General features: G+C 37.4%; 3 protein-coding genes across 3 annotated transcripts; 1 reads left to right on the top strand and 2 right to left on the bottom strand.

The window, feature by feature from the left end:
* Positions 1 to 6,453: 6,453 nt before the first annotated feature.
* Positions 6,454 to 21,144, bottom strand: LOC136261913 (uncharacterized). The gene is made up of 2 exons (XM_066056007.1): positions 20,128 to 21,144; positions 6,454 to 7,676 (listed from the first exon to the last, which is right to left on the bottom strand). The coding sequence occupies exons 1-2, from the start codon at positions 21,124 to 21,126 to the stop codon at positions 6,606 to 6,608; spliced, it is 2,070 nt and encodes a 689-aa protein (XP_065912079.1). The 5' UTR covers positions 21,127 to 21,144; the 3' UTR covers positions 6,454 to 6,605.
* A 146-nt stretch (positions 21,145 to 21,290) lies between these two features.
* LOC136262142 (uncharacterized) lies at positions 21,291 to 26,901 on the top strand. The gene is made up of 2 exons (XM_066056299.1): positions 21,291 to 22,343; positions 25,823 to 26,901. The coding sequence occupies exons 1-2, from the start codon at positions 21,297 to 21,299 to the stop codon at positions 26,831 to 26,833; spliced, it is 2,058 nt and encodes a 685-aa protein (XP_065912371.1). The 5' UTR covers positions 21,291 to 21,296; the 3' UTR covers positions 26,834 to 26,901.
* Positions 26,902 to 48,473: 21,572 nt separating this feature from the next.
* Positions 48,474 to 60,592, bottom strand: LOC136261034 (uncharacterized). Its single transcript, XM_066054998.1, has 2 exons — positions 59,648 to 60,592; positions 48,474 to 49,730 (listed from the first exon to the last, which is right to left on the bottom strand). The coding sequence occupies exons 1-2, from the start codon at positions 60,500 to 60,502 to the stop codon at positions 48,669 to 48,671; spliced, it is 1,917 nt and encodes a 638-aa protein (XP_065911070.1). The 5' UTR covers positions 60,503 to 60,592; the 3' UTR covers positions 48,474 to 48,668.
* Positions 60,593 to 66,589: the final 5,997 nt, after the last annotated feature.

The raw sequence follows: 66,589 nt of genomic DNA, 5'->3' as shown, positions 1-66,589 counted from the left end.
CATCTATTCAATTTAAGTCTTTCTACAGGTGCTATCCCTCAGGAATGGAATGCCCATCTAATAGTACCGGTATACAAATTAGCTGAACGATCATCTGTGCAAAACTACAGACCTATTTCCCTTCTGTGTAATACCTCTAAAGTCCTTGAATCTCTTGTTTACAATAGAATTATCAATCATGTACTTGATAACATCCCTACATGCCAGTTTGGTTTTCTGCCTGGCAGGTCCACCACTCAACAACTTTTGCTATATCTAAATGACATCTATCAAGTCACATCTCAAGGCCATCAAACTGACTCCATATATCTAGACTTTCGTAAGGCCTTTGACAGCATGCCACACAACAAACTCCTAGTTAAATTGTCACATAATGGCATTACGGCTAATCTGGTTCAACAATTATCTGCACAATCGTTCCCAGTGTGTCAAATCTGTTCTTCTATTTCTGACTTTTTACCAGTACTGTCGGGTGTACCACAAGGTACATGTAGCATCCTTGGCCCACTGTTATTCCTGATCTACATAAATGACATATCATCAATCACTCAATTCTCGAATATTTTCCTGTTTGCTGATGATGCCAAACTCTACAAAATCATCTTCCAACTCTCTGACTTTTTGCACTTACAACAAGACCTAAACCAACTACACACCTGGACCATTGATGGTGATCTTTTGCTCAGTATCAACAAATGTATACATTTAAGCTTCAACAACAAGACTCCCACCTCATACTCAGTCAATGAACACTCTCTCCACAACTGCATTCACATTGTGATCTGGGCTTGTTATTGACTGACAATCTATCTTGGAGAAACCATTATGAACATCTAGCTTCTAAAGCTTAGGACTACTAAGACATGCATTCAGTTGCTGTCATTCTATAAGAGCCAAACACATTCTTTACACTAAACTTGTCAGATCCCAACTTAGTTATTGTTCTCAAATGTGGAATCCCTACCTGATAAAAGATACGGTTATGCTGGAAAGGATTCAGAGACAAGCAACCAAATTTATTTTAAGAGGTTATGATAGTGATTATAAGACTCGTCTGCTCAAGTTGGATTTGCTGCCTCTAATATATATGTTAGACTTTTACGACATCATATTCTTTATCAAAGCACTAAAACAGCCATCAGATCATTTCAATATACTTCATTATGTGACCTTCAGCACCATCAATACCTTCCACCAACAAGCTTGTTCACATCTGTACCAACAACAACTACACAAGAAACTTTTTACTTTAACAGATTACCTAGGTTATGGAATAAACTACCATTCATTGATCTCGATCAGTCACTACCAACTATCAGAACCACCATCTATAATTATTTGCAACAACATTTTCAAAATAGTTTCTTACCTGACATTCCATGCACCTATCATTTTTGTTGTAGATGTACAAACTGCCATAATTTAGGAATAACTAATAATTTCTCAGTGATGTAAGTCTAGCTAACTCTTATTTGTAATTAATTAGTTTTGTAATTAAGTAATTAGTTTCATAATTAAGTAATTAGTTTTGTAATTAAGTAATTTCCTGGCTGCCAGTACAAGTTGTTGGCAGACCATCAATACATACTTGTATTGTAAAGTATTAATAATTATACAGGAGTACTAAGAATAATACGAAATGCGGTAAAATTACGTCATTAATAATGAATGAAATAAATAAATAATGTTTGAGAAAACTACGAGGCCTAGAGACATGAACTAAGCGGAGTGAAGGCACAACTGTATAATAAGTACGCCTGCTCGTGCTGATGACTTTACCATATGTGTAATTCTATATAACGCCCAGCACCACACCCTTGTTTAATTACAGATTTCTTGACGGAGAAGATTAGTAAATGTCCGCGAAGTGACTACAGCAGAGCCAGAGGCCACCTTACACGTAAACAACAACATTACAAGTATGTTTAAATGTTTGTAACTGTGTATTTTGTATGCAGGATATGCGCTCCAGACGTCATGCAGTGAACTACCAGCTGATGACTAGTCTCGGGTAGCCAGACCACTACTTTTCTTTTTGTGTGGACGTTTGGAAAAGTGGGGGCTGGTACACCTGCATTAAGAATTCTGTGTAAAGTTCCACTGCAGTCAGGGTGAATGTTGATTGCTGCTGATTGGCGAAGCCCTAAACTTCTTAGACCTGTTAGCTAAAAAGTGCGGCATATGGTTCTCTTGTGTTGCTGCTATAGGGCATACGTGACGCTTTTGCAGGTCTAAGAAGTTTAGGGCTTCGCCAATCAGCAGCAATCAACATTCACCCTGACTGCAGTGGAACGTTACACAGAATTCTTAATGCAGGTGTACCAGACCCTACTTTTCCAAACACCCACACAAAAAGAAAAGTAGTGGTCTGGCTACGCGAGACTAGCTGATGACCAGTTGGGATACCAGCTGATGCGCTGGTAAACAACCAGCTGGAACAACAAGGTAATGAGTAATGTAATACTTGTACCGGTAGTTGTATTATACATCTTCATCCTTCCTAGCGGCTGGAATTATTTTCCACTCGCTTAACTACTACTACTGTGAGTAATAGCTAAACAAGAAGCCGATGCAGTACTGCATATACAACAATGTGTAACTATCTCCTGTATGTTGTGCATGGCTGTATGCATAATATTATAGACTGTGATCACTGTACCAATGCCACACTGCTGATATACTGGCACATCACCAGTGGCCTCTAGTTACAACAGAGTCTGTTGTGCCATATTGGCTTGATTGGGATCAATTGCTAATTGTGCCTTCACCATGTCCCTTGTTCTGCATAGTCTCACTTCACTGCTGAGTCATCTTCAGAGACACGTCACACCTACAATATAAACTTTCAATATAGCTAACTTAACTTGGTTTTTGTGTAGGTTGTGTTTTAGTATTGTGGTTTTCTGATGCCAGTTAAACTCCCTTGCCTGTGTACGCATGCATATGTATCATTTCCACCGGTACACACACACTGCTCTGAGTGCTGCCTATGGCACTGTTTATACTTTCCCAATGGGTAGGTTGCAACGTTGGTGTATGTACTTGGTTGTATGTGACACGGTCCTAGTAATAATAATAATAATAATAATAACATATTTTTTCACCATAGCCTTCTTGGGGGTCTTTTCAAGCAGCACCAAATTCACCTGACTTATCGTTGCTAAAATTTTTACCATTAACCTACCATCACAGCCATTTCTTGGTTGGATTTCACATCTGTTTTTCACCATAGCCTTTTTGGGGGTTGCACCTTTTTTTATAGCTTGGCTGTTTTGGATTAGATATCACTTTTTTTTATATTTGTATACCCCAAAACAGGCTGGCTCTGGGGCTTTTTTAACCTACCCTTTTTTCTCTACCACAGGAAGAAGAAAAAGATTTAAAGTAGATTTTTAATACTTCAACTATTTCTGATTTTATAAGTTAATATATAATATTTATTACTTGCCAATTATTCCCTACAGGATAACTTGTTTGCAGTTGATCTCTCTACTGGCCATGGGTGACTTTGAAATGTAGCTGAACTCTCTGTAGGTTGATATGCTTGTAGCTGAACTCTCTACATTGTGTCTAGTTTCTAGCTGATCTCTCTATAAGGTGACTTGTTTCTAGCTGATCTCTCTACAGGGTAACTTGTTTACACAGTAGCTGAACTCTCTACAGGGTGGTTTCTTTGTACCTGAACTCTCTACAAGGTGATTTGTTTCTAGCTGATCTCTCTACAGGGTTAATTTGTCTGGCTGATCTCTCTAAAGGGTGATTTGTTCTGGCTTCCACATCGTCAAACTAATTAGTTCATTTCACTGTACTTTCAAACATATCCATTCAAGATTAGACTTGGATATTCTGTACAGCAGGTCAGACCTGGTTGAATCAGATAACTCGACCTGGTTACAACCTTGACACAAAGTAGCAAATATTTCAGGAATTTTTCCCAAAAATTTTCTCTTTTTATGTTTTCCAATGTTCCTGTTATGCTTGCATTATGCTCCTAGGTTAGTAACATTCTTACAATTATCTTGGAGCATTTTAATCAGTGAAAGCTCTTTACTGCAAAGTGACTATTCTATTAGAGAGTATTGATCTAAGGAGCTATGTACAAAGCATTTGAGTGGTTTGCAATTTCCACTGACTAGGGAATATCAATCTAATTTCATGGAATTAAGCTCCATAGTTTGAAATATTGCTAGCATTATGCTGGCAGAGCACTCCAGCCTATTATGCTTTATTTATTGTGCTGGCATATTTGACGCAGGCCTAGCACAGAGCCACATATACATAGCAGTCAGTCTGAGGTTGCATGCACACATTATTAATAATTACAATCTGTTGCTCCTATGTTTCATTACTACCAGCAAAAAGAGACATTACAATTAATAGATATATGATTATGTTGGAAAGACAGCAATGTGCTGATATACATCCAACAATATAAATTGACTACTAAAGTTGTACTCAACTATACATGTTGAAGTTCATTATAACTAGAAGGTGGCAGCTTGTTCCATTCTTTAACAGCTCTGTAGAAAAAAGATTGTTGGTAGTGCAAGGTGGTAATATGAAATGTAATTGATGGAATTGTCTGGTGGTGGAGATCTGTGGCAAAAAATAGTGTGGTATCCTACAATGTCTTTGGACGTCAGCATTTGTACAACACATGCTTGGTGGTAATAATTTTGTGAGTCCTAGTGGTTCTAAGCTCTCCAGAACTAGGAAGTATTTTCGTTGTAGTGCTTCTACTTGTTGGGAATTCAATTAATTCAGCAGTTGAAATTATATTTGTTGATTATGCTAAATCCAAGTAATTATGAATGTTAAATTTGTATGTGTCCTGCTAGTATCTATGTGTAGTGTAGTTATTATTATTTTAGAACTAATGTACTTTTTGTTCTGTATTTGTTTGTGCTTTGCTCTTTAATTTGTGTTTTTGTATTTACATTCAGTTGCTGAAGAATGGATTATGCTGATTATCTATATAGAGGATAAACAAAAAATCAAATCAAATCTATGTGCACCAAGTATAGTGGGCCATACCCTGTGTATGTGTAGAGTTGAGTGAATTCCTTATTTTACTGTCATCACCATGACAAGGGTCTATACATAAACATTAGGAAATGTTGTCACCTGTGTAGTTATTACTCTCAGCAATCACTATGAAAATGATCTTATATGTGTCCACTCTACATAAACATACAGCCTTATAACACTTTAATAGCCTAACAGAACACACTTCATTATTGAATGATTGGTTTTCGTGTTGTGCTCACACTAAACATTTTTGTGCTCACACTGAATATTGAGGCTATCATGGGACTATGCATGTCCTGGTATCTCCAATCTTGTTTCACAATTACAATTATATGTCAGGAACAGATAGCCAGTTCAACTCTCTACGATGTAGAGATACATGATTAAATTTGCATAAAGATTATGTGGACAGCATGATTTTAGACGGGTTATGTATCAGTCCAATTGGCTATCAGTCCAACCATAGCTGCGGTTTGCAGCAGTGCCATATACAAATCATGCTTTGAACTGCCCATGCAGAGTGGTACACTAGTTTTACACAGTAGTACAAATAATTGTCTCACCAAAACTAATGTGTATGCCCATCTGCCCAACCAAAGTGATTGGTTTTTTTTTATTCGCAGCTTTTTTGGTCTGCAGGTTTAAGACCACTTACTGAAATGTTTGCTAGAGTCACACTAGTGCATAGATCTCACCATTTAATGGTTGCAAGGAAGGACAGTTTTCCACACCTAAACCACAATTATAGATTGAGTGCTGGAAAAGGGTTTTCCTCAGTAGCATCTGGGTCATCAGATGCGTCCCATTATATTGTGACTTTACCACTGTAACTAACAGTAAAACAGTGATATAGCTACATCATATACATTTGATCACTCTATAATCTATATGGACTGTTAATAACTTGTTTATATCCTTGCTTGTGGCACTGATGAATGCATAAAAACATGATACCCAGAAAGCACATTTTGATTCAGATTATCATACGGAAATTTGAGTGTTTTGAGGGTAAAAAAAATGAGTGTTGTAAAATTTTGTCTGAGTTAGCTATAATCATACCACATGCATCTACGCAGTGACAGACCCATCAGACTCTTAATATGGGGTAAGGGGGTACGTGTACACTTTGAAGCAATGTATCAAATGTTATTAATCGGTATCTATAGACATTACCATTTAGGGCTAGTTGAAAAGTAGCTATAAAACTGTAACATCACAATAATTATTGGTTACAGAGGTGCTTAGCATATGAAGGTACAGGAATATCAGTTTCAATGCGTATCTCAATAGGATTGAGATAAACTGATTTGGTTCCATTTTACTTAAATACATGTAAATACTTTCATTAGCAGCAAGTAATTTCAGGTAAGGCTCTCCTCCCTGGATCCACTCAGGCCCCTTCACTGCTACATATAATGATCTCTGCTTGCATGCTACTGTACATAAATCGATCCAAAAATAAACAGTGCAAAATTTTAGTGGTAGCAACATATGTATAAAAAGGTATATATGTATGCATGCCTATAAGTAGTAGCTACATACATACAACTATAGAAGTCAAGGACTACAGCAGCTTGCTACATGTGTATATGTACATTGACTTTCTTGACATAACAACTGTTAGCACTGTCATTATGATACACAACCACTATAAGACCTTGCACATCAGGAGCAAGTGACGCTGAAACAACTTTTACAATGGACTGAAAAGGGAGCTGACATGATGATAACAGTCTTAGTTGATCTGAGTACTGTCTTATTTCCATAACAGTTTTGTCACCACAAACTTTAAAGGTAGTCACAATGATAAAGTTACTTTGTACAGAAAGGAAACAATTATCCAGGGAAGGTTCTTTGAAAAGATCATACTCATAGCACATAGTACGTCCACGAATATTGTGACTGTTTTCCTGTGGTGGAATGAAATTAATATTGTCCAAATCAATCTTGACAAGAAGCAAGCCACTATTTTCAAATAACAAACTGCAATAAAGGTAATGTGAAATCACAGCACATGACTGAATCATACACTTTCCATTTCCAAGACTACTTGCCTGTGGACACTTCAACTTTGCCCATTTCCAGTGATTTCCAAATGCTTCTGATGGAAGGAACAGATATACTACAATGTAGTGGCACCGTGATGTTTTCCTCACTGAATGATTTAGAACGCTGACAACTATTACCTCATCTTTATCATTAACCACAGACACAGAGTTTTTGAGATCCAAGCGAGCAATAGAAATTCTAAACATGGATGGTATAATTAGTTTCCAAGAATACGGTTTTGTTTTCTTTTCTAATGGCACTTGGTATAATCCCAGTTTTAAAATCTTAGCTGAATCAACCTCACCACCTAGTATAGTGATTTTTTTAGAATAACAAAACATTGTAGGGCATACATCTTGTTTTCGATTGTTTAAGCATTTTTCATCACTTTCTTGAGGACATCCATCAAATAAACTATATGTTCTGATATGTTCCAGTGTATCATGCACTCTGCTATCGGCTGAACTTTTTTGTGAAGCAAAATGCAAGTGAAGCTTGTCAGCTTGAATCAATGGTAAGAGTTTTGATTGTTGACAAATGCAAGGAATTTCAAAAACTGAATGTATTGTTGGTGGATAACTTAAGTATTCAAATGGTTTCTGCAAATAAAAAGATTGTGACCATGTAAGGTATGCTTGATATAATATCAAGTACCGTATAGAGGGAAACTTTGGCAGGGGAAAACTTTGGCAAATTTTGTGATTTGTTATGAATCCGCCAAAGTTTAACCAGTCAATTACTCGTAGCACCTGAGATTAGCATCTTCATAGCTCCAGATTGAGCTTGAATTCGCCAAAGTTTATTTCGCCAAATGTGATTTAGTTTGCTATTCGCCAAAGTTTACCCCTATCAAAGTTTCCCTCTATACAGTATTGTAGTGTTTAATACTGTAGTGTCGATCTTCCAAATGAGACTGGCTGAGCAAACCTGTAGCTGGTCGTTTTTGCAAATTCTCAACTTTTATTTTATTGCCTCTTTGTTATCTATAGTAACAAGAGGAGTGGACTACCAAATTTCAGTATTTTATGATGAATACTCTTGGAGTTATAGTGCTAGACACTTGGAACCTTGATTTTGTTTGGTAAGGCCATCATTATTTTCCCGTAACTCAATTTTTAATTAATTAGCCGCACACCAAATTTTAATTATTGATCATTTAAATGCCCTCATTTCATGATGGAGGAAGACACATAATGACTGAGTGTCAAGATAAATGCTGTGTATATAAACATAGCAGAAAGGTAACAAAAGGATTGGAGTCCCTCTACTCTTGTTCCACAGGGTGCATAGTCTCTGCACCTTTCAAAATTGACATACTCTAATAGAGCACTCACCTGTATCATGCAAACTAGAGGTTATTCCTTTAAATTACTCATGTCTTGTCAACTATTTTAGTACTAGGGTGATAAATGACTGCATGAAACAATCTTAACAGTAGTAACGTGGAAAATATTTCATATTTTGTAGATAAGTAATTTTACAACTTTAGATTTACGTTTCATAGCTAATTTGTTTCTTTTTTACTTATTATAAGCATACATAGTTAACTTTTCTTGTGCTTGTTGTATATGTATGTATGTATGTGTACAACCTTTTCAGCCTCAACCCTGAATCTAGCCATTTAAAAAAATTTAAAAAAAAGTAGGGGTTGATATAATATACAGTTAATATGCATGCTACAAAAGTACGGAAACAAGCTTTAGAATGTTACAGCTGAAATGAGAAATGATCCAGCAGTAAAAAGCAAGGAAACAAGATTAAACGACTACTTGCTAAAATGAGGCACACTTTAATGCCTACTTTCGGCTAGCATCTTGAAATGAGATCATCAAATTAGCTAGCCAAAAGTAGGGATTAAAGTGTGTCTCATTTTAGCAAGTAATCGTCTAATCTTGTTTCCTTGCTTTTTACTGTTGGATCATTTCTTATTTCAGCTGTAACATTTTAAAGCTTGTTTCCGTACTTTTTGTAGCGTGTATATTCACTGTATATTATATCAACCCCTACTTCCTTTAAAAAAATTAAATTTTTTAAATAGCTAGTTTGTTAACTTTTTTTGTCTAGCTAGCTAGCTATATTATACTCTTTCTGTTTTCCACATAGTATAAATATTACTTGAAGCAGCTCTTTTACCTTCGTATGTAATAAGTGCCTCTAAAATAATTATCATTTTGTCTTTTAAACCTGTTACAGCAACTGTTTAAGGCTTCAGGTGCATTTCTAATGGCCTAAATGTTGATGATTTTACAGTAAAACATTGCTGGAGAGCCCACCAATATAAGAGTGAAACCCTCACTTTTAGAAGTCCGGATCCCGAGGTGGATCCACCCCTCAAAGACATTATTAGCTAGCTACCTCACAAAAAAGCTTAACTGGTAATTAAGACTATATAAAACCATTAATAAATGCTAGGGACAACTCCTTGGGTACTACACCCTTTCAACCTCATCTTACGCACACGTATTCACACTTTGTTAAAATCACGTGTTTGGGTTGTGGCACATGCCGCAACTATTAAGTTCCACAATTTCGAGAAGAACAAAGAAATGAATGGATGATGAAACTAAATAGCATGGTGCAGCGGACAGAACGTAATTGGAACAGCAGATTCGTGAATCTGCCATCTTACCTTGGCTGTCTGAAATTTCTGGAGCCATACACCTAATGCTTCCAGGTCTTACAGCAAGCATTAGGTGTGCTGCAGTTACTTTAATTGGATATTAATGTATAGCACCAAAGCATCAACTCTTTTTAGTAAATCCAAAAATGGTCCTTATTAGACAAGTTGACTTTAAATTACAGATCTGACCTGATCACCATGTGTCCATAAACATATCATGTGAATGTTGTACCATCTCTTCAGAAATACTTTCTTTATTAAGTTGAATCCCACTGTACTGGAGTTAGCCCTATTTAAGTTGTGTATGTAGTTGCATAGGTACACACAACAAGACTCCTCAAAGGGATACTTGGGCACCTTGATAAGCAGGATGCCTGTTTGTATTCCCACTCTAGTCGGTGGCGGATCACGTGTCCCTCTTCCTCTCCAAAAAATCATACAAAAGATTGAGATACTCCAAAATGGCAGTCAGTCAATTACTCTAACCTCCATGGTAATTGCAACTTGCATCAGTAGCACTAACCCATGGACATATGTACACTTAGCTATATGGCCTGCTAGAAATTTAAATGTATTTGGTCCTTTGCATGTCATTCTATACAACAACTTACTTTGGGTTTGTAACTGAACTTGTGACTGCATGATCCCTACAGCTCTTGATCAATGCAGACTACTTAGAAAGCATGATTTATTAGATAATTGTGCTTAAAACTACCCTACATCATAGTTTTCAGTCATAAGATACCTGTAGCTTCCAGGGTTCTGTGCTTCTGCTTTATATAGCTACCTACTATGCTGGTCATGGTGCACCCCTCTTGCCAAACCCTGGATCCACCCCTGCTAATGGTGCACATATATTTGGACCAAGATGCTTATGTAGTTTCTTTAATATGAGCACTGTATTATAGTCCTAGCAATGCAGGGGTTTTACTGTATACATGCATTACTTGCACCTCGATGCGCGAAATTAATTGCTGAATTACTTTACACTCATGACCACTTTGAAGATCAAATCATAAATTCATGCACATACTCACGCAGGATGTAAACATGTTGACCATGTTTTCTTATGCATTTGCCGGGGCTGATCTTCAAAGCATGAATGCAGCAAAATACTTTGAAAACCATTTATTACTTACAGTACTAGAAATCTCACATTGAGGTACAAGCAAGTGTTCATAATAAAAAAACTCTTGGTGCAAGTAATGTATCTACTGTATACAGTGTAACTCTTCTATTCCCTGGACCATTGATAAAGTGAGAAACCAGACTTGTCTTGGGTCCAAACGTACGTACAATTATAAAGTGAGATTAAGAAAACGTATCCTGGCTATCAAGGTGTCTGGGTATCCTTTTTGAGGAGGTCTGTTGTGCCTATGTAGCCATATATGTAACTTGAATAGTGTGGAGTGGGGCTGTGTATGCAAGTACACTATGGCAGGATATGACTTAATAAAGTATTTCTGAAGAGATGGTACAACATTCACGTGTTTGTGGATGCATGGTGATCTCATTTTAAAGTCCACTTGTCTAATAAGGACCATTTTTTGGATTTGCTAGAAAGGGTTGATGCTTTGGTGCTATCCATTAATATATGTATAAATTTACATCACATAAATGGTCTTTCAATACAGGTGGTCACTAATACAGGTTGCACTGTACCTAGACACCTTCACTCTGTAAGACAAACTTGGCATGGCCTTGTTGCGAGTGATTATTGGAGTTGTACACTCCCATACAGTAATAATAGACTACAAAATTCCACTGCATACCACAACATAATTCATTATATCTCTTGAGCCCATTGTGGTCCCACCACAAAAAATTTATCAAACGTAGACCATGACCCAATCAATATTCAAAAAAACATTCGAAGAGTTTCAAGGAGCATTTTTCAAAATATAAAGGATTAAAGTTTTCAATACAGTACTTTTGACCCATAATTGAGTAAATCAACAGTCTTCCATCAGTGAAAAATGCGTTTAAAAATATTTACACAGTGCGAAGTTACGGTTGATTTTGTAGCTAGAGATGGACCAATTTTTCATGAAATATTCAGTGGTCATAAATCAGAAACTATGAGGTGTATTGAGCTAAACATTTGCATGAGTGATGAGCACCACAGGTACTACAAACACACCAAGTTTTGTCAAAATCCAAGAGGTGACCCTAAATTCCTGGTTGATTTGGCATGGAATGACCCTTACGTGTGTTTTCTTGTACCTTGTAATTGTCCAGTCAGCATGTTATAATTCTCCCAACAATTTAAGCCTGTTACCAGCTGATACACAACACAACAAAACCAAGCCTGCCTTAATTTTGTCATAAAAATTTTGTTTGACAGTTGGTCATTATCCTGTAACCCTAAATAGAGCAATCACCTCCCACCCACATAATATTTTGCTACCTTATGTAACAGGAAACAAGTACAGTGGAACCTGTCTAAAGCGGTCACCTTTGGGCCAGAAATATTTGGCCTTTATAGAGAGGTGGCTGCCTAACTCAATATCCTCTATAAAGCAGCCATAGGCAACAAACCAAGGTTTGGCCTTTATACAAAGGTTCCTGGGATTATAGCTATCCTCACGCATGCCTACATTTCAATCCATTACTTACACAGCTAAAAGGCATAAACAAAGTAGCAGAAAGGATGACCAACAAGAGCCAGAAGATACTGTATGGAGACATTATCACTAGGCTGCCTTGCTACAAAGCCAGTGAAGGAAAAGCCATAGTTTAACTTTTATTTTAGACTAGAAAGACAGTTAGCTGGTAACTAATTAAGGAAGTTGTGAGGACTGATGAAGAAAGTTTCCGGAGTGAGAGGATGGAGCAGGGACACACGTGAGCCGCCACGAGGCAGATGGACGTACTTTTTTGTGTGTATCTGTAATTGTCTCAATAGTTGTTGTATTTTGCAGTGATTATATGGTAAAGATACTTGTTGTGATATATTAAACTCGAAGGCCGCTGAGAGTAAGAGCGACCGTACAAATTGAGGTGAAATTTATATAGAATCACGCGAAGAGATAAAGCCATGGAGTAGTTATAAGCTTACCTATACAGAACACAACTATGAGTATAAACTGTTATACTAGTTTACTCACCATCATGGCTGTTGCTGGCCGCTTTGACATTTGTGAGAGGCTTTTTGTATAATGAAGTGCTATTTGGGGCTTCAAAAGCTGGCTGTTATACATGCTATAGAGGTGACCGCTTAATGCAAACTATTTCTGTACAAACTGATTGGGAATTGGTCGGGGCCATAGTCACATGGCCGTTATGCTGAGGTGACCACCCAACTCAGGTGACCGTTAAGACAGGTTCCACTGTACTATAATAATGATGGCCTAACAACATGGTGAATAAATTTCAGGCGCCTAATTAATCAATCATAACTCGTGAGTGAAATGAGCTATGAAGATGAGACTTGGCATCACCATGAACTGGCAGATGTATCAAGGGGCATGGCTCATGAAAGAAGCTGGGTTGCATCAGGACTTGACTATGACGCGTTTATACACTACTGTACTGTCCAACTAATTAATTTGCTTTGCACGTGATGCAATCTGGGTAACACCCGGATAATTTTTAAAGTGGGTCAGACCAGGACAAAATGTGACCCAGATGACCCAACCCGGTTTCAACGCTGGTTCATACAATTAAAGGCACATGAGTTATGGGTGATTATTTTACAATGGGGTAGAAATAAAGTTTACTGTTGTCATTCTATATATTAAATTGCTGAAATGGTATGCAGATGGAGGAATATAAGAAAAGAACTGCCCACTTTATATCGGGAATGTCATATGGACCTTATCCGCAATGACGTCAAAGCACAAATTGCTGGCTGATAGTGTGGACACTTTTGTACAAAGGGTATTGGGAGAGATGGCAGTTTGCTATGTTAACGTTTACATACTGCAGCAAGGGGTAAGGTGAGGCATACATACTTAATTACAAGACAAATGCACGTGATTTTGCATCAATACCAAAACTTAAGTCTGGTTTCGTCTGGGGGACTATTTCGCATTGCCATATCACGCTAACTAGTCTCTTACCTTTATTATCCAATAGTTTCATGTCGTGAAATCCACAAACAAAACTCATTTTAGTGATAACGTATGAAGTGCCCACACTATACACGGCCATTTTGTCAATTATGACATCATTGCAGATAAAGTCCATTACGTATGCGCAAAGCTGCCACACCCACTTGCAGGAAACACACCTTGCTTTCTTCAAACTTACGTGGAATCATGCCCACTGACTAACATCGTTAGTATAGACACCCTCATGCTCAACGCGCTAGTTGGCACTCATATCATAGCTCTCAGAGCATGCCTCAATTTTAATTAATCCGGGTCTGACCCGGATTGCTATCTGGGTCAGTAGGTCATCCAGGTCAGCAGTAGTGACTCGGTTTCAATGCTGGAATGAACACAAAACAACTCTTCATGAACAGGAGATGTACAAGTTGTTGAGCTTTGTTTCACTGCATAATGAAGCAATTAAAATGTGCATGATTTTTTTATGTGGCACGCATATTTTTACCCTTATAGCAAAATAGTGCAAAAACAACCAGTCTTCATTCAGCTGGTCACAAATAGTCTCTCCAAAAATCTGTCATTAGAAATCATTAAATCATTATGAAAGATAACAGTTCCAATAGATGTTAAATAAAATGTTTTATATTATTGGGTTCATATGTCAAGTATAAAAGGAGATTATTTACACTGCAGTTATTGCTATCTATACCAAAACAGCCAAGTTGTGAAAAAGGGTGCAGCCCCAATAAAACTAGGATTGTGAAATCAAAGGTGATGATTTTGGTATAGATATCATTTGCTTTTGCAACTGCAAGGCCCAAAGGCATAGGCTGGCTCTGGTACTTTCTCTCTACTTGTCTTTTTCTTTAGTACAGGTATATATACAACAAAACCTTTTATTTGCATATGTGACTAATTTGCATTATTTTTCCTGGACACATGCAGTATCGCGTATATTGTGTGGCACTTCATTGAGCATTATGAGAATGTTATTACTGGATAGAGAAAAAACAGTAGAGGGCTGGAAGTTCCTTGTGTTCATCGTTTCCGTGCCTGTAAAAATATGGTCAAAAACACTGTGGAAACGCGTCACACAGGAAGTTCTCTAGACTCTCTGTTTATATAACAAGCTACTTTACAGTAATTGTGTGTGTATTACTTGTGAAATTACAACAAGGAATAATGAGATTACACTATGTAAGGAAAATTAGGAATTTAAGTTGGATTAGAGATCAAAGAAAAAGTAGTGGTAGAAAGGAATGGCTAAAAGTAGTGAAATAAGAAAGGTTCCCTTGCTCAAAAGCTATTTTCAAAGTGTCATTGGCTCAAGCATTAAATGTTGAAATACTTTAATAATTCAACAGTCAACACTTTTATAGAGCAGACATGTAATGCAATTGGTAACTGCTCCCATGCTCTTCTTCCTTTAAATTTGTCTTCTTCAGAATAAGAGTACATAATAATAGAGTAGGGAGGAGAGTGTCTAACTTCAGTGGATTCACCAAACTCACTGCGCTCAGACCTTGCGCAATCAACTATAGCCACCAAAGGTGACAAATAGCTTGCTCTATGAAGGAGGTTGTAGCACTTCTACTGCTTCAATTAGGAAATATCAACAGTCTTCTGTTCACTTAAAGGCATTGATTTATTACCAGAAGTTTTATGGATTGAAGTAGGAGGGTTTGAGCTCAGTGTGTTTGTATGGATTATATTGAGAGTTAGACACTCTCCTCCCTATTCTATTATTATGTACTCTTGTTCAGAATAATTGTACTCATGCAATGTGGCTCTTCCTGGTACCCCTTCTTTAAAGTAGTCCAATGCTTCTACTCAGGCTTAGCTAATTGAGGGATAGTCTTAATGGTAATATTCAGCAGCTAAAACACACAGCAGCAAATTACAATAAAAGGATCAGTCTACTCTATTCAAAATCATGACATAGTTAGTGTTCCATCATAGTTCATGATAGTTGCATCATATCAAGAATTTGTAAGTAAGCATTATGCAGATCTCTTAGTAATTTACACTCACTAGCAATAATCTGTTTTGAAACATACTATGCACTTTCATTGCACACTGGATTATACATGGATCTGTGTGTATCTTGTTTCATTACTTTAATTTCAAACATCAGAAGGCTCAATCTATGGCAGCATTCTCATTTACATGAGATTCTGAATCCTAAGCTGCTTTTGGCTCCTGAGGAACTCGCTTAAATTAAACTGATAACTAATTGTGTATCAAATTCACGTACCATCTGGTTTGTGATTCTTTTCTGCATTAAACAGAGTTTTGGTATTGGGTTTTTGACTCCTTACTACACAAATTGTAATAGGCTCTTTGCAGGTAACTAGTGGGATAGTAATTAATAAATCTGGCTGTAGCTACAAACCCTATCATTGATATGTGATGTGAGACAGGTTGAAACCAGGTCAGTACTGGTGAACCTGATGATCACCAGATAGCAGTCCAGAATAGACCCGGATTAATTAAAACTGAGGATTGCACCATAGATATACGACTCTTAATAGGGATCGGAAATGATGTTACACACTTAAAATAGCCATGTTTCTAATGGGCTTGTGGTTCCTGTAATTTGCACTGCATGCTAAATCTATTGGGCATTGATGGAGTTTTGTACATTTTGCGAGAGGGGTTAGAACCTGTAGCAAAGTGCATCACTGTACTACTAGCTTTGTTCAACTGCTTGGGCATTAGATTAATGCTTGAAAGACAAACAACTTCATTAGACAACAACCATGCAAAATTACAAGAACAGAAACATGAGGGTATTACAGCACTGAGCAAAGGTGTAACTAAGGAAATATGCAACGTTTAAACCAGGGGTGTGGCTTACAAGCCATTCTTTCAATTCTAATGACCCATAGAATGCTAAAAAGCCACATATTGTTGATACAAGGATGTGTGTGCAGAGGCTACAGGAACAGAAACATACCTTGGTGTAGAAGCAATACCAAAACGGCACAATATAACAAGTTTCTTCTGTGGAAAAGGCCACTCAGTGGCTTCTACCAAAGCAGCTTGTATCACTCGACTTTACAGAACTTTAATATTATACAAATCCTATACGGTAAGAAGAAATAATATTATTATTAGTCTTTTCATGCTCTTCAAAGCGGTAGCAAGCAAAACGCACCTCGTATCTAACCAGTGATGTCAAATGTACGGGTAGAAAACCGGGCGTCTGATGCCGTTTCCAATCTCACTAACACTTACAATGTACTACATTTTATTGATAAGGACATCAATATCACAAGGTCACTGGTTCGACGGATGCTGGATGATGCCTCGAAGGTTTGTATGACTGCATCCCAGAGGATTTTTATGGCAAGGGATTGCCGAGAGTGGTTGTGATAATGTACTTGTAATTTAATATTTTTGTTTTGTTTTGTAATTGTTGTTTTTGTTTGTAATTGTAATTACTTTTCTCCCTTGCCATGCCCACGTTGGTATCACTTGATCACCAGCCTTGTGGTCGCATGTGACCGAGGGTTACTGAATTTGTAAATGTATATACATGTCTCATTTATTATGATGGTTTCAACAGAGTCATATATCTATGACTGCACCAAGAGTTATATTATGGGGTGCCCAGTAGTGTAGTATGAGGTAGCCATACAATAACTGAACAGGTAAATTTTATATTAACCATCAGTCAGTAGGCATGGTTCAACATAAGTTTATGGACAGCAAAACACATTTCCTCTATTAGTGGGTGTGGCTTCATACAAACTTCAACACTTCCTACTGGTAAATTAGCATGACAGTATTCCATATTCCTGATAAATGGATGTGGCTCACTCAAGAATATAGGACTCATGCACAATAACAATAATATTCATTAGTGGGCATGACTCTACAAAGCCTGCCATCAGCTGGATTAGTGCATACCTACAGACTGTGTAATATACCTTAATGAGCATGGTTCCATGTATGTCTACAGATAATCCCAATAGGCATGGCTCACTAAAGCTGTGCTGCAAAAGGACTAGACTATAACATGTTACCCACTTTCATGTCATCAAACTAATCAATTGATTTCACACGTGATCCAACCTGGATATTCATATAAAAGCAGGCCAGACCCAGACAAAATTATACCCAGTTGACTTGGATGATTTGATCCAATTAAAAATCTCAATGTAAGACTAAGCTCTAATATAATTATTATTTATAAAATTAATGGCTCAGTTTCATGAAGTGGCTGCAAGATCTTTATAATTGTTATGATGAAGAGGGTGAAGTCGAGCATATCAATGGTTCTACCTGCTTACATGTTACATACGTACTTGAGCTATTTAAAGGCCAAGTTAATTATGGGTTTTGTTTTACACCAGAGGTGCATGAAAGCTGTGACTTATAGCTGTTTGAGAGGCTATACACCATTGATATACTCAACTTCATCCTCTTCATACATTCCAGGTGGCATGCAACCACTTTGTAATCTGAGACATTCATAAAGAGTCAAGAGATTACAATAATAAACTGGCTACTCCCTTATAACAAATGTTTCAGAAGTGCTGTGATAGCTATTAGATCATGCAATGGTGGGTGCTAATGGTTACCATTTTGATGTGGTTTCTATTGTGCAAGACAAGCAATTAGGCTTCCAAAATTACATGTGTTGTAATGTGAATTACTCAGCATTTTCATTGCAAAGTAAGCAGGAAGTTTGAATTTATAATTTTGTAGAACTTAGTATATAAGCAGACGTATCAAAGGACAAGCCCTATATAGGTAAGGTCAAGATAGTGTGTAGTGTTTTATCTTAATTAATGAACTGGACAACCACACTATGTGACTTCATAGCTAATTTTATGGCATTAAGGTGTGAACAATTTAATATCAACAGCCCCCAGGACAGTTGCTATAAATAGTACAATTAGTATAATTATGTGTATAACAAGTACAAGGAAGAAGACCAGCTGTCATGCATGTCACTGATGTAAGCACATTTGTCACTATATGCTCTATAAATTAGTCAAAGTTCCTGCATTTTGAAACACATAGTAATCGCACTCAGCTTCACCTGTGAATTTCATGCACTTTTCTGAATGCACAGAAAATAATAGTATGCAAGGGGTACTATCAACCTTAGGTGATTCAATAATTGTAGTTACACGTACATGATGAACAGTGTTGAAAACCAAATTCATCACTTAGTTAGTTGTAGGCTAATTATTATACGGATTTGTAAACAGGTTACTACTACTGACCGGGATGACCCACTGACCTGGATAGCAATCAGGGTCAGACCTGGATTTGACTTGGATTGAACTTGGATTGAGGTGTGCAACAAGAGACTAAGTGTAGGTTATTGCACAAATCCATGTATCTTCGCTATTTTAGAGACCTGAGGAATGGCACAATAATTACTGAGGGCGAAGCCCAAGGTGATTATGTACCATTCCAAACGTCCTTAAAATAGTGAAGATATTGTGGATTTGGGCAATAACCAATTTAGACTATGGCTCATGCGGCTCTGGTCACTGCAAATAATGGCGGCTTCCTGATCAAATTAGTGTTACAACAACTCACTGGTAGGCTTCCTAGATGATGGCTGTTGTGACTGGAATCCAGCAAAACACGTGACACATGTGACAAAACTTTTTGTCACATGTATCTAACCAGTTTAGATACTTACCCGCAGGTATCTATTGGATTTTAAATACCTCACTAATGACCAAACTTCAAAGCATACTATGCGTACCATAGTCTAATACATTTTGGGTATTCCTTTAGTTTGTAAATGGAAAAACTTTATGATAATCAGTCAGTGGGTGCGATTCACAGTTTATAGACAGCAAAACACTTTTCCCATAATGGGTATGGCTTCATGTACATGAAGACATACAGTTGTATTCATCTATATGAAGCTTGTACATATATAGTCAAAAGTGAGTATCTACATTATGTACCTAGACAGACTTTTGGAATGGAATAATCATTGTCTCAGGTACCACTCCTCAGGTCTCTTAATTATAGATACTTAGCTAGGTATGTGCAATTATAAATATTTGACTCCCTGTTTTACAGGCTCATTGTAGCCTCCTTGCAGATCCTAGAGGAATAGTTACACAGTATCGGGTGGACTATAGTAATCAACAGGGTTACATTTTGTCAGGGTCTGACCTGCTTTACAGAATATCCAAGATTGGATGTGACATTATAATTTTAGTCACAGAAATAATAGCTAGGATTATAGCCAAATGTCCCAAACTACAATTTCAACTAATAAACATACAGACAGATGATTCTCTGTTCAAATTTTCAGCTTGAGATGGTGATTCTTGACAATAAGTATAATCACTTATGTATACAAATTACTTACAGTACTTACTGCATTCTGGACTTCCTTACCTTTTTTGCTAGGGGTGGCAGTGATAATACATCACAATCCCCTGAGTATTGTACCTTCTCCTTTCGTTTACGTGTTGCATTCTCGAGTTTAGGAAAATTAACAGTGAGCCTCTCATAATCACTGTCACAATCATCACTGTGTTGTTTGGATTGAGTTTTACCCTTTGGTGAATTACTGAGATATTGAGTACCTATTGCTGGAAGATTATCAAGACTATCCTTCTTGTACACACCACTACTTTCTGGGCTATAAGCACTAGGAGAGGAATTTGTAGTGGACAGCTGACAGCTTACAAGACTGCTTTTTTCTGAATTGTTGCTTGAGTTTCCAGTGGATACTGTGTGGTACCATAACGATATACCTTTTCCAGTGATTGATAAATGGTGTTTTTCTACTTTTTTCTCTAAATTTTTAGCACCTTTGTCAATTTCAGCTTGAAATGTAGCAAACTGTTCAGAAAGAGTGTCCATAAGTGATTCAAAATGTTGACTTATGGCTAGTGTCAACTGAGAGGGACTGGTATCTTGGCTGGCAACAACAGTGTGAGCTGATGTTGCTGAGCTTGCAGAATGTGATGAAGAGTTACTAAGAAGTGAAACAGTGCTAACACACTCTTCTTGTCTTAACAGCCGAGTCTCATGATCAGAATCATAGTGTACTACTGGTTCAACGGTACTGCTGGCTTTTTCAACAACTGTGGGGCAAAATTTTTCAGCTTTAGCCAATTTAGAACACAATGATCTGTGACCTGGATGTTTTTTTTCTTCGTTGAGAGCTTCTAGAAACAGCGAAAACGCCCTAGCACCTTTAGTTTTAAGTATATGGTAAAATTCATTGTTCTTCTCTTCTCTGGACGCTGTGTCATTTTTTAGCTGCTCGTGCTCGTCCTTAGTAAGCAGCTTTTTCTTTACAAGATACGGTAACAGGAGCGAAATATCCAGTTTCTTTTTTATGACATCATAAAAGTCTGAGAGTATTTTGTCGTGTCGTTTCTCCATCTCTAAAGCTTACATACATCTGTTGTGGTGGGTGTAGTATCTATGCATATATTAAGTGCTGATGACACCTTTGTGACGTCATTGTATAACCCCACTCGAGCCACGCCCATGCCATACAAGTACGTACATGCTTAAGTTAACAATAGCATCCGACACACCCAAGATTAAAAATGGAGAGGCGTCACAATAAGATAATCAGCGAGCATTCGGAAGTAATCGTGAGAACACTCAATCTCCAGTGCCTTTTACCACATCTCAAAAAAAGAAGGCTGGTTACTGAAGAAGAGTCACAGCAGCTTAGACAACAGCACTACAAAACTAGTTTAGAAAGAAATGAGGAATTCTTACAAATACTTAAGTCAAAAGGTTCTAAAGCATTTTCACTTTTTGTGGAAGCACTTGTGGGAGAGAAAGATCATTTAGGACATGAAGACTTGGTAAGAATATTAAGCGAGGCTGATGCTCCGGCTAGGGGTGAGGCGGCTGCCATGATCACAACAATCTGTTCAACACGAGCGATTAAGATTAAGGGGAACAACCAGAATCTCATGTATAGTGCTACTCCAGAACAAGCATGGCACACTCCTCAAGCATCTCCTTCTCGTATACCACAGTTGATGTTGGAAAGCAATGAAAGTGGTTCAGAAAGCATGGGTTCAGCTCACAGCGATTCATCACAAGATCAATCTGCCAGTGTATCCATGGGAAATTCTCCACGTTGTATTGAAGATATGGTATATAGTGGTGGACAGCAATCAGTGCACCAAGTGCTAAAAGGTCAATTTGATCATCTCACTAAAATCATGTCAGACAAATTCAATAAATTTCAAGAAGATGTTAATCAAAGATTTAAAATCCTGGAAAATAAAGTTGAAAGCCTGTCATTGTCACAACCAGCAATCCCACTATCACGACCTCTCTCACGATCAAGCACAGCCACTGGTTCTTTAAGTAGTCACAGTGCTGATAGTAGTATGTTGTATGACATGGAGTATGAAGATGAATCTACATCCACGAGACCAAAAAGTGCTCGATATCCATCATTAAATCGTAGTAGTCGGCTAAATGTTAGTGACCAATTGCAAGAAGAGTGTAGCTATCAAAAACAAATGGCTCACTCAAGAATGAAGCAGAGCAAAAATTCCAAAAAGCACGTTGGAAGTGGTAGTAAAAGCTATGATACTCTTCCAGATCTACGTATACCACAGGAAGAAAAGGTATCCATTAGCATGTCTATAGCTATTAGTAGACAATACATTGGTACATAAAGTGGCTCGACTTTTAGTGAGCTAATATGCAGAGCTATATAATATAGTTTAATTAAAAGGATCACCCACAAACGATGAAAGTTTGGCAGATTCACTGTGTGATAAATTCACCAAACTTAAAAGTCATGCAAATTTACAGTATGTGCAAATATTAAATGATGTCATGCTGAAATCATGGCTCTGAATTATTATGTAGGCAATAGTAATCAATGCACCAAATCAGGACACACAATAGTGTGTCGTGTGGCCAAGTACAGCTAGTGTGGACACACGACAGGCCAGTGTGTATTTTACAGGAACCAGCAAGAAAACGCTGTTTTCACGCATCCATAGCTCAACAGTGCCTGAATAGAAATTATCCAGTTTTGCTGCAGAAACTTCCTCAGGATTAGGCACTTCTGATTCCAATTGAATCCACCCAGCCATCACTGAGACATGTGCCTTAAAAGTTCATTTTTTTCTTTGTATTTTTCTCTTAATCTTCTTAGGTAAAATTTCTTTTTGCACGTTTTAGAATAATTGCAATAACTCATGCATGCTTTAGTCAATTGACTTCAAATGTGGAGAGCAGTAAGAACATAATGCAGCACATTTGCAGCCCAATTTTAGTACAGACCAAACTAAGAACAATAGAATTATGTGCAATTTTGAAAATTACAAAAACGATTTGTTGTCACGCCTACAGGGCAATCCGCTTAATGGAATAACTTGAAAATCGGTCTGTACATGAAGTTACTATTGTAGTGCAAACCTTTTGTAGTTTGAAAGTACTGATTACCCATTTCTGCTGTGGAAGCTTCCTCAGGGTAGGGCATCTCCCATTGATTCCTTATTTGAGTGAATCTGCCCTGCTATCGTTGGGATATACGAGTCTTCAAAATTCATCTTATTCAGTTCTTCATAGTCTACAAAAATTCCTGTAGTAAAGGGAAAAGGTTAAAAGGAAGTATCAAGGCCAACCATAGGCTGGTTTTGCAACTTACAATTACAAAAAGAAGTGATGACCACATAAAAACAGCCATATGCAAGCTATGAAAAAGGTGCAGCCTTAAAAATCCTGAATGAAAAATTGGAGGTGGCAGCCAACAAATGGCTGCAATGATGTTAATGCTAATAAATTTTAATAACCGCTGTGTGCACTGTTAAAGTTTAGCATTAACATCGTGGTGGCATGTTCTGATCATTTAAGGGCATGATCACCTTATTATTGTTTTATAAGTGCAATTACAGGTATCTACTCCCCCTTACAGAAACATAAGCACTTCAAATAGCCTAAACACATGCACTCCTCTAGGCTGATATGTAAATTTACGCTTTGATATAGTTTTGTTGCTTGAAGAAGATGATGAATAGCATAAGAGAAGATAAAAGGAAAGGCAATGACACAGAGGTATGCATCCCAGATGTGAGTTAGGTATTTTGGCATAAAATGGCAATGTGCTGTGTAGTTTCTAGCCTTGCATTTGTGCTTAGGGAGGCTGTGAGAGGCAGGCAGATCAAAATTTGGGTTTTAGTGGTTTAAAAAATCAATATATGATATGACTTTAGTAAGTGTTTTCTTGTTTTTAATGATGAATTTGGTGTTAGATGCACTAAGATTCTTTTTCTATAATAGGTTTAATGCCAGAATTTGGTGGGAACTTCAGGGAGGAACTCTACAAAACATTACCACCATAATATTATTGCAATAATTGCTTACCTATAAACTAGATCAACCATTGAGAAGCCAGAACGGCTCTGAACTATATCATCTCTAGTCACTTCAATATCCACCCACTACACTCCTCAGATTTTCTGGCAGGAAGCTCAACTGCCACTATCTAATACAGGAAATGCCTTGAGAGTTACAGTTAAATGCTGACCAGTTTGCTTTTGCCCATTGTGCATTTGATTTTGCAAAATTATATGGGAGGATGAAAATTTCATGCCATTGAAAAATCTACAGTTAAATTATTGATTATTGTCATTAAAGTAAATGTAGGTGAAACAAAGAGACAAATGCAGAATGAGACAAACCCAAATACTGTGTTTGTCTGGAGACCTCATCACAAGTACATTATTTATATTTTTGTACACCATTATTCTGCTCTTGGTCATCCTAAGTTTCTCAAATCACTTCAATTATTGCAGTAAGCATTATACATCTTTTCTAGTCATCATACAGTATGATGTACTGTATAGCAGGGACCACAAAGGAGTAGGTGCTTTTCAAACAGTTCTAGATCTGAAATGCTGTGTAATGGGTTGAACATAGCTGACAAAGAAGCGTAATCGATACTTCACTTTTCAGACAATAATTGAAATAGCTGGGGTGCACGGCGCCATTTCAGACAGTGCGGTATGTGTGGGTTCACCAGTCATAATAATGATATTTACAAAAAAAGTTAACAAACGAGTACACAAAAAAGTTTGGAATTTTCAACTAGAATAGGGACCATAGCACATCAATAAATGCATACTATATCCATCATCAATGATTTCTGGATATAGTGTGCACTCCTATTAGGTGTGCAATGTCTCAAGTTAACGAGCTATACACACTGGTGGCAGTGCGTATATCTTGTTAAAGCAGTGTGTAGCGAGATATACGCACTGGTATCAGTGCATATATCTCGTTACCATTTTGAGTCAGTGCGATATGTGATATATATGTACTGGCTTTCCGTTGATCTGAGGTGTGAAAGTGGTACATATATATATATATTATATATATTATATATAATACAACATCAATATCGTGTCCTGTACAAAAACTCCAATAGCAGCTTGTGGTATATTTTTGATATACTACAGCGAACTAGCCAATAGAATCAGTATATCACTTGTACATTTGATATACGCGTCTGATTGGCTAAAAATTTTTGATAGTGTTTAGTTGTTTTACTAGTTAGGCATGTCCGACTTGACAACTGCTGGTACCATAGTAACCAATACCTGTTACCTAGCAACAACATCGTTGCCTAGCAACCGTTGCTAGGTAATCACTACTTATTTAGAAATGATTTTGACACCATAGCAACGGTTGCTAAGCAACCACCAAAAAGCATGTAACTAGGTCAGGTTTACATTTTGTTGCCTAGCAACAGTTGCTATGGATTGTTGGACCGATTTTCAAGAAGATTGCAGGCTGCAACACATGTGCATACTCCTTGAGCATGCTAATCACAAGGAATTACTTACCAGTACTAATAATGGTGTAAAAACATTAGAAATTGCTGTTACTGCTTCCAAGTTGGAGACGAGATGTTGTATTAACATATTATACTACAGATATCATGGTATTCGAAATATATACCAAAAGATATACAAACTTAGAAAAGATGTTATAGTGCGAGGCGAAACATATACTTATATAATTGTATTATATACCAAACACTAAGTATATCATGTGTTTTGTATAATTGATGCAAACTTATAAATACATGTAGCCATCCAAATTTTCTGGAGTGATTGAAGTCCCCTGCACCTGCCAACTACATCATTCACGGCTGCTACCACTTATTCAACAAGATCAAGTTAATTTTGCTTTGACTGCTCAACAAGCAACGGCAGGACCACTTCCAGGACATGTTGAAACTTATAGCCTAAGTGATGGTCAGAGATTCATAAAAGATGAGAAAACTTTTACGAATTGTCCAAAATCCATATGCCCTGTGATGTTACCATACTTAAATAAGCTTACCGTGTTGGCAAGTGATTCAGATTTACAAACTAAAGATTCAAAACCTATGCTATATCAGTTGAACAAGAAACCATGGTCAGCTGGATTTTCATGGGATCCCTTTTTCTCCAAATGCTTTAATATACGCTTTGAACCAAAAAGTACTGTTTGTGTTATACTTGGAAATGAGGAAATTGTTGTAGTCAGCCTAATACATCAATCACTGAAGCAAAACTGTAGTCGCATAACGTTTCATTTGCTTTCTCCAAGAAAATCGGTTGCAGGAAAGTACTGTAAAATGGCTTATTTGCATCTTGGCCAATCTGATAGTCGATACCAAATCCAATCATGTATTATAATATCAAAGTACATTTACTGTAGTGTGCTGTTACCTGGAGAACGACTAACAATCTACAAGATCGATCTTACTCCATTACAGTATAACAAAGAAACTAATGAAGGGTTTCTAATCAATACTCAATATAGCTGGATTTTTAAAGATGTATCGTTGAAAAGCTGTTACCTTTCTGTGATTAAAAAGGACCTTGTTAGCATTTTCTTTTATGATGGCAGTGGAAAAACCATTGTTGAAGTGAAGCAGCTTCAGGACCGTGCTTCATCACCACCAGTATTATTACATACAGATGTATTTCCATCGATTGTAAAAATAGTCACAGCTTCTTTCTCTCCTAGCATTCCAAACACTCTTATAACAATATACCACAGTTGTATCACAAATAAGTGCTATTTATATAAAGTGAGCATTGCTCCAAAGTAACTACAAGCATAACTTATGTAATGTACATGTGCATGCATGTTTATTATATTTTATATATAGTGTTGAGATAATGGCATCGCTTGTTATACAGTATGCATTATATGTTTTGTATGCTGTGTTTGTAATGTAGCAAAAGTCAATTACATAATAAGATAAATCTATACCAAAAAAGCTTAGTGTTTATATGGTCCCCAAAAAGCCAGGGTAAAAAATTGAAGGTGGCAGCCAAGAAATGGCTACTTGAATTTTTTCACAACTTAACACTTGAATATTTAGATCCGCTATATATCACTTTGTACACAAGATACTAAATCGCTCATAATCAGGCACATAGATTTTGATTCACACAATGTGTGCAGTGGTCACTACTAATTACTGTTTGGTGTCATTTTAACCACGAGTAATAAACTGTGGTGGTACCATTGTAATACACACTGTCATACCTTACCACAGGTATCTTCATTAAACAACGAGTGCTACACAATGTAAATATTTGTGCATTAATATGGATAGTTATAAATACTTAGAACACATTAATATTGTTAAATGGCTGCAGTGTATATAGTAAAGCAGATGTTAGCACCACAAAATCCAGAGTAATGGGTACATTTTACTGAAAATCACATACACACAGGAGCCCATAAATACTGCAAATAAGGAAACTGATGGAACTTATGTGCTCCTGATGTGTATGCAGTATAGTGCATTTGGCTATATAGATAATTAGACAAATGTAGCAATTAGCCGACCCAGTGGCATCCTATGTATATTGCCTATCATGTATTGCTAGGGATATATTTTCAGGAAATTTACTATTTTAGCAACCACATCACAACAACCATTGCTTAGAAACAATGGTTGTTAGGATGCAGAATTAACATGCATGGAATAGCATGTGTATCTATCACTTTAATTGTTGCATTGAAAACAGAAATTTCTATTACTACAAATCAAGTGCTTGCATAAGTTAATATATAACCAATTTACACCATCATGTACCTTGGTAGCACTATTGTAATCTTTTATTATACACCTAGTTTTTTAGAAATCTGGATGGGATACCTATTGAACACTGCAATCTGTATCGAATAGTGATACATAAAAATAAACATTTGTACAAACTACTGCAGTAAAAATTGAAAACATCATTGAAGGTTGAATTTTCAGTTGAATAGTGAAAACACCAGTTGAATAGTGACGTCTCATGGAAGTTTGTTTCTAACTTTAAGTATCACCTTATAATTAAAGACATACAGGGAACTAAAAAATTCAGTCTTTGCTTTGTGAATAATGAAGTAGCTATAGTCAATGAAATGCCCAAAGCGCATCTCATTTTGCCTCATTAAATGCTAAATTTATTCTCTTCATCAAATAAACCCTTACAGTGGAAAATATTGGGGATCAAGAAACAATCCCAGCTACAAAAACAAATGTTGGTCAGTATCAATTGTACTACATGTTGTAATCTCTAACCATTTTCCATTTATAGTAAACAGCAAAAATAATCTGTTAATGTCACAATTGGCATCGCTGTGCTTAATGAAAACCTGATTACTATATAGTGAAGATGACAAACTGCTGCATTTTTTTAACACTTGCGGATGACTATAATTACATGAGTTTCCATCAATTGTAAAAGTGGCAACAACATACTTTAATTAATGGCTCTCCTAATGTTGTAGCTATATAATAAATTATATTATCACAATGGTAAAACCTAATATAGATGTTTAGGAGTGTGTATAAATAACCTTAAAATAGCACAAAGAACATTTTTATAAATCCAGCTACTTTAATAGAACAGTCACTACTCTAATAGAGCAGTCATTTCCGTAGTTTGGTTAACCGAGAATCCAGATAAGTGGGATCCAGATAACTGAGGTTCCATTGTACATATTAATTTTGTACAAATTTGATGGGAAAGCATTTACACAAATTATATTCTCTAAGGCCTTCAGCACTAGTGTATACCTCGCAATATCACATAATACACATATAGATAGGTACAGAATAGCATTGCAATGCAAGCAAGTTGCATATCTTAGTGGAGTTAATGACCTATATAGACCACAACTAAATTAAAACCTAACATTGAGCAAATGATCTGAACATTAACTTATTGCAACTGTATTGTACACATCCATCACTTCAAGTTATTTGACCCCAGTTACCCCACCCCCATCTCAGCATTTAACCCTGCCCCAACCCAGCTTCCAAAACTACTCCATAATTATAATATAACAAAGGGTTTGTATTTCCATGGTGTATGAAAATTTCAGACATATATATAATACGAAAAGCAATTATACTTCATTTCAATTTTGCAATAAATAAGTAAATAAATAAATAATTAAACAAATAAATTATACAAGACCTACCGTCATAATAAACAATTAAAACATGCTTGTTGTAAGCAGCGGAGTGAAGTGGTATGACACTTATTAGCTTGATAATGAATGAATATTCTTTTCGGAAAAAGTTACTAGTAGCAGCATTATTCAGTGAGCAAAATTCTAGGAAGCACGAGCTACTGTGTTTGTTTTCAATGATCTTTACTGCTGTGGTTTTACCATGGGATGTAAATAGATAACATTGCAAAACATCAGAACCGCAACCATGCACCAATTCAATTGTGTTCTTTGCTACGTTGGGTTGTTCCAGCTTTAGTCTGTAAACTATTACTCTACTTTGGCTGCTTGCTTCTTGGCACAGTAAACTGCAGTATAAAGTAAGTTGGTGTGCAATGAGACAGGATTGCAGTTGATATGAAGTATTGATGATGGCAGAGAAAATGATACTTCGGACCACTGAGATGAATAGTGGTGCATGTGAATGTTTATTGTTGACTGGCATACTGATACAAGCACAATTTGATGAGTGGATTGAACACACTGACAGTTCTTTAAATTGACTGGGGTTACAGATTCGCTTGTAAATGGAATTAGTTCCCAGGAAGAACGTTGCTTCAGCTTGCATATGTTTACCTTTGCAGAAGCACACTGATCATCTATGGATACAGCACAGAGGATTACTAATTCTCCACCATAAAGGAGGGAAAATGCTCTCTGATTGGAGTTTGATGTAGTGATAACTTCTCTATTTCTCCACCTTTTAGACTCTAAATCAAAGCTGCAAACAGTTTCCTTCACTCTCTGTTGTTCAGTTTGATATAAAAGTAAGTGCAATTCACTTTCTTTAAACACAGGTGGTAAGTAGAATAAGTTTGACTCAATAACAATACTTTCTGTTGTTTGGACCATGTTGCCAGTAGTTGGTGTTAAAGCAGAATATGTGTGTTGCAATGACAGATGCCTACTCCTTTGATTTTTCTAAGTGATATAAAGATAAGTAGATACACATGTGCATAGACATGGTACATTATACAATAAAGTCTATATGCAAAATACTCAGTTAACCTTGCAAGGCAGAGATTTAAAGATGCAAACATAAATAAAAGCTGCATTTCATATATTTTCCTACCCAAATTATGTTAACGTATATAGGCCAAGAATTAATGCAAGTTAACATTAGAACTTTACATGTTTTAGCAATGAATGCCATATTCTCAGTTAATTGATAGTCATCAGCCTTGCCATGTTCCTAATTGTCATTTGGCTACTTTTATCTACACTAAAAGTGGCTAAATGATTAGCCAAAATAGAGAAAAGCAAATTACTTAGGAATGTGACAACACTATAATCAAAACATAGAAATCAACTGATATCAAAATCACAATCAAACTGCTAACACAGAAATCAAATGAAATTGAACTATAGTCACAAGTCAATTAATGAATCTATAATAATATATATACAGCTGAAAAGCTGTCTATCCATCTGACCGTCACTCCACTTACTCACCAAATTTGGTGCGAATCGGCACAATCTTCTGTGCTGATAATGAAGTACTCATACCCGGCTACTCTAACATTTTATCACAAGTTCACATGTACGTCTGTTCATTCTCTACAGCACATAGAAGGCCACGGTGTAGAGAAAACTTGAGCAACATTCCTTTGAAAACCACAGCACATACTATTCAAGTGGTAGAACGCCTGACTAGCATGTAAGAGGTTGTGGGTTTGAATCTGCACGTTGGCAGATTTTTTCTTTCTATTCAGTACCTTTTTGTGCACACCTTTTTAAACACAACTTTTTAACTCATGCATGCAAAGCACATGTCGATGCAGGACTTTAGCAAAATTAAATGCCCATCATCTGGAAACTCGAGTGTTTTTGTAACAAATCAATACGTGCTATTGTTTGCTCTTTATAGGGCGATGAAAGGGAAGGATCACTGAAAAGGTGAGCTTATACATTCCTGTCAAAACCACAGATAAACATAAACAACTGTGATGATTTGCACACCTCCCTTAACCCCAAGTTATTATAACCAACCTGGGTTCAATCCCTGCCTAAGTCATAAAATTTTTTCACTGTTGGGACTTTTTTTGATGCGCCTTTTTGTTCTATCTGTTCCACGCAAGTCTTCATCTACAAACTCTTATGCTCAGTTTTCAACACTGGAGCTTAACATCATAGGGACTCTTATAGCACTTTTGGGATAGGGCAGGCGAATTGCCAACATGTTGTCCATCTATGTGTTGGTCCAGTGTGTAGGTGAAAGCTTTTTTCACAGAATCTATGTTTTAAGCACGTAGGTGTGCACTGACATGCAAAACTGTTTGTTCAGATTTACCTCATTACTGCTGTAGTAAATAGGCAGCTTGCATGATTGGAGAGATACTACTATGCATCTGAAAAATAATAATACTGGAACCATGCAGATACCATAGTTTACACGGAGGAACTGCGTGTGACCTGGCACAACTGTTTCACTATAATCTTGCTTACATCCTTTTATTCCAAAGGATCATACATTACCTTAATGGTCAATTACGCTGTAGGTGTTTTTAAAACTGGTATGGCAAGAGGTATATTTGTCACTGTAATATCGGGACTGAAAGTGCATAGCATAGGACAAGTTCTGAAGCTTTGCTTGCCATGCAGTAACTATAATTGCAAATTGTGTTGGCTTTAAAGTATGTCCAAGTTCATTTCTCACTGTTGACAGTAAGGTAAACATCATGTAGAAACTGAAACTGTACCATGTGTACACCACCTGTAATTGCCTTATCTCACCACCCGTAAAGTAGATATACTGTATCTACAAATTGCTTAGCTCACATGTTTAACTAGTTAACCTTGCATGCTCATTATTTCACTGTATGTAATTTAAAAATGGCATAAGGATCAAGTACTTTAAAGCACTATCAACATGCATGCTACACAGCAAATATAGGACATTATTTTATGCTTGGTTCTCAATATATTAATTATTGTCACATTAGTTGTCCTGCATGTAAAGCAAGTACCAATGCTTTTGTTTATTCTTTACAGCATGTTGAAGTCACTGGTAGGGAAGGCACACTGAAGAATTGAACTACATTCCTGTCAAAACCACAAACAATACACTTTAGTGTTTTGCATCATTAATTTCAGCAGGATGGCATAAGGAAACTTCATGCTCTTTAAAAATGTGACATCACCATGTACTCTGCATAGCTACATGAGCAGTGCTGGTGTTTAATGCTTGGTCCCTCTTCCTGGTATTAAAATGCTTAATGTGGAGATGGTCTTGCATGTAGGGTAGGTACCAATGCTAATTATTAATGATAAAGGTCCACTGATATTAATGTTCATTCTTAACTGCACCAGATACGTATTAGCTCTCTCAGTTAGGGCACTCCAATAAATTCTCATCCTGGACTCAGACATATTTGCATGTGGGAAGGTGGTCCATTTCCATTATAAGATTGGCAGCTTTTCAAGCCATTATTTGCATAAAAGCTGTATAAACATATGCTAAGCTTGTACCTTCCTTTAAGTTGCAAAGAGAACAATAAATTAAGGTGAATTTATGCCAACTTGATAGCACAGACGACACTGTTACAAGATGGTTTTACTGAGCCTGTAAGAATACAGAATAATGGAACATTTAGAGCTGACAGTAACCAGATGCGGGTGGTGCAGGTGGTGGACGAGAAACAGAGAATTTATTTGTACCAGTTAGCTACTTTTGCTTCAGCATGCATGGACATGCCCTTTTTGTATAGCCAAGCATGCATGTGGAAACGTGAACATATAATGAACTAGTGCATGCATTTAATGTGTTATATTAACCTTACCATGTTAAACGTAGGATAGGTATCATTTTTTCGCAATGGTTTTGCAATGTCTTTTCCATCTTTGCAGCCACTGACAGATGTACGCCGAGAATGCTCATCACTGGCACTGCTAATATCTGAGGATGAGGATGTCAAAATGTTCTTCACTTCCACTATGTGGTTCTCTATAGATCCTAGCTGCTGTTGCACTGAAATCAAACTGAAGGCCTCGTTTGATGAAGTGAAAGTAGAAGAAACGTCACTAGCACCAGGGGCGGATCCAGAGTTTGAAAAGAGGGGGGCACCTTGCTGAAAAACAGTTGAAGACCAAAAAAAAGGTCACAACAATAATACCTAGTTATCCTTTACCAAATATATCACGTCTGTTATGTAAAATAAAATCCTATATATAGCTTCATAGGTAAGCTACACTGCCTCATTAACATTGTGACTGCTTTATTAGAGTAATTGACTGCTCTATTAGAGTATCTCGATCTTGTATGCAATTTCTTGAAGGGGGCATTTGCCCCAAATGCCCCATCCTGGATCCGCCATTGAGCACTGCTTTTTTGTGACTGCATATCTGTGCTCACCCATGGCTTAGCTACCTCTATCTCCAAACTGTTTCCAGTGTTTGGAACTACCAAAGCAGTTGGGTAGGACTCAGATTCATTTGACTCCTGCAAGCAGTTGTCGGGACGATCCGGTGTGCATTGATTTTCTTGATAAAGAAGTTCGTATAGATCACGATGTCCAATATGTTCATCCTCTTTCTTCAATGCGTTAAGGAAAAGTGAAAACGCCCTGGACCCTTTAGACTTTAGAATATTTAAGAAGTGTCTGGTAACTTCGGGAGGATTTAGATCAGGCTTGCTGAGCGATGCTACTACCTTTTCTGCTAGAAGCTTGCACTCTTGGAGATGAGGTAATAAAAAGGGGAGGCTCAATGTCGTCATCAAATCGTAATCACAACTATTCAGCACTTCTACATGACGTCTTTCCATTGCCATTGTTAGAAACAGATGGTTAATATCGGAATGCCTCAGCTATAGAATGTTCGAAGTAAATTATTTTCAGTAAGAACCATCAATTCATGGAATAATTTACCCAATTATGTAGTGTCGTCTAATTCTACTGACAACTTTAAAATTTTGATTCATAACTTTTATTCTTAATGTAATTGTTTATTGTAATGAGCAGGACTCACAGGCATAACGCCTTTTTCTCTGTATTTAATAATAATAATAATTTTATACTGATCTCACTGTCTAGCAATGTTTCATGGTAAATCCCATGCCTGCACATTATCGTGACATTCCTTGCGGCTTAGCCACACCTCGCCACACATACCACAAGTTGTCATTTTGTAGTGTAATGGTAATTTCCCAGGTAAATCCCCGCATCATTAGTTACGCGGAGAAACACGGTTGACCCGATTAAAACGCACTTGACCTCTTGCAACTTGAAACACGATTGTAGGATTAGGAACAGCGCCCTTGGGATTAGGAACAGCGATCCTAGGGCGGGATTAGGAAAAGCGCTCCTAGGCAATTGATATATAGCTAGCTATAGCTACTCTTTGCGGAATTCAAACACTGCTGCATGCAAGTGCATGGAATTAGACGTCTAAGTTATATGAAGCAGATATATACGGATATCATCTTAGCATAATTTTAACAAGGGTTAATTCTGTTGGTGGCAAGGAAAAAAAATTACAACTAGCTTTATGGATATTAGCTATATAAGAACTGAACAGGGAAGATGAATTTACTACACATGTATAAGTACTTGATACCAATGCTTTATATAGCTATAACTATGCATGTGTTTTGGTGAAATAGTAAGTTATTTTGTGTTCGAATTCTTTATAGCTAGCTGCACACATTATTAAAATTTAGGATGTATAGTTAAGACCCCAATTAACTATAATGAAGATACGTAGGTGCATACATGTGTGATAAAATGACAGTGAAGATTGCAAGCAGCAAGAAGATTTCAAAATCTTGTTTAGGTATGTGTCTACATTTGGGCACATAAACAAGTTAAACCAGGACAAGATGGCTTACACTATCTAGCTAACAAGTTTCATAATAACTTTGTCTCAGGTCTGCTTTCTGGAGACAGACTTCTGTAGCCAGGCATGTCAAAGCCCATGCATCACTCTAGAGGCCCTGCATGGGAAGACACCGGGGTGACTTGAGAACATTTTATTATTAACTTAGTGTGTCCGGCGACAAAGTCACAAAAATGTGAAATGTGTGCTTTGTGCTATTGCAGTTCATCTAGAGTTCCGGGGCATGTAATTTGGTCTGGAGCTTGCCATTTATTTATTTATTGATTATGCACAAAACCTCATAAATGAGTGTGTGTGCACATGTACAAATTATTCAGTTTATCAGTAAATTTATATAAACTAGAAGAGGTAACATCAGCTGGCAGAGAATTCCAATCATAGATTGTGGCTGGCAAAAAAATGAGTGTTGAAGCAAATTGATTCTTGCTAGCAGTTGTCTAAACTTTAATTGATGGCCTCTATATAATCAGTGTGTCAGAAGGGAACAAGTGAGAGTTGAAGTCAACTTCCACTAAATTATTAAGGATTTTGTAGAACATGATCAATCTGCATGGACTGAATTCTTCAGTCTTGTAGTGAGTTCCATTTCAGTTCCTGAAGCACTGAGAAGTCATTAAAAACAAATCAGGCTGCCTTTTGCTGTACCAATTTATATCAGAGTTTGTATGTGGGGACCAGGTAACTGATGCATAATACTCAACTATAGGTCTGACAAAAGCTAGATAAGGCTTTGATTTCATAGTAGTTGAACACTAGCTGCTTTAAATTGCTTTGTAAAAAGTCACAAACTCAATGTGCCTTGTTTGTAATAATGGAGATGTGCTTACTCCAACTGAGGTTGTCTGTAATTGTGACACCAACGTATATATATTTACTAGGATTAACCTTATTTAATAACACAATATTGTCGTAATAATGATATAGTCTGATAAAATAGGTATAGCTGTTTGTTGGTTATGGTTAAAAGTTAATTAACCCTGTCAATACTGGGTAGATTGGCATCCTCTGTAATCCATAAATAGCTTTCTTATAAGCAATGTACAATTCTTCTAGAAGTTTACATAAATGTAGCATATAGCCAATGTCTCTGTTTTGGGGATCTGTAGATTGTATACTCATCCATTATGTATACCCCAGATATTGTCCACCCTTCTTTCCGCCCTCCACCCCACCTACCACCCCTTTGTGAGGACAGATGATCCAGCAAAAATCTATCTAGAATCATGGGAAATTGTAGTTCAGCGATATTAGAGCCTACAATATCCTTTCAGACCATTACATTCATAAATCATAAATATTAATTAGCGCCTATATATACTGTAGGCTCTAATATCTATGAAGAAGCCATAGATATGTCTTAACATATAACCATGTCGTTTCTTTGACTTGTAGGATGCATAAAGTTTCATCTTAACCACCTGTTTTCCTGCTGTACTGGACTCACTAGAAACAGTGTGTATAGATATGTGTTACAGTACTTTGGCACTTGTTCCATATTTGTATTATCCTGGTGTATGGGTCAGATTAGAAAATATTCTGAGTGTATACAATTGTGATAAGTATAGTAGTTAAAGTATCTGAGTACACAATACAATTGTATTTCACAATGTAGCTATCTCATGGTTTTACATTGCATAGCTATAAGTTGTCTGAAGATGTGAGTATTCACTGGTTCTGTGCCAACTACAATGAGTTGGCTATGGGTTTGCATGAATCTACCATAATCTACCATAATCTACCATAATCTACCATAATCTACCATTCACAAGGCACTGAATAGTGCCAGCGTGGGCCAGTTGACTCAGTCCATAAAGTTATGATGCATGCACTAACACAACAAACCTTTTATGATTATGAATTATGGCCTTTATGCACAATTGATTGTAGTAGAAGTCATAATTATTTGTACTTTCATGTGAGCTTTGACTATAGTAGTATAATCACTAAAACTGTATGCCCAATGCATCTGATATTCAACTAATGAATCAAAGCACTGGGGCTGGCACATGTACATTTGCCTAAAATTTAAATAAACATGTTATACAAGATTGAGATGCCTAATAGAACAGTCACCTCATACAACACAGTGTTCTCGAGTAAATTCCTTACTCTCTCCTATTGAGCATGCCACATTGTATGCTAGCTTTTCTAGCCGAATTGTGATTGTCCTAGCTACAGTATATTTTACGTGCATGCACGTGTCATAGTGATATCATGCAAGAGTTAATAATAGTATATATAAGCCACTCAGAAAACATAGTTTATTGCTACAATCCATACTTATATATACACTGAAAATTTTGTAATGTATATACTAAAAGATACAGTGCATATGCATGACTTCCAAACACTCCACATACCTATTACCCTGGTGTGCACCCCTCTTGGATCCACCCCTGTATACAACAGGAACCTTGATTCAATGCCTAGTATTTGCACAGTACTGCACACATAGGTATAAGACTGCCACACTAAACAACAAAGAACATTATATATGCACATGTACAATTATGACTACATAAAGCTATAGAAACACATTTGATGGTGAATTCTATCTCAACACATCATGAAATTATATGAGTTATGGTCATAACCAGGCCAGCATGCACATGCTACTACTGATATGGTTTGATATACAGATGTAGTGGATCCATTCATTTAAAAGTACACGATTAGTTGATACATATTTGTAAGTTACTCGTATAGGACAAATGATTTAGAATTCAATCACTTGGTGTTAGGAGACTTACATAATTATTACCATCAATAATTTTAATTTGAAATAGTCGACCCAAATGAACTAGTTATTGTACTGTACAGGTTTTATAGATATTACTATCATGGTTGATTGATTAACTACGTTTGTGGAAAATTTCCAGTGACCAATTACACCACTTGGACCTATATGCACTGGAACTATTCATCAATGATGTTTCAAGTCATTTCTACAGTACATGCCAGTTCAATGATAATGCACCCAAATAAACTTGTCATATAAATTGTATGCAGTATATACATAACACACGTGCTACAAAATAAATGCAATTCTGTTATGTAGGTAAAAGCACACAAACTATGCTTGACAGTTATTATGTAATCCGCAATATTTTCAAATAGCAACTGTTCATCTTTTTATCGTGGTATACAGTAGCAAGGTTGTGTATTGTGTCAGGTACGATAGCAGCTGAAGTCACTTCAACATCAGTTGGAAAATGGTAAACACATGTTTGCTGCAACAAAGGACTGATGAATGTAACTTCTAAGAGGGTTTTGCTATCAATGCATTTCACACTGATACAAATAATCTTGTCATTAAATACTGAAAGAAAACACTTAGAGATAGTTGGATCATAAATAGGCCACATGTTGGATGGTAGACGTTGTAAAACATGCTGATGGCTATCAGTATTATCAAACAATGTTGCAAGATCAGCTTGGTACATGTATATCATTATCGTTATTGAATTTCACAGAATAGTAAACTTTGTCAGACAGCATTACACAGGATTGAAGGTCACACGAAAAATTCTTTAGCTTTAATGGATGATGTATCTGTAAAAATGCTTTCTTCCAATACATTTCATCAATTGCCTCTGGAAAATATACATGAAAATATAATATGTAGATTTTATAATTAGGATACTTATTACTTGCTACAATTGTAGCTACAATCACCCTATCTCTGTATTGCAGGCAGATGCAATTGTAGGGGTTTAAGTTTTCAAGTGTTTTCCTGGAATATGTTGGTATTCTTTGCCAAGAAACTGAATCTGTTGTGTCATCTGATAGCTGGTACAAAGCAACTTTATAGTTTTTGTTATGAAATTCACCTCCAAAAAGAGCAATTTTGTTGGAGTACACAAACACTGAACAAATGCATCGTTGCATATTTTTAATCTTAGGGATTGTCCGTACACAGCATTCCTTCAGCAAACTATAGAGTTCAACTTGTTCTAGTGTAAACAGAGAATTTTTTGTCCCACTATCGGAAGTTGAACCATCTTAAATGTTCTCTGATAGCGATTGCTTGAATGGTCTTGAGGGTGCTATTTGTCTATCTGTCACCTCACTGGGATTTATGGGGTAAATTCCAGTTTTTTTTAAAATCCAGACATGATATTAAAGGTGTTAGAGCGAGTGGCCAGATATCTGCAACAAGAGACACTAGTTTATCACTGGTGATCACTCTTCCAGGGTGAGCAGCAAGATATTTGCTGCAACTCTTTGAAAAATAGCTTTTAAATGACTTGAAGATGCCCACATCCAGGGGTTGGAGAATGTGAGTAGTGTGTGACGGCAGGCACAGAAGATGAACACCACTGGATTGTGCTAACTCAATTAGCTCAATGGACATATGAGTTCTATGTCCGTCCATGATGAGCAACACCAGCCGAGTTGGTAGAATGCTTGCCAAGAAGAACTTAAACCACTGCAAGAAAAGATCATCATTTATCCAGCCATTACGACTACTGCAAAAAAGTGTTTGTGCAACAGCACCTTCACGAAAATTAGGTGGAGGTGATTGTTTATGGGGAAATATCATAGGTGGCAATACAAAGCCAGATGCAGAAACACATGTAAATATAGTATGTGTTTTTCCTTTCAGCTGACGTAACTGCATAAACTTTGTGGCGTCCCATCTCAGCCACCACTTTACCTGGCTTGTGGACCACGGTGATTCAAGTTTCGTCACAGTTATAAATCTGCATGGGTTTGCAAATGAGATTCAACCGCCCATATATAGCGCCAAGAAAGTCATTGATGGTATCCATGTTTGCACATTGTTCTCAACAGTAAGACAAAGGCAGAGGTGAACGTACAGATAACTTAAGATGTCGGTGACAGAAGCCGTCAAACCACGCACGGCCCGCCTTTTGATCTTTAAATGGATGTTTCCGTTGGGCGGCATCAACAATCTTAAATGCAAGGCACATCACTGTTTCACGACTTAAACTAAATCCCATCTGTGCCATTTTTGTTAAGTAAGATGCTAAATGTTCCTCCTCTTCCTCAGTTAATACTGTGAGTGAACCTGGTTTGCATCCAGGAACTACAGTGCCATGGACACGTCAAGTTTTGAAGCCTCCCTAATAGTCATGTTACTGTTCTGTACTTCTTTTGTGGCAGCTTCCATGCTCATTTCAGACCATAATTTTTGTTTTCCTTCAGCCATTATACCTAAAAAAATAAGCAAGTGATCATTAATTAGAATGTTGTTTGCCTGTTTGCACTTTAACTAATGCATAGTGTCGCGGGCACTCCCTTTTGCTTAAGGGTCTGGTCAAACAAGGGTTGTGGTTTGGTGTCTCACACGACAAGGTATCAACAGTCTTTTGTTCGGTAGTTCTGCTGCATTTTGTGATGTTAAAGCAGATATGCTGACAGCATGACCAAGGAAAGCTTGAAATCATTGATTAATTGCCACAGAAGTTGTTAATACAAAGTGCGAAGTGTTAACATGAAGTGTTAATACAAACTTACAAAGTGCTAAACATAATGTTAACCAGACCCTGAAGAAATTGGCCTGTGAGACTATAGAACTTTGCCTAACACTTTTTTTTTTTGAAGGTTGACAATGGTAACTCATAATACCACCTGACCCACAATACCAGCACCTACTCTACTGGATGAAATTTAATTTGGTAAAGTGCATTACGAAGCATTGGCGACTACATACTAGAGCAGCAGCTAATGAACACTCGTTGAAGGGGTGTAATTTGATTAGCAAAATATATAGCTATATATATATGTGAAACATCGGTAGGTTGGAAATCCCTACTGACTAGCATTGATTTGCTCATGCTTGCTTTACGTATGTGCACCAAAATGGTGGATGCATGGGTTTTTACGAACGTCCAGGGGGTAGGACAAGCCCACGTGAACTGATGTACATTATGCAATGCATTTAAGTGAGGCTTGAAAATATTTCACGTGAGCGAATGGTTACTGTACAAAATATCGATGGAGAGGTTTGACAAGGTTCGATAGATATTGGAGTTCTACCGTGTTTGTACTTTATGAAGGTGTGAGTTTTGTGAAGAAATACAAAACCGTTTCGAAGAAATCAGCGTTCCGAAATGACGACACATGGTGATCACCAATTCGTCACTAACGGTCTCTGCATTAATCAGACAACCACAAACAACCGTCCGCGTTGGATACCGTATGACAACAAATATTGGCGAAACTAATATTTGGCGATTTGCTATAAAATTGCAGTTGGCGAAATGCTCTCACTGAAAAATTTGCGAATGGCGTAAGTACGATGCTGTACTGACTCACTTTAAAGAATATCCGGGTCCTGCTTCCATAGACGCCTACTGTACTAGAATATCTGTGCTCCAATTTCTTTCGTGGCCACACCCACTTTCAGGTGCTGTCTGTAGGCATACTCGCCCATGTATCAATGGCTGCGCACGAATTCATGTCTGCAAGCTTACGTGGAGCCACGCCCACTAATCGAGTACGAGTTCTAGTCTAGTTATAGTCAGTAAGCCACACCCATTTGCATGCGTGGAACCACACTAATTTACCAGTTTCAGCAGTATCCACGAAGGTTTGTCGAAAACCTACTTCAACAACTGCTTGACCCAAAGTTTGAATATAATATTGACGAAATTTAAATTTGGCGCCGAATCGCCAATTCTAGTTCACCGCCAAATTTTTTTTTTTTCTTTTATAATACAGTTAAAATACAAATTACTCTACAACTAAACTACAGACACAATTAATTACAACAGGGGTTTGGGGAAAGGAAAATCAGAGTCCTCACACTGCAAAGCCCAGTACCGTAAAATCATACGGGCATTGTTCGTCCATAAAGAAACTGAAAGTTGTTGTAACAAATGTTTACAAGCCTGTTTGGTTGATGCACCACTTCTGGCTGTGGTGCGTTCAGCGATGGTATGAAGGGTCTGAAGTGCAAATGGTGACCAAAAACCAAAAGTTTCTACAACAAGTGGGACAAAGTCACACCCTGCCTCCTCTACAGCATCTTGATGTCTCTGGTCCTTGGCTAACTCACCTGCTGCAGCAGCTACCCCAGCACAAGAAGAAGAAAAAGAAATGTGAGAAGGCTGGGTAGTGCTACGAACAGACACATCAAAATAAGCTGGACGACCATGCTGAAAGTCAGGGTGGTACACATCACCTGGGCGAGAATTATCTTCATAAGAAACACGTTGTTCCTTCAAAACTCCTGAGTGACTCTGGGACAAAGCATGACAAACAATGTCAACTAGAGCATCATGGCGACGAATTCTCATAGGACCATGAGAACATTCTAGAAGATGGTCACCAAATTGGTCAATGGAAGTAAGACACACACATAATGGGGAAAGTGGAAATAGAGGGATTCCGAGCCACAAACGAAGGCCAACAACAAACTCAGGACCAGGAATAGCCAGAGCAAGGGAGACTTGAGGAATAGCTTTGAGCCATCCACTGCTAGTACCAGATGAGTGAGAGAGAGCAGTAAGTCGAGCACGGTTTCGGATGTTGAAAGAAGCAAATAGTTGGTCATACTGATTTTGATCTAACAGAGCCTGTAAGTCCTGCTGGGTAGCAGAGGGAATAAAGATATCAGATGTAAACCTTTCAAAGGTAGCAACAGCATGTTCTTCATTTGGAAACACTAGATCCTGAAAGTCCTGGGATAGAAGATGAGAAGCCAGGAGACGAACACTATTACATGAACCCAAAAAGGCCGCAGCAGCGGAAGAAAAGGATGAGCGCAAGCCCAGACCCCCCAAGTGAAATGGTAAAGTGGCTTGGCACCAAGAATCATTAGGAAGACTACATTGTATTATGCGACTTAGGCAAGATTTAAGATTAAAATCAAACTGTTCTAAAAAGGAGTGCAATATACAGAATGGCACTGTGCGCAAAAGAGGAATGATCTTGCAGCTTCCAAGGCAGCTGCGTAGTAAATGAAGCTCGACTTGAGGGTCTTCTAAAATTGCAATGCTGTCTTGAGCAGCTGTAACCTTGGCTAAACGAGGGAACAAGAACTGATCGAAAAAGTTGTCAGATCCCCAAATAGGAGATTCCAAAAGCTCCAAACCTTCACCAGCTCGGTTGATACTGGTGGGAAATTCAGAGAAAGAGTCTCCAGAAGGCCAGAATAGTTCGCACTTGGAAAGATTTAAATGGAGACCAAATCGGGGACCATGAATTGAGAAAGAATCTAAAAGCTTCAGTAAGGAAGATTTCGAACCAATAAATGTCCCATCATCTAAATACCACAGATGTAATTTGACTAAGTCATGAAGCTTGACAAAATCAATAAATGGTCCAAATTTAATTGATATACGGTATATCCCTCCAAATTTAATAAATGGTCCAAATTTAATTGATATACGGTATTTCCCACCAAATTTAATTGATATACGGTATATCCCTGTAGAGAGGTAGAAGAATCCGTTTCTTTTGAATATGTGACCGGGCCTGCGATAATAGGGCATGTGGGCACATGATTTTTGCCTACTTTTTCACACTTTCATCACTCATAACATTTTGTACCAATATGGTATGGCATTGCAATTTTCAGCTCTTAGTCAGCATTCAATTGGCATCATGATGCAAGTTACAGACTGGAAATATACTTTTACAGTACTGAGATATGACCTGTAAAAGGATGGGGTGTAGTTTGTGCCCACATGCCCTATTTTCGCAGGCCCGGTCACATATATTTTAGTAGCGCTAAGGCCTTATGTAATGCTATTATGAATTGGCGTGGGCTTGTCCTACCCCCTGGCCAATTACTTGAGACTCTCGTACACTATCTGAGAAATCCAATGAGAAATCCATTAAATATTTAGAAATCCCAAATCCCGAACCACATACAAAATAGTTTATTCTCGTTTTCATCCGTTCATGAGTTCAATTACAGTCGCCATTCTATACAGTGGTTCAAATTGACAGTGCAAAGTACACCTGTGTCTCTTCTGAAGTTCCTCTCATCCCTGACAGCTACTCTCTCAGGTGTTTCTGTGCAAGTATTAGCAAAATCTCAAGGTAAAAGCATCACGATAAAAATTGAAATTAGAATTGTATTGTATTTACAAAATATACCATGTTGTGTTTTTGCGTGGGTACTGGCTACCCTCTGGGTTTTTACAAGAATTATGTAAGCTGGATCACATTCTGAAACTCAAGATATATATATATATATATACCGGATGTCCCATATCCAGTCCAATATGTAGCTATATAGGATGTCCAACGGGTAGCTATATAGGATGTCCAATATAATATTGTATCATATATCTTGGACATCTAGATAATATATATCTTGGACTTCCAATGTGTATCTGGGACTTATATCTATGGGGTGCCGTTTGTACCAAAATTGTACAAAAATGCCTTATTTATAAACTATAACCATACTTTATAAATCAATGCACTACTTTATAAATCATGAACATATACTTTATAAATCATATGCATGATTTATAAACCATATACCTGATTTATAAGCCATATACCTGATTTATAAATCATTAACATACTTTATAAACTATAACATTGATTTATATAAATTATACATGTGATTTGTAAACTATAACACTTATTTGTAAAGTATAAGCACTGATTTATAAATTATAATATTAATTTATATATCAATGTACTACTTTATAATTCATGTGTATAGTTTATAAATCATGTGTATAGTTTATAAATCATACACATGATTTATTATATAGTTATACAACGGCCACGAGTGCTCTGCCTGTCATAAACGTACGAGCCTGAGGGCCGTCAGGCCCGAAGGCAAGTGTGTTTATACAGGCAGAGCACGAGTGCACGTTGTATAACTGTTATGTACCACTCACCTAATAGGTGGGGAGAGTCTCACAAGACAGCAGTAACACTTATAAAGGCCAGGTTTCTAACTTCGATTGTGGGTAACCAAGCCAGACGTTGCGATGACGTTCCCCCTGCAGTACTGCAGCCACCTGAGATATTGAAAGCTAGTACGCTATGGGTTATATCACTAACCTGCATTCGCTGTTCGACTCTCATCATGTAGTGCTCAGCATGCCAGTGTGCCATATAGACTAAGCACCAGACTAATCACCATAGTGATTCTCTCGAGCGAAAAAAAGCAGCTAAATAGACCGTTTAAGTAAACAAAACCTAACTACTAAACGATACTAGTCTATTTCTTACTATTCACACTGGCTAAACTCGAATCTGGTGGCATGACAAAACTGGTTCCCACAATCGAACGTAAAGGTTAGTATTATTTAGAATATATTTGTTTTATTGAGTCATTGTCGAAGTGGACTACAGTTTAATCTGGGCTAAGATGGCACCAGACTAGTAAGGTGTATAAGTACGTTTATATATATGTAGACTAGAGTTGTGGCCACCCGCGTTGGCTTTTTCGATCGCCATTGGCTGCTTGTAAACATTATACGTATTGGTGACGTTATGGCCCACAATCGACTTTTACATGTCGGGCTATAAAAGAATTCGAGTGATCTGTGAAGTGTCTTTCCACCTATTAGGTGAGGTGTCGTAGTGGTCTTCGCCACTGGCACTTGTGCTATGCTGCACAAAACCGCAGCCAGTGCAATATCTGTATATTGCACTGCGGTCGGTGCATTATAACGTAATGTTTTTCCTTACCTGAACATATCAGTTTGTAACTGTGTTTTCAGTAATCATAATCATAATAACTTATAATGCACTAGTTGTAGTCTACAAAACCGCAACCAGTGCGTTATAAGTTATAATGCACTCGCTGCGGTCTGCAGCAGTGCAATATACAAATTATGGCACTGGCGGTGCCTTTGAACTGCCCACGCAGAGTGGTACATAAATCAATAACATACTTTATGAACCATACATGCATAATTCATAAATCATCATTATGATTTATAAATTGCACATGTCAGATTAATAAATCATAAGTATATTTTACAAATCATCATCACGAGTGACTTAGTTTGGTTATTATTGTATTTTATAAATCATTGTCGTACTTTATAAATTTAACACATACTTTACAAGTCACATGTACAATTTACTTTTATAAACTAATACTATGATATATAAATCAATAGTGTAATTTAGTAGCCATATGTTGTTGTTTAGTATCGATAGTTAGAATTCATATCAATATTGCTTAGATGTGCATCAAATGGAAAGCATTTGTGGCATGTGATCCAGCACAGGATTCAGCAAACTTAGTACAAGCTTTGGCAGCTGTTGTGAGTGCTTGCACTAATGAGAGCAACCCGGCAAAGTGGAGTATCACCATTACCAATGCCCCTGTCATTGTCATGGGTAACTCCCCTGCCAGTAATTCCACTAATTATGCCACTCTTGCTGGCTACTCTTACACGGTGTAGGATTTGGGCTCAAGCCAGCCAGTGACAACAGTAGCATAATTGGTGACAACAGTGACATAGTTGGTGGAACCACTGGCAGGGGCATTGGTAATGGTGATATACTCCATTTTACTGGGTTGCTCTCATTAGTGCAAGTGCTCACAACAGCTGCCAAAGCCTGTACTAAGTGTGCTGAATCCTGTGCTGGATCATATACCACAAATGCTTTACATTTGATACACATATAAGTAACTATCGATACTAAACAACAACATATGGCTACTAAATTACACTATTGATTTATATATCATAGTATTAGTTTATAAAAGTAAATTGTACATGTGATTTGTAAAGTATGTGTTAAATTTATAAAGTACGACAATGATTTATAAAATACAACAATAACCAAACTAAGTCACTTGTGATGATTTGTAAAATATACTTATGATTTATTAATCTGACATGTGCAATTTATAAATCATAATGATGATTTATAAATTATGCATGTATGGTTCATAAAGTATGTTATTGATTTATAAATCATGTGTATGATTTATAAACTATACACATGATTTATAAACTATACACATGAATTATAAAGTAGTGCATTGATATATAAATTAATATTATAATTTATAAATCAGTGTTTATACTTTACAAATAAGTGTTATAGTTTACAAATCACATGTATAATTTATATAAATCAATGTTATAGTTTATAAAGTATGTCAATGATTTATAAATCAGGTATATGGTTTATAAATCAGGTATATGGTTTATAAATCATGCATATGATTTATAAAGTATATGTTCATGATTTATAAAGTAGTGCATTGATTTATAAAGTATGGTTATAGTTTATAAATAAGGCATTTTTGTACAATTTTGGTACAAACGGCACCCCATATATATCTCTCGCACTTCCAATATACACTGTGAAAAAGGTGGGATATAAGATGGTATTTCTATTTCCAGTGGCTTATTGAATACAAATAAGCCTTAATATACATCCTCATATTATACGGTACTATTACATATATGGTTTCAGTTTATTTACCACATTACCTGAAATAGCTTATATCTAATATAATGCCCACATTATACCATCACATATATGGTTTCAGTATGCTTAACACATTAACTGAAGCCTTACATAAGACTGTTAGTATACTACAGGTTATACCAAGCTTTTTTGTATTCAATAAGCCACTGAAAATACCATCTTATATCCCTCTTTTTCACAGTGATATATTTCGGACTTCCAACACAGCTATATCTTGGACTTCCAATATAATATGTAATAGCTATACCACAGGCACGAGTACTTCGCCTGATATATATGCACAAGCATGAGGGACGCAGGCCCGAGTGCGAGTGTGTATTTACAGGCAAAGCACGAGTGCCCATGGTATAACTAATGTGTTCTACTTTAGCATGTAGACCCACCTAATTGGCAAAATCTTTAGTTGCTATATACCATTCTCTTATATAGAGAACCAAGTAAGCTGTGATTGTGTGATTGAATTTTTCCAAACAAACTGATTGTGGGATTCAGTTTTAATACATCAAACAGTACTTTGATTATATTTTTGCTAATATAGCAATTTTAAGAGACTCATGTTAATTATGTTACTTTAACTGCTACATTTACAAAAGTAAAAAACAAACTACTGTTGGTGTATTAAAATTGAATCCCACAATCACAGGTTGTTTGGAAGAATTCAATCCCACAATCACAGCTTGCTTGATTCTCTATATAAGAGAAGAGGATAACAATATAACATCAAAGAAATCTGATGATTTATGGATTAGTGTGCACTGTCTCAAGTTAACGAGATATACACACTGGTGGCAATGCGTATATCTCGTTAAGGCAGTGTGTAACGAGATATATGCTCTGGTAGCAGTGCGTATATCTCATTAACATTTTGAGTCAGTGCAATATGTGATATATATATGCACTGGCTTTCCTTTGATCTGAAGTGTGAAAGTGGTACATATGTATATATATGTACCTCGGACACAAAAATTGTTGAAACACCACGCATGACATTTTGACTCAAATAGCACCCCACATGTAACTGCATGATACATCTAACTTGACAATCCATTTTACAAAAACAAAAAAAAACTATGCATGTAGCTAGCTACGAGTGCAAAAAGTAAATATAGCCATGTGCAAGTAAGGTACATACAAGTAAAAATTAGCTAGTTAAGTTATACAGAGTGTTCTGGATGTATTATAGAGAATACCGCAGGCTACTTGTCAGTTATTTTCAGTTTCTTGAAGTAGCATTTATCACCACAATGATATATTATAATTGTATAGTTACGAACAACTGATGCTGTAATTACTTTTACAGTAGATGGAAATATATACTCCACTTTGAAAGAAAATGTATCAAGATCCATCATTTGCTCTACTTTAACAATAGATTTTGTGTCTTTGTTGCAAATTGCAATAGTAAATGCATTACCACTAGGTCCAACCACAAGGAAATAATTTTGTAACAGTTTGTTTTCAATAAGCTTATGGCTACTACTAGTATACAGAAATTCTTTTGGAAATGCTATAGATTTTTGTAGTGTAGAGGGTCCTGTGGTAGACTTTTGGAGTGGAGGGAGTACTGTTGTACATTTTTGTAGTGGAAGGAGACTGATTTTGTAAATATATACACCAGTTCCAATGAGCAGTAAGCTACAGTAGATGAATTCAGACCTAACAATGCATGATTGGATTTGATATTGAACACCACTATGTAGACGCAACTGTGTACTTGCTGAGCTCCAATAGGTTCCATTTGCAGATTTTTTTGATGGGTCATAGAATTGGAATATCAGACGAGATGACGTCCTTTGATTTAATACACTTGCTATGATGACCGTGTCATTATATGACACACACGCAGCATTATCAATATCCAGATCCAACTGAGAAAGTGTAAAACTTGAGCCAACAATTAGTTCCCATGTTGAATAGTATGCTGTATTTTTTAGCCTATATAATCCTACACTTAAATTCTTTTCACTGTCACTTTCACAGCCTAAAATGGTAACTGTGTTACAGTAGGATAGCATTCTGGGACACACAGTTTGTTTGCAGTTCTTAAGATCTTTGCGTGCTTCGCTTTTACCACTCAATATATTGTAGCTTTCCAAACGATTTTCAAGTACCATTCTACTTGACTTAGATGCTTTGGAGTTTTGTGAGACACAATGTAGTGTAAAACCTTGAATCATTGGTTGTAACTGTGACTTACAGGTGCATGTCACCGAAGTATCAGTGTTCATAGATGCAGCGGCAACAGAGGAGTCATCTTGCTACACAATTATACAATGCACACAAAATAATGGTACTTTCCAAAGCCTATACATACAAAAATATTATTGTACATCTATATGTACCACTTTCACAGATCAAATGATATCACCCTACAGCCATATAGCAAGTTATTTTTGAGAGTGAAAACTTCAACGATTTTCGTGGATTGACAGTTATACACAAAAAATTCCCAGTCAATATTTGTGCTAGATCAAAATGGCATTTTTTATGAGTATCATAGATGCATAAAAGATTCTGAAGGAGCAAACATTCTCCCCTCAGAAATGCTCAGAAAAAAGTATGCTTTATTAGAGTACTACAACAATATTAAAATACGTTACATTAAGACATGCATGCGGTGTGTTGTGTAGCTAAGTACAGCCAGTGTGGGCACATGGCAGAAAATTGTGTATTTTACAACTCATTTTATGGAACCAAGAAAATACCATTTTCATGTATCCGTAGCTCTATGTGCCTGAACAGTAATTAACCATTGTTGCTGTAGAAACTCCCCTCAGGGTAGAACACCTCCCATTCCAAATTTGAGTCAAATTCACTTTGAGATAACTATGCGCCTTCGAAGTTCATCTTATTTTCTTTGTATTTTTTTTTCTTAATTTTCTATTTCAATCAATTTACCATGTCAGTTCAGCTACAAACAAGTTATGCTGTAGCATTCAGCAATGTAAAATCATCCTGCTGTAGATAGTTTAGCTATATGTACATAACACCCCATACAAGTGTAACTGAAGTCACCCTAATAGCTACATATTTATTCAGTAAGAAAAAAAAAACAATTTAAAGGTAGCTTCATAACTAAGGCTTTTGGGCTTGCAATTATAAAAAGAAGTGGTATCCTTACCAAAACAGTCGAGCTGTAAAAAAAGATTGCGGCCTTCCAAAAGGCTCATGAAATCAAGGATAGCAGCCAAGAAATGGCTGCAATGCAGGGCAGGAGGAGGGAAAATTGAGTTGGTCAGACCATTGAATGTAATATTGAAATTGCTACTATATACAGGCCAATGAGAGAGGAGCTGTTGCAGAGTGTGCTTTGTACACTCTGCAAAGTGCGAAGCATGAGCATTCTAGGGGGGTCTGGGGGCATGCCCCCACAGGAAATTTTTGAAAATTAGACCTCAGATATGGGTCATTCCATGTCAAATCAACAAGGAATTTAGGGTCACCTCTCGGATTTTGACGAAACTTGGTGTGTTTGTAGTACCTGTGGTGCTTATCACTCATGCAAATTTTTAGCTCCATACATTCCATAGTTTCTGATTTATGACCACAAATATTTTGAATATTTCATGAAAATTTGGTCCATCTCTGGTTACAAAATCAACTGCAACTTTGTACTGTGTAAATATTTTTAAACACAGTTTTCACTGATGGTAGACTGTTGATTGACCTTTCCAGTGATCCCTAATTATGGGATATCTACTTAATTATGGTTCAAACGTCCTTCATTGAAAACTTTAATCCTTTATATTTTGAAAAATGCTGATTGAAATTTTTCAAATTCTTTTGTGAATTATGATTGGATCATAGTCTATGTTTGATAAAATTTTTGTGGTGGGACCACAATGGGCTCAAGAGATATAATGAATTATGTTGTGGTGTGTGGAGGAATTTGCAGGCTATTATTGCTGTATTGGAATGTACACCTCCAATAACCACTCATAACAAGGCCATGCCAAGTTTGTCTTACAGAGTGAAGGTGTCTAAGTACATTGAAACCTGTATTAATGACCACCTGTATTGAAAGACCATCTATAAGCTGCAGCTAATTTATACTTTAATTGGATCTTAATGTATAGCACCAAAGCATCAATCTTTTCTAGCAAATCCAAAAATGGTCCTTATTAGATAGGTTGACTATAAATGAGATCATCATGTGTCCATAAACACATTAATGTTGTACCATCTCTTCTGTTATACCTTATTTATTAAGTAAAATCTCACCGTAGTGCACTTATATACATATCCCCACTCTACACTATTCAAGTTACGTACATGGCTACATAGGTACAACAGACCTCCTCAAAAAGGATATCTGGGTACCTTGATAGCCTCATGATCTCACTTTATAATTGTACATACATTTTGGACCCAAGACAAGTCTGTGGTTTCTCAAAAATGAACACTTTATCAATGGTCCAGAGAATAGAAGAGTTACACTATATACAGTAGATGCATTACTTGTACCAAGAGTTTTTTTATATTAGTAACACTTGCTTGCACCCCAATGTGTGATTTATAGTATTGTAATTTCTAAAATTAATGGTTTTTCAAAGTATTTTGTGTTCACGTTTTGAAGATCAGTACAGGTAAATGTTAAATATGTGGTCAACATGTTTACCTCCTACGTGAGTATGTGTATGAATTTATGACTTGGTCTTCAAAGTGGTCATGAATGTAAAGTAATGTGGTAATTAATTTCACACATTGAGGTACAATTAATGCATGTACGTATATGGTAAAACCCCTTCATTGTTAGGACCATAATAAAGTGCTCATATTACAGAAGCCACAGAAGTATCTTGGTCTAAATGTATGTGCACCGCTAGAGTGGGAGTACAGTGTATAAACAGGTGTCCTGGTTATCAAGGTATCCAGGTATCCCTTCTGAGGAGTTCTGTTGTATGTATCTATGCAGCCACATACGGAACTTAAATATGGCTAAATCCACTACAGTGGGATTCAACTTAATAAAGAAGGTACTTGTGAAGAGATGGTACAACATTTACATGATGTTTAGGGACACATGGTGGTCAGATCTATAATTTATAGTCAACCTGTCTAATAAGGACCATTTTTGGATTTGCTAGAAAGGGTTGATGCTTTTGTGCTATACATTAAAGAAGTATAATTTAACTGCAGCACATAGATGGCCTTTCAATACAGGTGGTCACTAATACAGGTTGCAATGTACCTAGACACCTTCACTCTGTAAGACAAACTTGGCATAGCCTTGTTGTGAGTGGTTATTGGAGGTGTACATTCCAATACAGCAATAATAGTCTGCAAATTCCACCGCATACCACATCATAATTCATTATATCTCTTGAGCCCAGTGTGGTCCCACCACAAAATTTTATCAAACATAGACTATGATCCAATCATAATTCACAAAAGAATTTGAAAAATTTCAAGCAGCATTTTTCAAAATATAAAGGATTAAAGTTTTCATTGAAGTACTTTTGAACCATAATCAAATAGATATCCCATAATTTAGGGATCACTGGAAAGGTCAATCAACAGTCTTCCATCAGTGAAAATTGTGTTTAAAAATATTTACACAGAACAAAGTTGCAGTCAATTTTATAACTAGAGATGGACCAAATTTTCATGAAATATTCAAAATATTTATGGTTATAAATCAGAAACTATGGAATGTATGGAGCTAAAAATTTGCATGAGTGATAAGCACCACAGGTACTACAAACACACCATATTTCGTCAAAATCTGAGAGGTGAACCTAAATTCCTTGTTGATTTGACATGGAATGACCCATATGCAATTTTAGTGATATTTTACTGCTAGCCAGCTATATAAATATGCTCAAGCCTATCTGTTGTTCTTTAGACTTTCTATACCATGTATAATTGTAGACCTGACATACAGGGGACACAGCATGGAACTTGCTATATGGTTCATTTAGTTATAGCTAGTAATTAGAAGTTCAAGGGGGGTCTGGGGGTGCAACCCCCAGGAGCTGCAGAATTTTTGCAATTTAAAGGTTTGAAAATGCCTTAAAATTTAAAACTGATGCTAAATTTTAAAGTAAAACTAGCTAGCAACTTTTCCCCCAAATTTCACAGGGAACCCATGCAGCATGGCCCCCTTTAGCTAGGATATAATTACTATACAGTGAATTCACACAGCTACAATAGAAAGCTACACAGCTACAAAAATACAGTATACTACTATACTGGTTTGTATGAAGTGAACGGATCATCACGTAAATATACTGGTGAACAGTCACGACACCAATCAGTATTCGAAAATGGCGCGATGTGGGTGAGACTGAGAGTTTGCTCAGTATCTCGACAGGACGATTGGGTAGTTGAAGAGGAGTGATTTCTGCTCAACATCTCATCCAGATGGCCACCATGTAATGTATGGGTGTACAGCTTCTTGCTGTGGATTGAGTCATCTGGTTTGTCACTGCCAGCCCTTTGCCCAGTAAAAGAAGCCAAGAGAGACAAGCCAAGTAATGCTAATGATTATTTTATGAAAATTGAATTGTGATATAAGTGTGCTGGTTTAGAATCAAAGAGGCACCTGCCTTACACGTGATAAATGCCAACTGTCAGCACACGTGATACTGTACGTAGAACCCATAATCATTTCTGTACAAAACGATATGAATGCTATGCTGTACTGTAGGTAATTGGAAGTACTATACGTGTAGTTCTGTGCTTATTAGGCTGAGAAACTAGGTAACTACTTGTGTCATGCATTTTCAATAACATCTGTAAAATGTACGTAGCTACATGTAGATGTGATCGTCCAAAGATTGCATGAGAGTAATGTAGTTCGAGCTGGTCAGTTAGTTGGTTCAACTCCAGATTATTGGTTCGGCTCAGGCCTGACTAACCAGACCGTCTCCTCCGGTCTTGCAATGATGCCAATGCCAAGAAATTTTCCAATTTATTTTTACAGGGATTACAGCATCAGCCAAGGCTGTTCTTCAGCTGTACCCTGAATTACACATATACAATATGCTCCCGGTTTAACAGCTGGGTGGGGGTAAAGTTTCTTGCTCAAGAAAGCAATAGCAGTAAGTCCCTGCTAGAGCATCAAACCTGTGACCTCTCAATCACCATGACCTGGGCTACTACTGCCCCCTAACATTAATGAAAAAATAATTGGTATTAGCATCATTGCAGTCATTTCTTGGCAGCAATCTTTAACTCCATAACTTTTTCACCTTGTTATACATCTGGAACACTACTGTTGATTTCAGTTCTGTTTGAACAGTTTCATCAGTGATACAAGTTCTGCATTCTTCTGTAAATCTTCCGAGGGCTTTATACTTTTTAGAAAACTGCTATGGAATAACTGATGGTGCAGACGGAATTTTCAAAATCAAGGTAAAGCAAGGCTGACTGTGATATAGCGGAAAGCAGTGAAAAGGATGTGGCTTCAAAATTTCAAGGTGAAAATAGCTGCAAAATCAAAAGTGGCAGTTAAGAAATGGCTGCAGTAATGATAATGGACAAACTAATTTTAACAGTGATCATGATAGGCAATGCTGTCAAAACCAGCTAACATTATAGGCTTATTGCGGCCATTTCTTGGCCACCATCCTTGACTTTTTGAAGTTTTTTTTACAGTTTGCATAGCTAGAAATCAATTGCAAATTATAATAGTAAACAAAGAAGTACTGAACAAAAATAGGACTTTTAAGTTTTATCTTGGATTAAAGAAATAAGTAGTGAAACAAGGGAAATCACCTGTACCTGAAGATATTACAGGCAGACATTTAATCCCTAATTTATTCATGGGTAGACTAAAATAGGAATTAAATGTCTACTAGTGTATCTTCAGGTATAGGTGAGTTCCCAGTTTCACTACATTTATTTCTTAGGTACCTTAAAATTCCTAGTTTTCCTTACACTTGTAATAGTTGTAACACACCCATAAGGTTTGTATCTGATTTGTAAACACGACACCCGAGAGCCACAGGCCTGAGGGTGGAGTTGTTTATAAATCAGATACAAAACTGAATGGGTGTGTCATAACTGATTTGTGGTATGGGGCATGCGCAGATCAAAGGTTCCCATTTGTAACACGGAAGGAACAAGAACGCAAGGCTAATATTGGCTACCATTGAGTGTTGTGTACAAGGAACAATTTTACTGGCTCGATGGTTAGTTGATTCATATGTTAGCTAGCTAGTTTATTCATTGGTAATGCATTTGTTATGTCATCATCAATGCCAATCACTCCAGCCATTGCAGTACTGCTTTGCATCATATAGACAGGTGTAGCTGAAGTGTCTGACATTCATTGTTGAGTGGTGCAGTGCTATAATAGCCTTGGTTAGCTTAATCATAGATACTATACTAATACCATGGGATTGGAAGCTCCGTTTCACGCGCCGGAACTCCTCGTTGTACTGGAAGTAGTTAATTTGTCAGTTGCATCATGTCATTAGTTATGTTGCTATCTTCGTTGCTATGCTCTATTATCACAGGACAGGATTTGGCTCTTGTTCCATGAGCTGTAAGTTCGTCTGTATAAAACAAAGAACTGTAATTGTCACACTAAGCCACACTCAAATCACTTAGTTTTGCCATAATTCCAGCAATTGTCTAGAGGATGCTTAGAAATACCTGAAACAGGTACACAAACTATCTGACTTCTCGTTTGGTTAACACCAAAAATCTTCTGGAAAAAGCGTTGAACTGTACCAACGTGTGGCACAAGCCATTTGGAATTGTCTGTACTTTAATACAATTCCATTATTTTTCACTGTATGTCTTCAAAGACTTGGCAAAGAGTACAAAATACGGTTTCGTAGTGTTCCCCAATTTACGTTGTGCTACAGGACAATTTGAGCTTAATTGCACAGAAATGCTAGCTCATATATCACCCTATACACTTACCTTGATTCTTCACTACCCTTAGCTAAGTTGGTGTCAAAACAACTGGACTTTTGTAGCTTTCACCAACTGAAAGGCAAGTCCGCGAAACTACGAGGAGTGCTTGTTCGGAATGTACACACTATATTGAGTCCGCAAACGGAGCTTCCAATCCCATGTTATTAGTATAGTATCTATGGCTTAGGAAAATGAGCGTGTGGTATACATACAGATACCGACTCAGTCCAGTAGTTGTACTGCTTCCCATTCGTTCAGATGAGTGCAGTGTTGTGTGTTTATTCATTCCAGAATGATTTACCTCCTTGCCAGTCCTTGATGTATTAACCTTGTATTGTGACTTCCTATGTTGGCCTGGTGTTTAGTTTCATTTGAAGTCTTTGAACTAATTAGTGGTCACACTGTGTGGCTAAAAGGAGTTACTTAGCCATGTTACAATTATTTGTAAACCAGTTAGGCCACATAAACTTAATTATTAGCTATAGATTCTCATCCCCACCCACATCGCCATTTTTCTTACCTCATGAAGGATTTTTTGCACCACTGGTGGCTAAGGGAGGCCAATTTCCACCATTTATAGTTGGTACCTTGCTAGAGCAGTCTAAGAAAATTGCATTTTGAGTCATTTTAGCTAATTCCGCTATCTAGTTAGTAAAAATATATAAATAAATATCCGCCAACCCCCTCCCCCACACTGCTATTTTGAGTACAGGAGGATGAGAGACTAATAATTAAGTTTATGTGGCCTTACAACTGATTTGTAACACTGGCAGTAGCCTATGATCTGCCCACGCACCATAAAACAACTATTTTTGTAACATTATTATGACTGGTGAACCACACATATCACAAGAATGACACAAGGCTCATTGTTTTTGTCTAAACACATGCCCAAACTATCAATTATTGAAGTAGCGAAGTGAATACTTCATTTTTGGCTATGTTCAGTCACACATTGTTGTAAATGAAGAGAAGGGCCTCTGCAATCGACCCAGTCACAACAGAAAACTGAGACAATTTCTGTTACAGAAGCCATCCAGTGGCATAGTTACTGAGGCAAAGTTTATAATTTGATGTAATTGAGTGTGTTCATTATTTTTATGCTCTGCAGACTACTGATTTGAGAGGCACACAAAAATGGAGAAATTTCAATTTCGACAGCGTGCAAATAAACACACTCCAAAATGCGAACCATGAGTCATTAGGGGGGTCCGAGGGTATGCTTTCCTCAGTTGAAATTTAGTTTCCTGAGATTGAGTTTGGTGCTAAATCTGACAGAAAATTTCAAGTAGTCCTCAACCTTGTAATTAGCATTACTATTACTTATTCAGTTAAGGTTAGTATTAAATAGCTAAATGTTCAAATTTGAATATAGGCTATATATTTAGATATGTATAGTAGTACCGTATAGAGGGAAACTTTGGCGCCGTTAAAATTTGGCAAATTTGGCGATTGACCATGAATTCGCCAAATTTTCCCCATCCAAATATTTTGGTGACAAAGAAAATAGCAAACCAAGCCTCTAACTAATCAATTTTCTACTCAACCAAGGAATAGTGGGCCAGGCATTACGCTAAAGCCAAGCCTGCCTTGACTACCTTACTAGGTAGCTAGTTACTGTACATGTGGTATCCTCAAACTTCACCTCGAAACGTGCATGACAAGTATAGCGAGTCCTACCATGTTAAGTACGATGTTCACTATTCCAGAGGGTGTAGATCTACTGTCTATATAGTATTATTTTTTTGTTGGTAGCTGACTCCAGGCGCCGAATCGCTGAGAGGCGTGGCACTCCAGTTTTTGCTTCAGGCACAGCGATTAGTGATCTCATTAATTCAATAAGGCGTGCGCTTTGCTAACAATTCGCCAAATTTTATTTCTCCAACAGTGATATTTTGCTTCATTCGCCAAATTTCCCTCCCCCCCCCCCCCCCCTTCAAAGTTTCCCTCCGTACAGTATAAGCATCAAGGTGCATATACCATGCTTTAATTGTTTATTATTGCCCTCAACACAAAAACTTACTTATTCTATAGTTCTAAGATAGATATTTGATGTTTCCTTATCTTTGGCAGGGCCAGAGCCCACAGATTTTGAGTGGTTAGGCCATCCATGGACTGCAACGGAGATCACATGCACACTACTTTTTATTGATCTGATGTGATACTTAAGTCACAGATTATCTCTAATACTCAACTACATGTGCTAAGCATGTCAAGCTAGGGAGTCTGGCTCTCCTTGGGAATTTTTAAAAATACATGCTTTAATGTGGATGCTATTTTTTAATTGTAACTGCTAATGCATGACATGCATGATCAATGCAATTATGCAGATGACTCACTGGAAAAGTAATTTAAAGACAATTAACATAGATGTAAATGATTTAGACCAAGCAGTGTAATGAGAACAGTGGCTATATACTGAATGCTCTATTACAGTTACTATATTATGATGACTGCTCTATTAGATCTTTTTCGCAAATTCAAGTAGCTGAAAAGTCCAGCCCTGCTTATCCTGTTTGGTGGCCCTGTTGTATTATCACGTTGCTCTACCATAATAAACTGACTTACCATTAAAATTTTTAATAGCCATTTAAAAACTCTTGATAATGCCAACCCACTACTGTTGCTCTGTTTCACTGAATTACTCAGCCACTCTATGATGTGCTCAGCTAGGTGAGTACAGCCATTTATTCTATTATGTGGGTAGAAAATGCGGTTGCCAAAACTCAGGCTTGCTTAGCCTGAATTGTTGAGCAGTTTTACTAAGGCAGCTGCCTCAATGGTAGTTACACCACTGCCATCACACAGCACTACTGTGAATTGACACCTTGCATTGTCAGCAAAGACTACGATAAATGGTGGATACCATGAAGTAGGCATTGTATGTACTGTGGTATATCCCAAAAAATGCCTGGTGAGCTGAACTGGCAATGAACGGTGACAAAATCAAGCCTGTACCATTAGCCATTCAGTACCAAGTTATACTTGTCTGAAGGCATCAGTTAGTCAGGCAATCAATTCCACTGAATTCTTTTTTAAAATAATGTTGTAGCAACCTATTGGAAGCACTTCAGATTCTAAATTACTATATGGGCTTGGTAATATCATATACCAAACCAATACTGCTAAGACGCCTTCAAGGTAGCTATTGTGAGGCTGGTTTCTTTAACGTTTCAGTTTTGTGAGAAAGTACAAACCTCAATATACAGTACTACTAACCATACTGTATGATACAAGCAAGAAGCCTGGTTAATCAGTAATAAATAGCACTCATACAGATATAGCTAATATGCACATACTATAATACCTTAGCAGAAGATGGATAAGATTGTGTATTTGTGCCATCTTCACTGTTTGCAACTTCCGTAAAAGGAAAGGTGGTCTGATACTTTTCACTGATCGGGCTTCGCAGCTCTAGGCTACCACTACTTTTGCTGTCTAATTGTGAAGGGTTACTTGCTTGGTTGTTTATATAGTTGCCACTATCTGAACTGAGAGTATCAACTAGAAATTGCCTGCTGTTCACTGCCGTGGCCATCTTCGATTCTGAGCCAAAGTCAGAAGTAGTTATAACTGAAGTGATGCTAGCTACATTGTTTTCTGATTTAATGATACTTTCCAACTTAGTGACCTTTTGCACAATTCTGTTATTTCCTGAAGTAGTTATTTGTTGAACATCAGACAGTTTCGTCTCAAGTTGGTCAAATCTGTTTTTAGCTTGTTGGCGACTTTGATGGATGTCAGCCTGCAGACTAGACACCTTTACTTCTATTTTGTCAAGTCTTTCATTTACACGAAGCTCTAAATTGGACATTTTCTCCTCGATTTTCTGAAACAGTTTTACCAGCAAAGCGGTTTGATTGCGAGACATCGCGGCTTCATCCCTGCTCATTGAAACCGCCGGTTCGGAGTGAAGAACTGCCCGCTCTGAACCTATACCGGAACTGTAGTCCCTAGCGTTACTGTCAGTTCTCTGCTGAAAGGCAGCTTCATTAACTTCATTAGAAGTACGCTGGCCAATAATATCGTAGACCCCTGTCTGCAAAGATGAATTTGGAAATTGCCTTGGCCCGGGTGCGTCCGCCGAGTCTGTGCGGAACAAAGGCCCAGATAATGACATTCGCGATTTTGGACGACTTTTCTCTTTTGGTTTAGAATCCATTATGAAGGGACTAGATCTATAGCTCTCTTGGACTAGCTAGCTGCCACACTATACAAATAGCTCAGCAATTATACCACACAGGTACCGCTGGCCGGTAGCTAACCACAATGTCACAAGATCATAGGCCACACACAATTTAAATAAGGGGAATTTGTGAATTGGGCATATTTACGGATTTTTCATGCGTCACGAAAATTTACGAAACTGGACCATGACTGGACGTATAAAACTTCGCAGTCAATAGACAAAATGTGAAAAAGCAGCTCTGTCAGGTACTCTTATATATTAAAGAAGGTTAGGATTGGTTGCTACTGTTTTTAAAAGCTTTCTAGCGACATATTTAGCGAGAAAATACCCTTTTGACAGAGGTGTGCTCCCAGGTCTGTATACTGAACCAGAACTGCAGCCCGTCCACAATCCTGATGAGTTCCATCTTTCCACCTCAAATACTCAAGAAGGGGCTCGCTTGGACATTGACATGAATGGTTTTTGGGGTAGTCGTTCTGAGAGATGTTTTATTGATGTTCGCGTTTTTAATCCACTTGCCCCATCTAACAGTTCTTCATCACTTTCTTCTACCGTTAAGAAGCATGAGAATATCAAGCGTCGAGCTTACGGTCAGAGAATTCGTGAGGTTGAGCATGCTTCTTTTACACCTATCATCATGTCGGCAACAGGGGGGTTCAGGGGCGGATCCAGGAACTGGCAAGGGGAGGGGCACAAACAGGATAAGTTGTAGGTGGTTGGAGAGACGGTCAGATTCGCTGCATTTTTGAAGCAACAAATAATCACCTCTTAGTAGTGTCTCACAGTTGATTTTTGCCATTTTGGCCTTTTCGGATGGTTGTGAAGTCTTAAAAGTTATTTAAAAGGCTCTAAATATCTTTAAAACAGTAACACGATAATTACTTTTAGAGGCGCTTAATACGCACGATGGTGCTGGGGTGGCAATTTTACAGCTAGTTTGACTGGTTTGCTTTGGTTTCACGTGAATTTGTAATAAATGCTAGTAAAATGTGCATAGTTTCATGAGTTATAAACTGAACTTGGCCTGACACAAAGTTTAGTAGCTATTTTAATCAAAAGCATGGCTGCATGGCTCCTCCACTAGGCGGGGGGGGGGGGCATTTGCCCCAAATGCCCCATGCTGGATCCGCCATTGGGGTTGGCTCACGAAGCCACAGTTTTCTATAATCGTCTGGTAGGCATTCCAGTATCCGAGATTTTTTAATAGAATAATTCTCCGTATATTCTCCAATAGAACCCTGGCACAAAACAACAACTCGCGTTTAACTTGGGATTGCTCCGTAGTCCGAGCTCCAAGGAGGATGAAAATAGCTACGGGGTTTTTCCACACGCTGATCATCATGAAAATCTTGGTTTTGTCGTGCGCGTTACATATAAGTAAGTTTTGTGTTGTTTTGTAATCTTTTCAAGCCTTGTAATGTATGTAGAATACTTAAAAAAACGTAGTGTCGGATGGAAGGTAGTCACTGGTGCTTACTTTAAAGTGCATAGTTACTTCGCTCGGGTTAGCGATTTTCAGCTCCAGAGCAATTTTCTGATGGCTGTGTTATCAGCTCAAAAATACAAACCACTTCAAAGTCAGCATAACAATGTCATAATTGAAACCACAACTCCACCTTAGGTATTGTTACATCATGGTGGCACCTCCACTTTAGTTGTTTACCTTTATAAGTTGTTAATTGATGTCTTTATTTACTTGAGATAACCACTTACCTATGGGTAATATTGAGTATATTGAGAAGTGTGCAGTAGGTGAAACATATTTGCTCACCACAAAGTATACAAAGATCGCTGAGATCCGATAAGATCTGAACAGACTTGCAGCTACAAGCAACTGCAGTTTCAAGACAGTCCAGATTGCTAGCTGGCTTCCTGATTCAATTGTGCCATTTTTCCTTTAAAATGTATGGGGAGCCCCGGAGAAAAAATGTAACTTTTCAGTTTTAAGCGCTGTGCATGCCAAAGTAGCTAATTCCAACCCAACAAACTATATATTTCTGAGATCGGCAATCAATACTCTATCTATCGAACATATAAAAAGTCAAAATTTAAAAATCAGGCTGGAATGTCTACGTCTGGCTTCCCTCCTATCGTCTAAGTGGGGTGATGAATACTCTGTAGTCCTGGGTTGGCTTCGGTGTTGTCTTGGCTTTTCTCTGCTCCGCTCGGCTATTCAGTGCATTCGAGGTGCGCGTTCATCCATTGGTGCTTACACTAGGGCTCCACCACCAATGGATTTAGTGCAAGTGGAGTCCCACTTGTCAGAGTAACATGCTGGCTGTGTTACTCTGCTTTTTCTTGTTTTTTTTAGTTGTCCAGCACGTGCCTTTGTGCTGGGGGTGGTAGGCAAGGGCAGTCTATCAAGTCCCAGTTAAAAAAAATTAAATTAAAATAAGAAGGTGGTTTTGCTCGTACTCATGCCTGATACGGACATCGAAACAGACATTGCATGGCATAACAGCCTCACTGTTAAAGCTTCGGAGCTCAAACTCCCGACACAACATTGGTGTGAACTGGTTAACAACAAGACGTGTTCAATTACAAAATCGGGCTGCTTGTTCAGCAGAAACCTCGACTTCAATTTCGCCATTAGAAATGTACGGTGATATTATTATTATTATTATTAAATACAGAGAAAAAGGCGTTATGCCTGTGAGTCCTGCTCATTACAATAAACAATTACATTAAGAATAAAAGTTATCAATCAAAATTTTAAAGTTGTCAGTAGAATTAGACGACACTACATAATTGGGTAAATTATTCCATGAATTGATGGTTCTTACTGAAAATAATTTACTTCGAACATTCTTTTGGGCATGAGGTTTAAAAAGTTTGAAGTCATGTCCCCTTGTGGCACTTGACAAATTCAGGTGGAAAAATACACGTAGCACGATTTTGTAACTGAACACGTCTTGTTGTTAAGCAGCTCACAGCAATGTCGTGTTGGGGGGTTGAGCTCCGAAGCTTTAACAGTAAGGTTGTTACCCAGGTGTCCCTGATGTGTTGGGCCTGAAAGAAGGTATCCCAGCTTCGACTCAACTGCAGTCGGTCCGCTGCCACGAATCAAGACACACGGTAGTGTGTCGTGCGGCCCAAGAAGCCGGCGCGCAACACCCGTGAGTATATACTGCTTGCCACGCCTACCAGATAGACAGCTTGGGGTAATGCTTTGAAAATCACTGTACAGATGGAGTAATCATCTTAGAAAGGTTCTTCAATGGTGTAGAAGAATCAGACTTAAAGCCACGGAGTTATAACACGAAATCCAACTTGGTGCAGCAAGTGCGAGATCGAGATACTCTAATAGAGCAGTCATCCTAATAGAGCAGTCACCCTGAAGAGAATTCAAAAGATCAGCTACAAACAAGTAACCTGGCTAGAGATCAGCTACAAACAAGTCACCCTGTAGAGAGATCAGCTAGAAGAAGTTACCTTGTGGGGAATTCATGCAACTATGGAAAGAGATAGTTCAGCTAGAAGAAATCACCTTGTAGAGTTCAGCTACAAAGAAACCATCATGTAGAGAGTTCAGCTACAAACAAATCTCCCTGTAGAGAGATCAGCTAGAAGAAGTTACCTTGTAGAGAGTTCAGCTACAAAGAAATCATCATGTAGAGAGTTCAGCTGCAAACAAATCACCTGTAGAGAGTTCAGCTACAAACAAATCTCCCTGTAGAGAGATCAGCTAAAAAAAGTTACCTTGTAGAGAGTTCAGCTACAAACAAATCACTCTGTAGAAAGATCAGCTTGAAGAAGTTACCTTGTAGATAGTTCAGCCACAAACAAATTGCCTTGTAGAAAGATCAGTTAGAAGAAGTTACCTTGTAGAGAGTTCAGCTACAAAGAAACCATTCTGTAAAGAGCTCAGCAGCAAACAATCACCTGTACAGAATTCAGCTACAAACAATCACCCTGTAGAGAGATCAGTTAGAAAAAGTTACCATGTAGGGAGTTCATGCAACTATGGAAAGAGATAGTTCAGCTAGAAGAAATCACCTTGTAGAGTTCAGCTACAAAGAAACCATCATGTAGAGAGTTCAGCTACAAACAAATCTCCCTGTAGAGAGATCAGCTAGAAGAAGTTACCTTGTAGAGAGTTCAGCTACAAAGAAACCATCATGTAGAGAGTTCAGCTGCAAAAAAATCACCTGTAGAGAGTTCAGCTACAAACAAATCTCCCTGTAGAGAACAGCTAGAAGAAGTTTCCTTGTAGAGAGTTCAGCTACAAACAAATCAATTTGTAGGAAGATCAGCTAGAATAATTTCACTTTGTAGAGTTCAGTTGCAAAAAAAAACCACCATGTAGAGAGTTCAGCTACAAAGAAACCATTCTGTAAAAAGCTCAGCTGCAAACAAATCACCTATACAGATTTCAGCTACAAACAAATCGCCCTGTAGAGAGATCAGCTAGAAGAAGTTATCTTGTAGATAGTTCAGCTACAAACAAGTCACCCTGTAGAGAGATCAGCTAGAAGAAGTTACCTTGTAGAGAGTTCAGCTACAAAGAAACCATCATTTAGAGAGTTCAACTTCAAACAAATCACCTGTAAAGAGTTCAGCTACAAACAAATCTCCCTGTAGAGAGATCAGCTAGAAGAAGTCACCTTGTAGAAAGTTCAGTTAAAAAGAAACCACCATAGCTACAAACTAGTGACCTTGTAGAGACATCAGCTAGAAAAGTTACCTTGTAGAGAGTTCAGCTACAAAGAAACCATTCTGTAAAGAGTTCAGCTGCAAACAAACCACCTGTACAGAATTCAGCTACAAACAAATCAGAGATCAGCTAGAAGAAATTACCTTGTAGATAGTTCAGCTACAATCAAATCACCCTGTAGAAAGATCAGTTAGAAGAAGTTACCTTGTAGAGAGTTCAGCTACAAAGAAACCATTTTGTAAAGAGCTCAGCTGCAAACAAATCACCTGTACAGAATTCAGCTACGAACAAATCACCCTGTAGAGCGATCAGCTAGAAGAAGTTACCTTGTAGAGAGTTCAGCTACAAAGAAACCACCATGTAGAGAGTTCAGCTGCAAAGAAATTACCTGTAGAAAATTCAGCCACAAACAAATTGCCCTGTAGAAAGATTAGTTAGAAGAAGTTACCTTGTAGAGAATTCAGCTACAAAGAAACCATTCTGTAAAGAGCTCAGCTGCAAACAAATCACCTGTACAGAATTCAGCTACAAACAAATCACCCTGTAGAGAGGTCAGCTAGAAGACGTTACCTTGTAGAGAGTTCAGCTACAAAGAAACCACCATGTAGAGAGTTCAGCTGCAAAGAAATCACCCTGTAGGAAATTCAGCCACAAACAAATTGCCATGTAGAAAGATCAGTTAGAAGAAGTTACCTTGTAGAGAGTTCAGCTACAAAGAAACCATTCTGTAAAGAGCTCAGCTGCAAACAAATCACCGGTACAAAATTCAGCTACAAACAATTCACCCTGTAGAGAGAACATCTAGAAGAAGTCACCTTGTAGAGTATTCAGTTACAAAGAAACCACCATGAAGATTTCTGTAATCAATATCACCATGGAGATTTCTGTTATCAATATAATGTATTATATATATAATTTGTACATTTACTGATAAAATATTTAAAGTACATCCACTTCATCTTTTCTTCTTCCTGTGGAAAAGAAAAAAAGATAGGTTAAAAAAGTCCCAAAGCCGGCCATAGGCCGGCTTTGGGGTATACAAATGCAGAAAGAAATGAAATCTAATCCAAAACAGTCAAGCTGTAAAAAAACAGTGCGGCCCTCAAAAAGGCTATGGTGAAAAAAGATGTGAAATCCAAGGTGGTGGCCAAGAAATGGCTGTGATGGTAGGTTAATGATAAAAATTTTAATAATGACAATTCAGGTGAATTTTGTGCCAATTGACCAAGCGGCACCAAAATTCACCTGAATTGTCGTTATTAAAATTTTTACCATTAACCTACCATCACAGCCATTTCTTGGCTTGGATTTCACATCTTTTTTCACCATAGCCTTTTTGAGGGCCGCACTGTTTTTTTTACAGCTTGACTGTTTTGGATTAGATAATCTTATTTCCAACTATGTCC

Source organism: Dysidea avara, chromosome 7, assembly GCF_963678975.1.
Source record: "Dysidea avara chromosome 7, odDysAvar1.4, whole genome shotgun sequence".
Lineage (NCBI taxonomy): Eukaryota > Metazoa > Porifera > Demospongiae > Dictyoceratida > Dysideidae > Dysidea > Dysidea avara.
The sequence above is the reverse complement of the archived record's forward strand: the minus strand, read 5'-3'. Positions and strand labels throughout refer to the sequence as shown.

Excerpts from the sequence above, each read along its gene's own strand:
- LOC136261913 (XM_066056007.1), bottom strand. The coding sequence starts at position 21,126 with ATGGAGAAACGACACGACAAAATACTCTCAGACTTTTATGATGTCATA. Across the intron at positions 7,677-20,127 it reads TGCCACCCCTAGCAAAAAAG|AAACCATTTGAATACTTAAG; the intron begins GTAAGGAAGTCC and ends TTTTATTTGCAG.
- LOC136262142 (XM_066056299.1), top strand. The coding sequence starts at position 21,297 with ATGGAGAGGCGTCACAATAAGATAATCAGCGAGCATTCGGAAGTAATC. Across the intron at positions 22,344-25,822 it reads GTATACCACAGGAAGAAAAG|CCATCCAAATTTTCTGGAGT; the intron begins GTATCCATTAGC and ends AAATACATGTAG.
- LOC136261034 (XM_066054998.1), bottom strand. The coding sequence starts at position 60,502 with ATGGATTCTAAACCAAAAGAGAAAAGTCGTCCAAAATCGCGAATGTCA. Across the intron at positions 49,731-59,647 it reads CTTATCCATCTTCTGCTAAG|CAAGATGACTCCTCTGTTGC; the intron begins GTATTATAGTAT and ends ATAATTGTGTAG.